We start from the raw sequence: 72,089 nt of genomic DNA on the forward strand, positions 1-72,089 counted from the left end.
GAAAACCACTCTCCTCTGTTGACAAGCAAGAGTTGAGGCAGATCTTTAAGATAATGGCAACCGAGCCATCGTACTAGATGGGAATCCTACACCAAATGGTGTAAGGTCTAGTTGGAACAATGTAAACTTTGAAACGAGAACTGATACTGTTACCCATTTCGTAGAGATAGCAAAAAAGTGACCCGATTTTGAAAAGGGGTGATGCAGAACACACATATTTTTTTTAGAGAATAGTTTTTGGCACTTTAAATAACCGATACGATTACCCGTTTCGTAGGGGTAGTAAAAAAGTGACCCGATTTTGAAAAGTGGTGATGCAGAATACACTTCTTTTTTTTCGGAGCATATTTTTGACACTTTAAATTTTCTTATGTATCAAATATAAATATTTGTTTTTAAATGTTAGTGATTTTCATGCTAATTTTGAAACGTGTTGATGCAGCATACCTTTCTTTTAGACTTTTATTATGTCCATTTTTTTTTGAAATTATGATAACTTAATGAATTTTCAATTTGTTTTATTTTTCTTTTTTCAAATGTTGATTACTTAAAAAACAAATATAAAATATATATAGAAAAAGACAAAACAAAAATGTTAAAAAAAAAAAAAAATATCTCATAAACCATAAAAGAATTTGGAAAAAAAAAACCTATATATATATATATATATATATATAATTAAGTAAAAATAGAAAAAATTTAAAAACATTAACAAAAACTAGAAGAAAAAAAAAAAAAAAACTAAAGAAAAAAAACAAACAAACAAGATTAAAAAAAATAGAAAATTAACAAAAAAAAAAAAACTAGTAAAATTAATATTAAAAACATTTAAAAAAAACTTAAAAAACAAAAATAAACTCAATCTATTAAAAAAAAAACCAAAAAAATATGAAAATTTTAGATATATATATATAAAGTTTAAAAAGAAATATTTATTTTTGATTTTATTTTTTTTTAAATATTTTTAAGCCCTAGATTTTTTATTTGAAAACAAAAAAATTAAAAATTAAAAAATTTTAAACTTTTTTTTAAACAATTTTGTTTTTTATTTACAAAAAAAAAAGAAAAAAATTGACCCTCGCTGCGGCCCGGCCACCCGTGGTGGAGTGGCCGTGGGCGAAGGGGCTGCATGCAGACCCCTTCGTCCAACATCGCGCCACCATGGGCGGTTGGGCGGTAGATAGGCGATTCTATGGAGACCCTTCCACCCAGGACCGTTCCACCACAGGGGGTCAGGTGGCAACGGGGTCAATTTTTTTTTTTTTTGAATAAAAATAAAATTAAAAAAAAAGTTTAAAATTTTTTAATTTTTAATTTTTTTGTTTTTAAATAAAAAATCTAGGGCTTAATACTTTATTTATTTTGTTTTTAAATAAAAAAAGTTTAAAATTTTCTTTAAAAAATTAGGGTTAATAATTTATTTATTTTGTTTTAAATAAAAAATATCGTTTTTTAAATTGTTTTGAAATTGTTTTTTTTTTAAATAAAAGTTTTAAATGCTTTTATTTTTTTAATAAAAAATATATATTTTGTTTTAAATTTAAATGTTTTTTGTTTTTAATTTTCATTATTTTTTTTAGTTTTTTTGTTAATGTTTTTTTTTTTTTTTTTTTACCTACTTAATTTTATAGTTTATTATTTTTTTTTTCTTTTCCATATATATATATATATATTTCCCTTTTGCCAATTTTTTTATTGTTTACAAGATAATTTTGTTTTCCATTTTTTAAAATAATGTTTTTCTTACTATTTATTTGTTTAGTTTTTTAATTCTTATCTTTTATAGGTTAATTTTGTTTTTGCTTTTTTTACATTTTTATGATTGATTTTTTTTTTTTGGTTAATTTTCTTTTTATGTTTTATTTTTTTTGTCTTTTTTTTTTTATATATTTGATTTTTTTTTTGTTTTTTATTTCTATTTTTTGTTTTGTTTTTAGTATATATTTTAATTTATTTTTTTAACTTCTTTTTTTTTTGTTTTGTGTTTTTTCATTGTTTTAAATTTTAAATTTTAAATTTTATTTTATGTTTTAATTATTCTTTTGAAATTTTAATGATTTTCGGGGTCATGATAAAATCTTTTACGCTATTATTTCGAAATGTTGAAATTTTACCCTTGAAAAAAAAAGTGTTATTCTAGTGTCAACACTTTTCGTTTTGAGGGTGTTTTTGCACAAATTTACCATTGATAAAAAAAAAATGTTATTCGAACATCAACACTTTTCGTTTTGAGGGTGTTTTTTGGACAATTTTTGCACAAAAAATTGGTTTTTACCGCCATTTTTAAAACATGTTGAAAATTTACCCTAGAAAAAAAAAGATATTATCCCAGCATCAACACTTTTCGTTTTTAGCATTGTTTTTTATGTTTTTACGGGGTTTTTTTGGCCAGAGTTCCTGTTTTGAGTTTATAGTTCCCGTTTCAAAGTTTACATTGTTTTCGGACTTCATACTGGGGAGATCCCCTGATGTTGGCAGGTCCAGCACCATCAACATTTTGGCGCTAGAAGGAGGGCTTGAACCAAGGTGAGTCCTCACATCTGTTTTGAATCTCTACATATCTATCATGACTAACTACCGAGTTTCTCTTCCAGAGTGTATGCCTTATAGAAACAATTTCATCATCTCAAAAAAGCTCTTAGATAACTTGTCTCATAAAACATTTGATGGTGGAGGCTATGTAGCCTTGGTTAGGCACGCGGTCGGCGTTGTAAGCTCATGTGAAAGACATGGATTATTTCAAGAATACATGAGCTATGTACTATTCGTCTACACGCTTCGAGGGAACCCCATGGATTGGTGTGCCATGTTGCCAGAAAAATCTATTCATACTCTTTCTCATCTGGTCCCAGAGATAGACTGTGCTTTTAATCACTTTAACTAGAAAGCACTTGATCAAGAAATTCTAAAATTACGAAAAGCACTCGATGAATTTGTTGATCAGTTTTACACAAGCTTTTGTAATCTTGCATACCAATTCCCTCAAGATGAAATTGATTGGGAATTTCTTTATGGAAGATTTGAGTATCTTCTTCACATATCCGAATCTTGCTTAGCATGCTTCGGTGATGGAGATGCGCAATCATAGGCAGGCACAGTCGCTGTCACAAGTGACTGTCCGCCTTCACCTCATCAAATAGCTCCACCACCATGGAGTGATGTGGGAGATCATGCACATGCCTCTGTTGAACTATCACACTCTCCCACCCCACCTGCTCTTGAGATTTGCGTAGATTTGGCTTGCAATCCTATTGGTTTTCATGTGGACTCTTTCCCTCGACCTCCGTCCTCGCATTCTGTTGATCCTCTGGATTGTACTGTCTTGTGTTCTCCCATTCCGGACTCCTCACCTGTTGTGAATGAGGATCAAGTTGTCAACGGAGTTGGTGTTATGCAGCCAACCTATGCCATCATTCATGATGAGTGTGTGCGAGAATATAAAGAAGAACCTATGATGAAGGATGACTCCCTTCCAGCTACGCCTCATCCACTTCATCTTGTCATCCCTTGTGATTCTGCCACTGCTAATTTCCCCTGTGAAAACCCATTTCCGAATGTTTCTATTTCTGATCATTCACAGGACACCTCAGAAGTCAATCTGTCATTACAGTGCAGAGAGGACACATCTTCCTTGGAAAATCCATTGAATCTATCATTTATCTTTCTTGAAAACACATAGGGTGAACATCTTTGTTTCTCATCTACCCCTCTGCCTGATTCATCAAATCATGAGGATGCCGACAAACATCTTGAATTTTCTGATCTTGGTTTTTGTGATCAATCCACTTCCTCATCCGATCACAATGTTGATTTAACTATTGTCAATCTATCCAAGACACTGGTCTATGATGATCTATCTATCAACGAAGTCGAAACCCCGCAGACTGTCAAGGCACTTCAGCCCGAGTTGATGGTTATGTCAGGCCCTCGTTGTCCTGAGGTTGGTTTCACTTCCGGTCAGGAAATTGTTGAAACACTCAAGGCTCCTCATCACTCTCTGCTTTGTGTTGAAGATCAAACAAACACCCAAATTTCACTTCCTCCACTCAAGTTACACGATTCCATTGCTCATGAATTGGAGGAGTCTTACACAGAAAGCACACATGCACGACATAAGTGGCCTACCTTTCTCACGTTTGCTTGCATGTCACAGTCAAGAGAATGAACACACTCAACATCTACATGCAGTGTAGCACAACACCATGGCATCTCCACAGAGTGCATGTCATGCGCGTTCACTCATCTTTGTTCTGTGGTCACTCATAAACTCGGAGTGTGTTTGTCTTTACTGTTATATCTTTCTTGTTTGCTGGTTCGCATAGATGTCTTGTTCGCAAACCATGCCTTCACCAACATGGGTCAACCAATGCATCGGTGGTTGCTTTGGAAGTATCACCTCACGTGAGATGGCCCATGCACCGATAGCTTAGGATTAGGAGTAGTGTTTGCTTTTTTGCTTGTCTTTGCTTTCTAGTTTGCATGATTGTTTGCTTGCTGACTTGGTTTCTTTGCTTTCTTGTTGTTGTTTTCACTTTGTTTGCTTTGTGTACTATTTTTGTTTATGTTGTTTTGTATGCTTGGTATATTACTATTTTTGTTTCTAGAAATAAGTTTTACCAACTACTGCGTTCTAGCTTTTGAATAGAGTATGTGGCTGAAATTTGAGGAAAACTTGTGACACTACAGAACTTGGTCAGTCTTGTGTCCCCTTTCTCTGTGCTTGGTTGTAATCTTTAGCCAATGAAGTCCTGACGAAAAATATGAACCATCTACAAGGGAAGTTTCAGTCCAACCATGAACTTGTGTCCACAATGGGAAGCCCCATGCCTATACTCAACCTTCTACTTTGTGTGTTCAAGCTCATCTAACTAGTAGAAATGGAGAAGGAGAAAATCTAAACGAGAAAACCTATGTCAGAGGTCTTACATGCTTCTCTAAAGGAACAACCTCTTCTGCTCTCAATAAGTTGGGATCCCTCTTCCGCCAAATAAATAAATAAGTTCCTATGCACAGTCCTTTTGAAAAGTACAAAGGTGAAAGAAGAGAAAGGCTTCATGCGCAGAGAGGTGAAGCATGCAACTCCACCGGGGTACTAACTAGGCTTGCTAGTAGTGGAGCAATGTGTGTGTTCCTGTATGACTCCACTGGGGTACTGTCCAGGCCTGCTGGCAATGGAGCAAGACCAGATATGAAAACTTATACTCTAAAAATCTTCGACTCGTGAGCTAAACTACCCTTCCCAGATTTGAAACACTGAGATCTAAGCTGAACTTTTGATTGTGTTTGACTGAGTTGGCAAAGGGTGAACCATGTATGTCCATAGGGTAATTGGGGAAGCTGAAGTAACCTACACAGTGATTCAAAATACCAAGTCCATGTGCTAGCAATGAACCGAAATAGAGAACCTGGAGTTCTACCAGTGTGTCGCCAAGTGTTGTAGTGGCTACAACCACCCTCCAAAATTTTGGCCTGCACCAATTTCGGAGCCTCCCTTGAGAGTTTCACTTGATTATTGCACACATGTGGGTTCGCTCCGTGAGCTCGTGTGATTCCTCGCATCCTCCTTGCTTGTTCATTTCATTCAAGTTTCTACATGCTGGTGTCTAAGTCATGCTTGCGACCATGTTCTGGTTATGATTGAAGTCTTTGCTTCATATGAGCTTGTTGTGTTCACTATGAAAGCATCTGTCGCATTCACACATAGAGTCATGTTCATTGTCGTGCAAGTGTCGTCTCGATCAATGAACGGTCAATCATGTGTGTTGCGCTTGTCCCTTTCACCATCGATCAGTCATGTTGAACATGTGTGTCTGGATGGTTTGAGTCATTTTGTCATTGAGTCATGTGAGTGTGTGTTTACATGATCACCTATGCACCTTTCGATCGTTCACACACTTAGTCATTTTTTCTAAATTCCTAACGACTAGACTCCCCTCTAAAAGTCGAGCCATCACCCCACCATCGACTCGATCGACTGTCAACTAGAAAAACGCAGAAGCACCAAGCTAGTCTTTTCAAGTTGCACTGCCCGCAAGTAGTTCAATCAACTTCCATGTTGACCACCCAGACAGTCGGACCTAGCAATCACCCTAGGACTAACTCCCTTCAAAAAATTGTGCAGACACCACTGACCACTTGCTCAACTGAATGAGAAAATTGTGCAGACGGGATGGATAGGCACCAAGTGCCCGTCCTTGTCTCCTTCAGAAAATTGCGTAGTTTTTCCAATCAGTCATCCGGACAGTCGACTGGCTGCTCATCCAAGAAATTGAGCAGTTTTCATGAGCAAGCCTGATGCTTTCCAGTAGTCCGCTTAGCTTAGAAATTGTGTAGAGATTATCAGCAGGTCTTCTTCCCAGCTTTAGTGCAATTTCCTCGCAGCATCTCCTAGCAGCAAACTTCCAGTTCCCTCCAGGAATTAGGCAGTTTCTGCTGCCAGTGACTAAGCAGCCAACTGCGAGTTCCCTCTGGGAATTGCATAGTTTTGGCTGCTAGTGACCCCAGCAACTAACTACTAGTTCCCTCTGGGAATTGCGCAGTTTTGGCTACTAGTGACCCTAGTAACCAACTGCCAATTCCCTCTGGGAATTGCGCAGTTTTGGCTGCCAGTCTCCCAGGAAGTTCCTTCCAAAACCTCCACAAATTTTGTGTGCTACCATTCATGCAGCCTGACCTATTCCTCTGTAAAATTTCGCAAATCTGGTTATCTAGCCCTCGCTACCTATTCGTTCCAAAAAATGTGTAGAGCATGCCTACCTTCCCTTCCTTCAACCTGGACTGTCCCTCCCAAAATTTGTGCAATTTTGCATCCTAGGTGAGCCACACCTCACAGGAAGTCACTATTGACTCAGATTGTTGGTCTCCATCACTCATTGACTCTTGCACAGTTTTCATCAGCAGTGCCCAGAGCCATCATCTTGCTTCACAACCTTGTCGACTCTCCCAGTAACCTGCATCCGAAATGATCATGTGCCATGCTAGACTAGGAGGTTTTGGATTTGATGTCATCTCATCTTGAGTGACTGCAGGTATAGGTACACCAAAAAACATGGCAAGATGATGAATGGGATGAACGAAGGGAGAACATCTAGAAGGACAGGTTCACCAACAGACGGACGAACGAATGAAGCATGTGAAGCAGAAAAACGCAATGAACATGCACCTTCGCGAACAGATGAGCCTATCAAGCATTCCAGCATTAAAGCAAGGAACAACATGCTAAAGCTTCATCAATAAAACCAAGGACCATCGAAGACTCCGCGCACTTTTCCATGCGGAGGTGAAAATATGATACACCATGAAGACATCCATCACCCAGCAAAACTGTAGCTCGACATGCACTCCAACAGCAACACGAATATACCAGCACTATCATATCAAGTCATGTCGAGTCATGTCATGAGTCATGTCGCCCACATCTCCACTATGGGCTATGTTTTCAATCAATGTGATGTAACGTGGAAGTCCAAGAGACCCACTTGTTGAACAAAGGGTCATGTAAGTCGAAAAGTCATGGAAGTCAAATGGTCATGAGGGTAGTCGAATAGCCACAAGGGTCAGTTTCACCCTTGGCTATAAATACCCCCTCATTTGTACATGCAAAGGACTCTTCACCTCAGCTCCTCCCACATAGCCAAGAGAGTTTGTAATGTTTTCTTGGAGGAGTAAGTAGTGGCTCCAAATCCCCACACTCGGGGTTAGTGATGGATGGTGTAATGATGTGTCTTGGAAGTTTCTCTTAATTCAGAAGCCTACTAATAGGCCAACATGTTTTTACACATGTATTGTATCTATTGTAAGAATGATCTTTAACACTTGTAATGCATGTTGCTTTAACCTGTGTTCTACATCTAAATTTTTTCATTTGTTGTAATGCATAATCTATTAATGGAAATGTGTTGTATATGTTGTTAACGATGCCTCGTCTGTGTAGACTGCTCTCCCTGACATCAGACAGACCTTTCACATGAAGCTTGTTGTAACAACTGTTGCACTTGTTTGGACTGATCCGTTGAGTGTTGTACGTGTTATCTTACCTTATATGTTGTGACTGCCGCATCTGTGTGGACCGCTCCTTCGGAAGTTGTGAATGTCTTGTTGTGTTGTGTGCTCCTAGCAGTGTTGAGACTGCTCCCAATCAGCCTGGAACTCACTCTCACCCTCTCCCTTGATAGTGAAAGAACCATTGACACAAGTGACACTTATACTTACCAGGCACACGAACCTCACTTCTTGAAGACAAAGCAAAACACTCTCTTGTGCTGACAAGCAAGAGTTGAGGCAAATATTTAAGAAAATGGCAACCAGGCCATCGTACTGGATGGGACTCCTACACCAGATGGTGTGAGGTCTAGTTGGGACTTCGTGCTAGGGAGATCCCCTGATGTTGGCAGGTCCATCACTATCAACATGACCTTTCACCTTCCTTTTATCCTAGTTTCCTTTATTTTCATAAATAAAATACCAATAAATGCCTCGTACCTTTCCAAAGCCTTTGCCATTTCCTTTGCCAATTTCCTTAGCCATAATAAACTGAAGTGAACACCTGCTAAGATGTTTTTCCCAGCATTCAACTTGGAATACATGTCCCATGACCGTGGTCTTATATATTTTTACATGGACTTTTAACCAGGGTTGTTATAGAACACTCCCCCCTGGTGGAACAACGTCCTCAATGTTCAATGACACCTATAACCAGAAATACTGTTGAAAACAAAACATACTGCCCATGGAGCTTAGTAACATAACTAATTGCAATATTTACAATGACCATCTGCTAAAACATAGCAAACATATCGTTTATTAGAGCTTTATTACACAACTCCTTACGGTACTTACAATAATAACCACATATACACACATACACATTTTATTCTCCCAGAAAATAATCATACTGTCTATGGATATTTATAAATCTACCTCGATAAAGTATTTACAATAATACACACATATATACATATGCACATTTTCTCAACTAGTAAATAAAATGATATGATGCCTGCATCTGCAACAAGGGAATCCAAAGGTTAACACCACCCTCAAAGTAATACCAGGGTTCACCTCCTTCCCAGGAAGTCTAGAATACACTGCAAGGTCAAATCTACATCTAATGTCTAGCGTTATAATCATGTTCCACTTGTCCTCTCATGGAACAGTTATCAGCTCAATGTTCCAAGGCACGCTCCCAATGTGCATCTAATTCCATTTGAAAATGCTAATGACCAAAATAAATCCATCCTCAGCCTTCCCTTATCTTCTACACAATCCCTTGAGTAATATGGTCACCCATTTCATGCAGTCACTCACCTTCCAAGTTCCCCGGCATCCCCTATCCCAGGCGATCCATCCCTTGGCAAGATTTCCTTGTATCGGAAGGTAAAAAATCCAAGGGATATACCTGCCTCAAACCATCATGCTGGTCATAGCATGCTCATGGAAATCAGTGGACACTATTGGGAACCAGTGTCCCACAATGGCCCTGCTCTTGAAGTGTTTTACCAAATACTACTACTAGTTCCAATTTCTTTCACTGCTGCTACTAATTCTTGCAGTCGATTTCAACCACCCAGCCCAGGCCTTTTCCATGGTTTCTTGTACCAAGCACATAATTTCCATTAGATTCAAAATAAATTCAAATAAATTCAAATCATACCTCATTAGTGCCCGTCAATAAGGTACACTTGGAATTTTGTTTGCTTCCTATCAAAATAAGTCAAACTAACATCTTTGACCAAATCATCATGTATAAACATATCACATCAGGTTAGCTCAAAACACAACCATCATAGATCAAAATCATAAATCACATGTAACCATCATAAACCATAATCATAGATCACATGTAATCATCATAGACTAGAATCATAAATCACATGCATAATAAAACTGAAATAAAATATTGATACTTATCCTTTAATCAATCCTTAGCTTCTACCTTTGTCCTTATTCCATACGCACACCAGATCGGTTGCCACACCTGACAAACACCCAGTGCCTTCTCCTCAACCATGTGCACATACACATAGTGTGCATCACACACATACAACCACACACGACATACAACACCATGTAATGCATGCACCTACACTTGACATACCACACATACACCTACACCCAGTGTACAACACAACACAATACATACTCCTACAACAGGATTACACCACAACACAATACATAAACCTACACCTTGTGTGCAACACAACACAAATACATACACAGAGTACAAAAAAATGAATACATATGTCACGATACCACTGGTGAGGCTAGGTATTGCACCAAGAGTACTGCAACTTCCAAAGGCTCTTCAACTTTACTTATCAACCCAGGGTTTCGTATAAACTTCGAGGTGGTAGTGCTATATACATAGTAGATGCATTCTTATCATAACACCCTCAACTAGGTCACTTGATCATTAGGGTTCCAAGACCATTCCTCTACTGAAATGAAAGGAGATTAACTACTGAAAGCAGAATGTGAAGGCTAATCCTAGTGCAGAGAAAGTAAATGTTTTTCAATTCCAACTTGTAAATGTTGTCAACTTGTAAATGTTATGAAAGAACACAAGACTCATGCCCAGTTGCAGAAAATAAACTACTCTCATTTTCCATCAATCATCTAGCTATCAAGGTTGCTTGAAAACAAAAGCCTATCCTACCAATTCACAACTCAAGAATTCATGCATTGTTTAACTAATTCACACTTGCAAATTAAGTAAAGTTATAATTTCCAAATTTGGAATGAAAGAACTAATGCTATTTGATCTTGAAGGAAAGGAAAGGGAATGAAGGGAATGGCCTAGATGGCACTTTTTGTCATGGATTCTAAGTTGAAGGGTCAACCTACTCCTAAAATAAGCTATGTTATCATTGCAGGTCAAAACAGGATCAAAATAGGCTATTATAGGGGTGCTATAGGATGTTGCTATAGGATTTATGTACTGCTATAGGAAGTCTTGAAATGATACAGGAAGTTGGCCGAGAGGGTTTGGAGGGTAAGAATGATGGGTTGAAGTGATGGAAAGTTAGATGAAGGTTGTGGGGAATGTAGGGAAGGTGATCAACACCCCTAGCCAAGCCCAACACTTCAAGAAGGTCAAATTTGGGCTAATATGGCTACTCATGGTGACCGAAAAATAGAGATCAAGAACATGGGTTGGAATGCATCAAAATAGGATGGAGAAGTCCTATATGGAGTTGGTGAAAGGTTCCCTTGCCTATACACCCAATATCCCTTCAACAACACATGCACCTATTCCTCTTTTCATTTGCAAAATATTGCAATCAAAGGTGCAAAGATGAATTGAATTTGGGAAACTATCTAACTCATGATAAGAACTTGATCTATGTAATGAACTACCTTCTAAGCTACAACAATCGCATGAGAAGAAAAATACCAAATGTAAACCTTTCCAAGAAATCAAAACAAACTATCTACTAATACCAAGGACTTTATCTATGCAATGAACAGGAAATCATACTCTATTTTTGGGTTGTGATGGTGGGGTCCTCTAATCATGTTCCCATGAGGGAGATGAGATAGGGATCATAGTCATAGGATTTTTGATGAATTTTACTCTACTGAACTGCAACAACTAATGAACCTTCTAAGATAAAAGAAGCATGAATAAACTCGACTGAACTACAACAACTAATCATCATTCTAGGCTAAAAAGAAATATGAATAAACTCTACTGAACTGCAACACTTATCAACATTCTATTCTAAAAGAAGTACAAATACATAAGAGTGAATTAGGCTGCTAGGGTTGGGCCCTAACCTAAGAGATTCATCCCTCTAAATCAAATCAGTGTTGGATCAAAACAAATCTTATCATTATCATTCCTGAAATGTCAAATACATCATCAAAAATAATAGTCACAAGTGTTTCAGCTCAATGGCCTCTTAGCTATAATAAAAATTCGAATCCTAATGAGTTCCTTAGCATGTTTATTTATACAAAGGGGAGCTACCAACATCTCCCTATAAAATAGGGATATTTGTCTCCCTAACTTGAGAATAGGTGCATATAGATCTTCCTTGACTTGCACTGGCTCAACTGTCAATGAATTCGACCTGCTTGGTTGTCGATGACACCGAGATGATGAGAGATAGAGTGGGGATATTCCACTGATTGGAGGGGTTAAGGAGGTGGACCACCTCCTAGAATCTCTCTTGTTGTCTACTCTAAGTTCCTGCACTCAAATTAACTCAAAATTTCTCCAATTCCTGCATTTAACACACATTAGGCCACATGACATAGCAACACATCTTTTACTCCTCACACTAAGCATAATATAACAAAATTTGTAGATAAATGTGAGAAAAATATAATTTAATAAGTTGGAGGATGGCATTGTGACCCATATAATATACCTATTGATGAGCCTCATCATCACCCCCCTACTAAAATTGTTTCTCATCCTTTGAGCAACCTAGTCATCTATGTCCATGTCCTTCATGGCCCTAGTGGCCTCTCTGACATCCCAAGGTTCTGCAGATGGTGTGCCTTCCTAAGGATAGAAGCCTACATTTTTCTCTATGTATGCCCACTTCTTCCTTTCCTCTTCTTCATTCCTTCCTTCTTGTAAACCCAATAGCAAAGGTGGACTGAGCTTAAGTCTAATCTAGTTGACCTTCAATCTTTGCATGGCCCTTTTGTATAGAGGTGTTCTATCCAATGCATTCCTCAACCTTTCAGGAGAGTGATACTCCCTGATCTAGAGACTGTGTGGTAGGGCATTCCATCTTCTTTGACATGCTTGTTGTCTCTTTGTCCCTAACATCCTGAGAGTGTCATCAAAGTGGGATATGGCCTGCTCTTGGGTGGAAATGTATCTAGGTGCTAGCTTAGCATCATTGGAAATGATGTTGTGAGTATTGATTACAACCATGGAACTTATCTGCTCTGCCCTGATATAGAGGGGTTCCTTTTCTTCTTTTTCCAATACTCTCTTCACCTCCTCAACTCTGGCCTCCTCATGACTCATCCAAGATGCAAGGGCCATTAGCTGCAAGTCTCCCAACTTTGCATTGGGATCCCAAACATTCATGTCAATTAAGGTGAGGTTGTGCAGGTAGAACTCAACTAATTTGGCTCTGTCTTCTATGCTACTCTTATCACACAACTCAATGAACTACTTGTAGTCTTGAAATGGCATGGATCCATGTTGTGCTAATGTCTTGATCTGGAACTGCATCCATTGTTCTTTGAGGAAAAGTGCATAGGACTTGGATGGAAGTCTTCACTATAGTACCTCCATGGAGAGGCTTTCCATTGTGTCCAATTGGGTTTCCTTCTCTTTCAATTTCTTCCTTAACCATCTATTTTATGCCTGCAGTTGTGCTTTCATTGTGGATTGTTTCTCCCTTAACTCACTCAACTCCTTTCCCATTTCTAGGAGCTTTTCTTCCATGAGGCCCACATCTTCCACCTTCTTGGATTTGGAAATCTTCATCCATCTATGGGTTCTTCCTCTTTCTACTTCAAGTTCAAATAAAAGTGGGGCTATAAATTTTTGTGGGATCACTTCGCCTCCTTCAATGAACTTGTAATAGGAGCTCAAGCTAGGTTGTGGACTAGGCTCTTGTAGCTTTGGGAAATCCTTTTCAAATGTTCTTGGGGAAGATGCTCCCTCTTGTAACTATTGTTTTTCCCTTTTCCCTTCTTTCTTCTCTTCCTGTAGTATTTTCTGCTCTTCCGGTAGCACCTTTTGTGTTTCCTGTAGTGGGCTTTTTTTTCCTATAGCTTCCCTTTTCCTTTTTGTTGGATTGTGGTAGGTTCCTTGGGTTTTTTAAAGGAGGTTGATCTAGTAATAGTCCTCCTTACATATGTTATGGGAGTCTTTGAGATGGCTTCAGGAGAGGTGACCTCCTCAACTTTCCTTTCAGTGGGTCCTAGCTCCTCTCTTTTACTTGGTGATTCTTCAATTGTAATAGGGGCCTTTGTGGGAGTTTGAGGCTTTCCCTGTTTAATTCTGGTGCTTTTCCTAGTTTTGAAGTAGAGGGGATTTTTCCTCTACCTTTTATTTTTGGGTTTGATTGGTGTGCTCAAGGAAACTAGGGCAGCAACTGCCTCCTTTTTAGTGGGTCCAGGAGACAAACTTGTTTTCTCTGGGGATACCTCTTCTTCTCTAGGTGTAGTGGTTTTCTTAGGGCTTGGTTCTTCCTGCTGCTCCTCCTCTTCTTCTTCATTTTTCTCTTTCTCAACTTCTTCCTTTTGCTCTAGTTCTTCCTTTGTTTTCTTTGCCTCTGCCTCTTCTTCCTCTATTTTCTCTACCTATACCTCTTCTTCCTCTTCTACCACTGCCTCTTCTTCTCTTATTTTTCATCTCTTCCTTTAGCACTAGAGGTTGGGGTCTCACTAGGTGTGAGGGTTTGAGTGTCAATGAAGGCTTCTCTATCCATATCCCTAAATGTGGACCAGAGGACAAGAATCCTTAGTTTATTCAAAGCATCTTCCACTATTAGTTTGATGAGGCCATGGTGGCCTAGGTGTTGGTGTTTTACCTCTCTCACCTTTTGGTGCATGTCCATGATGGACTGTAGGAGGAAATAAGGAACACTGAGACTTTGGGCTAGGGGCAATTCTTCTTGAAATATTATTTCATGGAGCAACCTGAACTAGTAGCCATAGACTACACTCAGCCTTCCTTCATAAGGGATGAACTTAAGAATATGGCAGGCCACCTCATCCTAGGGATAGGGTAGGCTCTCCCATCTAAATCCATTTTTATCTTCAATAGGTTTATCATCAACAGTGAAGAGGTTATTCTTGGAAATGGCATTGCTATAATTGTCTTCTCTTCTCCATGGGATCCGTAGGGAAGGATTGTCACCCTGCAAATTAGCTCAGGAATGATAGAAATGGATAATCCCCTCACCACAGTGGTGACATTGACTCTTGTCTGAGAGTTTAGGACCATGGAAAATTCGTAGGTAATGTCATCATCATATCCTTTTAGTAGATCAAAGAAACCTAACCATTGATGCCATTTGAAAATGTCCAATACAGGAGGGTGAAGGTAAATTATTTTAGTGTATGTAGGCTCTCCCCTATTGAATCCCCCTCCCATCTTCTCCCGTGTTTTGAACTAAGTGTTGGAGGGTTGCTTCCTATGATAGCTCTTATGTGGAATTTAATGGGAACAGAGGGTTGGAATCTCTAGTTGATGACAATTATGTGTATTCCTCTACTCTATAGCTAGAAAATTTATTTTAATTCACAAGATGACTGATAATACTTGTAGAATTCAGGGTTCACTAGCATTTAAATCATGGACATAATAGAGAGGGGCCACTTGCTTTTCACCACATAGCCTAGTATAACGATAATTGGTGACAAAATCGACCCTTGGCAGTGTTCTTTCACCCTTGGAGGCTTCCTGTAGCAATTTGTTGGGATTCCTGTAGCTTCATGTAGCTCCCTGTAGCTACCCCTTTTATAAATGACAGAGTGGGGTTTGACTCTCCTCGATGGCTTCCCAGGCTCATCCTTACCTTAAATAATTTTTAAATGAGAGAAGATGCAAGAGGATTTGAGCCATAGTACATTATATGCTATTTTTGGCTAAGGCTCAAAGCATTGTGATGACTTGGCAGAAGTACAAGTTTTCCTCATTTGGACGTTGTCCCACCTAGAGTAATCATTCCCTCGTCCCTCGTAATCAACACCCACTCCCTGTTATCTGATCTTGACTAATGTGACACTCTTATGTTACATGATGACTCATAAATCACTTTTCGTTCACTGACTGAGGGTGGCCAAGTTAACTAGCCACCTCCAGCTTATAAAAAATACCTTACCTCGACATTCATACATTTTTCATTATTTTACACACAGGGAGGATCTTAGAGGTTTTCATACCTATGCCTACCTCATGTTTGATCGATGCATGCTGGAGTGTTGGACCTTTGTGCTATTACCCAGGGAGTTGTCTTGTTGTCTTTTATGCTCCTGTGTATACTTTCTTTGCTCTTGTGTATTTGAATGTTGTTGTTGTTTATGTGTGTAGGTCCTTTGTTGATATCCCAGGTGTTTTTTTTGCTGCTGGAGAGTCTTACTTGGAGTGGCAGAGTGCCTCATGATATGGTATCATCCACTCAACTTGATGGGAAGAAAAAGAAACTAGGCTTCTAGCTTTCTGGAATGGTTGAACAAGCTGCTACAGGAAATCCTGTAGCAGCCTTTTTTCCTATTTTAAGGTCTTTTAACTTCAGGGGAGTGATGAAAAAGAGTGTAGGGGGGCTTGGAGGATGATGTTAGGGCCCTGACTGATTAGTGTAGGGTTTTGAAAATGGAGGGAACTTACTCTATGTTGTTTTTTAAATTTTTAGGATGAGACAAAGTTTAGGGTTAGTTTTGAAAGATGGTGATTTTTTTGTGAACAAGGGTGTATGAAGGATGGGTTATTGGCAGATCAAGGTGGGAGGACCTCATTAAACTTTGGACAAGTCATGCATGTGGTTTTCCCAATCGAATATCGTTCCTGTAGATTTTCGAGACCTTCTTGTAGTACTACAGGATCTTCCTGTAGTAGTTACAAATTTCTTGTAGAAATCCAGAGAGGGCCTAAAATTTGGTTTTTGAGCGACTAGAATGGTGGAGAGTGGTGAGGACATGGTATTTATGCAGGATATGGAGTGGATGGATGGAGAGGTGGATGGGGACTTAAGAATGTTGGCCCTGTAGCTTTGAAATTTTCCACTGTCCTCCAAACCTGCAAAATGACAAAAATTATTAACATACAGGTTGTTGATCCATGTCATGACATTCTCCTTTGTTTTTTTCTTTTTATTTTTTTATATTTGTTTTTCAAGGGACACACAGGCTGCCTCAGGAGAGGTTTTCAACCTATATGCCTGCCCTGAGCGCCTCAAGGGAGGTTTTCACTCAGGGATATTTTTTTTTCTTTTCACTCTTGGGCTGCCTCAAGGAATTTTTCAACCCAAGAGTTGGCCTCAGATGCCTCATGAAGGTTTTCATCCAGAGCTCTTATTTTTTTAATTTTTTTTCACAATAAAAAATAATATGTAGGAATGTTGTGACTTGGAAGCGATGACACTTCCAATCAAATTCAGTTCTCTGCTGATGGTGCTGATGAATTCTTCCTTGGACATGGGCCTTCTGTATACCTTCAACCTATAGCCATTGATAAGCAAGGGGATCCCTTCCTCATCAATGGTCCTGATTTGAACAACTCCATTTTCATGGAATTTCTCTATCAAGTATGGGCCTAACCATCTTGTCATTAGTTTTCCTTTGAAGTCATTGAACCTAGATTCATATAGCAAGGCCCAATCCCCCTCTTGAAAAACTTTGTCCTTGATACTGTTATCATGCCATACCTTCCTTTGTAATTGGATAACTTCGGTGTGTAGGAGGGCCTGCATTTTGAATTCATCCAAGCCATTTAACTAGAGAAGCCTCGCCTACTGAGCTTTGGTGACATCTAAATCCAACTACATTTCCATTCTCAAAGTATTGTACTCAAACTCAATGGAGAGTAGAGCCTTCTTTCCATAGACCAAATAATAAGGGGCAAAACTAGTAGTTGTCTTCCAAGTTGTATTATAGGCCCAAGTAGCCTCCAGAAATCTATCTTCCCAATCCTTTATGTTTTTCTCACAACCTTGGTGAGGATGCCTCCTAATGCCCTATTTGTGACCTCTACTTGTCCATTGGCTTGAGGATGATAGGCAGTAGATTTTCTATGGTTGATATGATGTTGCCTTAACAAATTCTTGATCAGATGTGACGTGAATTGAGCTCCTTAATCGGTGACTATCTGTCTAGGGTACCCAAATTTTTAGAGCACATTTTTCCTTAAGAAATCAGCTACTTTCTCCTCTATTTCTACCTTGATAACCTTTACCTCATCCTACTTTGTCAAATAGTCAGTGCATACAATGATGCACTTTTATGCCTTGATTGTGGATCAATTGGCCTAATGAAATCCATGCCCCACTTATCAAATGGCTCTAAAGCGACATGAGGTTGTAAGGGAATTTCATCCTTGGGGGTAGGTTTCTCCATCCTCTAGCACTGACCACATCGACTGGTGTATCTTCTTGCATTTTGGTGGAGAGTGGGCCAGTAGTAACCAGCTTGGAGAACCTTGAAAGTTGTCCTCTTGGCAGAAAAGTGACCTCCACAAGGCCCATCACGACAGGATGAGAAGATGTCAAAGACTTCCTCTTCCCTAACACATCTCCTCAAGATTTTATCTAGTCTTAGCTTGAAGATATTTCCCCCAATCCAAGTGAAAGGGCACTCTTCCCTACAATTCTGCTCTTTTCCTTGGATGATAGATTTAGAGGGAATTTTACAACAACTAGGTAGTTGTCTATGTCAGCAAACCATGGAGAGAGAACTGAGATAGAAAATAAGTGCTCATTTGAAAGTTGATCATCCACCATCCCTTCATCATCTGCAGGCAAAGAAAATCTAGACAAAAAATCTGCAACTATGTTTTCTTTTCTTGGCTTCTCAATGATAGTTAAATCAAATTGCTATACTAGAAGCAACCATCTAATAATTCTAGCATTCACATCAGGCTTGTTCATTAAGTATTTGATAGTTGCATGGTCAATGTGCACAAAAGTTTGGTATCCAGTGATGTAGTGTTTGAACTTGTTCAAAAAGTGTACAATAGCTAGGAGTTCTTTCTCAGTCACAGTGTAATTCAATTCAACCTTAGACAATTTTTTGCTAATGAAGTAAATGGCATAAGGCAACTTGTCATCTATCTGGCCTAATGATGATCCTACAACTTTGTCAGATGCATCTACATGGATGTGGAAAGGAAGAGTCTAATTTGGGCCTCTAAGTATGGGTGCAGTGGTTAATTTTTCTTTCGAGATCTCTAGGGCCTCTTGGCAACTATCTGACCAACATAATTCAGATTCCTTGGACAACAATCCCAACAATGGTGAGTCTACTTTGTTGAAGTCCTTGATAAACCTCCTATGATATCTAGCTAAGCCCGATAAGCTCCTAACATCCTTCTGCTTTTGAAGAGTAGGGACCCTTTTTATGATGGAAATTTTGTTTGGGGCCACTCATATTGCCTCCTGAGATATTGAATGGCCAAGGATAATCCCTGCATTCATCAAGAAATCACACTTCTCAGGACTATGCGAGAGGTTCATTTCAATGCACTTATTCAAGACTTTCCCCAAGTTAGAGAGAGCCTCCAGGAAGTCACACCCATAGGGAGTGAAATCATCCATGTAGATCTCTATAGAGTCATGGACTAGCTCAACAAAGATGCCCAGGACTTCCCTTTGAAAAGTGGCAGGGGAATTACATAATCTGAAAGGAAGGAAAATATAAGCAAAGGAACCCCAACGACAAGTGAATGTAGTTTTATCTTGGTCCTCTGGGTTAATCTAGATCTGATTGTAACCACTGAATCCATCTAGGAAAGATGACTTCTTCCATGCAAGACCATCTAAAACTTGATCCATGAAATGTAAATAGAAATGGTATTTATTAGTGGCTTTGTTCAGCTCTCCATAGTCCACACAGATCCTCCACATTCCATTCTTCTTTGGGACCAAAACTAGAGGGGACACCGACTCACTATCTGAGATGGGGTAGATTAACCATGCATCCAACAACTTTTGCAACTCTTCCTTCACTATGTCTTTGAGGGTTTGCTTCATTCTCCTTTGAGGTTGGCACATAGGTTTGCATCATTCCTTGGTGTAGATGTGATGAGTACACACTTAAGGATGCACCCCTTTCATTTCTTTGTAGCTCCAAGTAAAGGAATCTATGTTCTCTCTCAGAATTTTACACAACTTCTCTTCTTGGTTGGATGAGAGAGAGGGGTTAATCTTCAAGGTTTTAGATGGACCAAATTCTACCATTTTGACATGTGCAGGACTTGGGGCCACTAGGCATAGCTCAGTCCAAGGATTACCCTCATATTCCTTCATAATCTCATCAAGAGGCATGGTGTTGGGGTGTTGGTTCTGGAGGATTTTATCAATGAGGTCATCTTCATCAGGTTGCCCCCATCCTATAATAGTATCTAGGGTACAGATTGGATGGGATGTTGTATGATACACTTCATCTTCCTCCTCCTCTTCCAACCATAGGAGTAAGTCATGTTGGGAATAATACTGAGAGGGGGGGGTGAATCAGTATTATCAGATCAATCAAACTTTTCAATTTCATACTCAGAAACATATACGCTACTTCAATTAAGTGAACCCGCGTGTACACGCTACTGTGTCTAATGAAACTCGCGTATATCCAGAGATCTTATAATTCAGTTAGCTTAATCTTCAGTAAATGCATCAGATCATTATTAAGCATATTAACAGTAAACAGGTGCAGAATAACAGAACAGAACATCACACAAGAGCCACACACATGAACACAAAGATATAAGGTGGAAACCCAATGTGGGTGAAAACCACCTGCTGCAAGTCATCTCAATCTTCTTCTTAATGAGAAAATCCTTTTACAATATTTGTACTGGTGCAGTCTTATACCAGTACGGGAGCTACAACCCCCTTTGCTCTTGTACTAGCCGATCCATTTACTAGTACGCAGGCTGCTACCTGCTACAATGCTCCAAAGATCTCCTTTAGCTTTTGTACTAGCTTTGATACTAGTACGTAGGTGCTTGCCTACAATCTTCTCACCTCCAGGTACCACGTTTCATCAATTTTCAGACTGGATACACTGAAGCACAACACATAATCTGCAAGGCCACTTTTCATCCAATTTTCATACTGGACCCATAACTATCATTGAAGCTCAAAATAATCATCAAACTCTGAATCACTGAAACCCTGTTAACAACAGTCACCAGAACACAGAGCAGACACAGAACTCTGTAATAACCATCAGATCCATCTGCAACTTCAAATATTAAGATTTACAATGTATACGCTACTTCGATGAATCAAACCCGCGTGTATACGCGCTTTTATCAAAGCCAACCCGCGTACAGATCTAAAAATAATTTCTCATAACTTGCAGCTGTACCAGACATCATTCATACTCATAACACTTATAGAACAATACATGCGTCAGTATGTAGATCTAGAACAAGCATCATAAAGATAGTTCATTTCAAACCATTTGATCCCGATCTCTCCTTAGATCTAGTTCTCCATCAACAGGTGAGATCTCTCCTTAGCTCAGATCAAGCAATGCATCATCAACCCATAACCCTGCATACTGGATCTAATGCTTCATCAGATATTCAAGACATTTCAGATACACTTTGCCTAATGATTTCCTTCTCCTTATATAGCCTTAGGCCTTGTTCAATACCAAGGGCCACAACCATAGAAATCCAATACCATCAACTTTAAAACTAGGGATCAACACGTCCGTCGAGACACCAAGGTCCAAAACCATAGGCACAACTTCCAAGGACTAACCGCCATGGACCAAAATGAGTTTTCCACATACACGCGCTTTTAATGAAGCAAACCTGCGTGTACACGCGACTTGGGCTTAACGAACCTGCGTGTATGAGCTTTCTCTTCTTCTTATAGTCTGATCATCAATTCCTTGCTGCTGTCCTTCTGTACTATGATTTCTTATTAGTGTGGTTTGCCATCAAGGACAACACTTATCTCATAATGCCAACAATCTCCCCCTTTGGACTTGATGGCAAAGCTAACTTGTCATACTTAGAATTAGCATCTGATTCCTTTGAGCTGTCGTCCATCAGTCACATCTGATATCTCTTCTGAAGATTCATCCAGTTATACATAAGTGAGATATTCTTCTATGAGAGGGTTGCCATCAAGTACAACACATGCATCATAATGCCAACAAGTCATGCTCAAGGGATGGTTGAGTAGAAGGGCACAATACCAACTATTTGGACAAATTCCCATTCTTAATGGTCATGTTCCCAGCTCTGCAACTTATGTAAGGATCAGCAGTGGCTAGCCATAGTATTCCAAGGATGAGAGGATACCATTCAATTTTTTCTTAGGCTGGAGAACTAGGAAGTCAGTAGGATACTCCTAGGAGTCAATAGAGACCATTACATCCTCAAAAACTCCCTCAGGAGCCGCTATGGACCTATCTGCACAACATTATGGTGTTATTTCTTAAGGATCCTTCGAGGTTTAGCTTCAACATGGTTTCCTTAGTCATCACATTGATGGCAGCCCCAAGATCAATCAAGGTGTGAGGGACAATGATGCCATCAACGTTCACATCTACTACAGGACTCCCAGGATCTAGATACTTTTGGAAAATCACTCTCCCCAGCATTAGATCAGACAATTGACCAATAACATTGATGGTAGAGATGTCTTTCTTTCTCCTCCCGGGATGTTTGAAGAATTTCTCTTTTATAAGCTTATTGTAGATGGGAACATCCTTGATAGCTTGGAGGAGTGGGATTTTAACACACAAGATTTTCAATTCTCCCAGAAGTTCAGTCTCTTCTAGGGTGTGCTAATTAGGATGGATCAATCTTTCAAGAAAAGGAGGTGGATGTAACACCCTCCTCCCATATCAACCCAAGCAACTAGCCAATCGGGGTAAACATGCGATGAGAGGCTACTATGATATGAATCAACCTCCTAGGTAACCTTAAGGGAATGGAATCGGCGAAAACACAACACAAAAACCTCCCTTGAGTGCTTCAGGACCTGCGGGAGCTAATTCACCACTCCAAGTGCCCAACCCTTGAGTTAACCTAGCATTTAAATGAATTAAACTCAAAGTCACTCCCATTACAAGGCATGCATGCAAATATAACCCTATATTCACTCTCACAGGCTTGCCTGCTAGTGACTAGAGACCCAATTTGTCAGTGTTATGCCAATGACTCCACGATTTTAGCCACTTTTTCAGGCCTAGAGCCTAGGTCATTGCCCAGAATTGAACCATCTCTTCAAATAAGTAAAAGAACATGGAAATGATAGTACTAAAGCAATTTCTTGTTCAAGACCTTGACTGAACCCCTATTATCCATGACATGCGTTTTGTCAAAAACTTAGTAAATATGTAACCTAAAGGTGTAAATCTCAGATCCGAGCATAGGGGTCTCATACTTATATGAGATTCGCCATGAAGCATTGTTTCCTTATCACTTTAACTGCCATTCCATCCATTAGATCATAGATACATTGATCATTCAATTACAAGTAAAACCATGATGAGAGCCAAACATAATTGTTGTCATAAAACATATACCTAACCAGCATAATAGGGACAAAAATATTAATGAAATTCCATGCTCTGAATAGTAGTTATCAAACTCTTTGCTCCATTATCCACCTCCATTTTCTGATCTGAGACACTTCAACTTCTTCCCTGTCTCATTCTCAATCAAATCTTTCCATTTCTTGAAAGTATCAAATACATGACATTTATTTCAAATACAATAAATCCATAGTAGGTCCCCATACATATGTATGCACAAGTTCTAATTTTTCTCTTTTCTTTTCCTTCCCAACTCTTATAAATTTGACTCTCTTATGTTTTCTATAAACACAATTTTCAAAGGAATCCAAATCAACATGCTTCAAACCTAGCAACAAATTTCTTGAGTGAAGAATCTGAATCCCCTTCTCACTCATGTGCCCGAACCTATGATTCCAATGTTCTATCTTATCATGTGTAGGTTAAAGCATTAACAAAATTAGAAATGTTATTACATAAATACAATGTACCAACCTTTTCTCCTTTTGATATTACCAAGGCTCCTTTAGTGACCTTCTAGGTTTTGTTTGTAAAAGTAGCTACATGGCCTTCACTTCCCAACTGCCCTATTGAAATTGGATATTTCTTGAGATGTGGAACATGCCTTACCTCCTTAAATAGTCATTGATTTCCATTCTGTTGCTTTATAAAAAATGATTTTATAGGGTTTATCATCACCCAAATGAACCTGTCCAAAATATCCTTGAACATAGTCATGAAAATGTGTCCTATCAAGTGTGGCATGGAATGAGGCCCTTGAATATACCACCCAGGAATCAATAATATTCTCTAATGAAATAATCAAAGAATATTGAAACATATCACCTATCACATTTGCTTCATGTTTGTTCTCTTGCTATCCATCTCCTTCTTTTCCTTTTTGAGATTTGCAGTCTTTCTTCAAGTCTCTTTTCTTCCCACATTTATAGCACACTATCCCTAATCTAGATTTGATCTGCCTTTTCTTGACTTAGAATGATTTCCTGAGGGTTCTTCATATAGTTTCACCAAGGCCCTCATTATATCTTTCGTTGTTGTTTCCTTCGAAATATTGAAAGCTACTGATGCCGCCAAGCACAACCATATTGTTTCTAATGCTTTTCTGTCAAGAATCTCCCATTCTTAATATGGCATAATCGTCAATTCCTTGGTCTTTCCGCTCAATGGTAGGTACAGATATTTTGGATACAGATAATTTCCATCTGCATCTTCCACAACTGGTAGTTTTGATTGTTAAGTCTCTCGAACCTAAACTTGCCATCTTCTGCCATTTCTCCCATTCAAACTAGGAACCATTCTCCCCTGCAAATTTATCAGCCAAATAAACCCTCATCTTTGATGCCAGTTGTTACAAATTAATTAACAGAGCAATGAAATACAAAAAATATTGCGGAAACACAAATACAGAAATGCATAGAACAAGAGAGACACAGATATACGTGGTTCACCCAATTTGGGCTATGTCCACAAACAAACATCCAGTACTTCCTATTATGTTATCCAACAAAATGAAGAGATACAACCTACAGTAGATCCATTGTAATTTTCTCTTCACTGTCACACAATCTCCTCTCTCTTTCCTGCTCAGAATAATAATACACATCCGTAATACAATTCCCTCATATAATCTGAGGGGTTTCCTTCTAGGGAAAAAAACCCTAAATTGAACATAACTTCTACTGGCATATCATTAGCCTATTGAAAAACCCAAATTGACTATGAAATTACAATATTTTACAAGGAAAATTTTCATATATTTTTAGCTTCGAGGGCGTTGCCCCCGAACCCTAACCAAGAGGGGGGATCCAAACATGTTTGCACCCCCCTTGGACCCCCCAGGAAGCAATAGTGGGGGGGCGGGGATCCCCCCCACACCCCCTGTCATGGATTAGGATCCAAATGCAGCTAGAAAATTACCTTTGAATTAGGAAGATAATCAAACTCCCCATCCAACATACTCTGAACAAAGAAACTAGCACAATGCCTTGGTAAACACTCTATGAGTTGACCGTGTCACACCTAAGCCTTCTTTGAGAACCTCTCCTTAATTTCTGGTGTATGGAAAAGAAGTCATCCTACCTTTGAACATTTACCTTCCTGCCCTTCAACTTTCACAAGATTCTCAAGGTAAACCTTATATTTTTTTTTAGAGTAGGATAGACACTCTTTTCAAGTTGCAGTAAGAAAGAAGGAAAGTAAAATAAAATTTTCTCTTCATCAAAATCGTATCAAGAGATGGTTGGACAAGATGTCTTTGAAGAAGAAGGAATTCAGTGTGGGAGACCTTGTATTGAAGTGGGATAAATCCCACAAAGAGAAGGGAAAACACACTAAGTTCCAGTCCCTTTAGATCGGACCATTTGTTGTTCGTGAGAAGCTTGGCCACCACACTTATCATCTCCAATATTTGGATTGGAAGATTGGCACTCTTCCTATCAATGGGAAACATTTGAAACAATACTTTCAATAGCAGTCTAGGGTTGTTCCCTACCTTATGTATATATTCTTTTGCATTGTTTGTTTGTTTGTCATGTTTAGTATTTTCTATTGTCTTTTCATTCTTGTGAATAAGCCTCGTGTGTAACTCTGTTTTTGGTTCCAATCTATGCGTAAAAATGGAAAAGGGCCTTGTGACACTACAAAATTTCTCTAACCTTCAGTCCTTCTTCTTCATCTTGGTTCATACCTTTTGGTTTGTGATGTTTTGATGAAAAATATGATCCTTGCATAAGGAGAGCTTTGTGTTAAACCATGATACCCGTATTTATTCTAGGAACCTTATTCGTATGCTCATTTCTTTGTGTTTCGGTATTTTTCATGTTGATCCAATCAAGTAGAGAAGGACAAGGGGAAAAGCTTTCTAAGAAAAATCATATTTGAGGTTATATATATGCTTCTTTAAAGGAACAATCTCTTCTGCTCTTAATAAATTCAGATCCCTATTCCACCCCATTAAATAAATAAGTGTTGAAGCAAGTCCTACAAATAAAAATAAATAAAGGGTGAAAGAAGAGAAAGGCTTCATGTGCAAAGAGGTGAAGCAAGTAACTTCGCCAGGGTAATGATCAATCTAAGTAGTAGTGAAGCAATGCTTGTGTTCCTATAGTGATTTCTCCTGGGTACAGTCTAGGCTTGCTAGCATTGGAGCAACACTAGAGATGAAAAATCATACTTTGAATATCTTAGGCTTGCAAATTACATTACCCTTCTCTTAAATTGAAATAATTGTGATATAGATGGTCTTATGTATGTGTTCAACCAAGAAAGGGATGAAGGGGGCTACATCCATAACCGGTTAAGTGGGGAAGCCAAAGTAATATGCATGATGAATCAATACTTCCTCAAGAACTAGAACCTGCACAAAAGATTAAACCAAGGTAGAGAAATTGGATTTCAACGAGTGTGTCACCAAGTGTTATTGTTGCTACAACACCCTCCAAAATTTTGGCCTGTATCAAAATTTTGGAGCCTATTTTGACCTTGCATGTTGTAGTTTCTAGTAGTGAGATTCATTCCATGTGTATTCTCTAAGTTTTCAAGTCCCTTTTGGAAGAAAACCAAAGTGTCATCTTTTGGCATGAGAAGTGTCGCACATCGCATAAATGGAGTTATGGTTCATCTCAATGGGTAACTTTGGTGCCAATGAGTCCTATTTATCATGTAAACATGTATCAGACCCATTCCCAAAGTTTTATGCATTGTCACACAAGTGTCGTCACTGTCGTCACAAAATGTACCTTAAGTGTCGCAATTGGAGGAAGTTGTTGTATTGTTGCCACATTGAGGGGATCATTTTGTTCATGTGCTTTGAGTTATCAATGTTGTGTCATCAATTGTTCTAAGTGTGTGATCATGTTTAAGTTTTTCCCTTTCTCACTTTGACCTCACTAATCCCACACTTAGCCAAATTCTAAAAAAAGTTCCTACCTAAGCAACTTGACTTCACTCAACCCTCTAGGACTGTGCACTGTGCAGTATCAACCCTCAAGATCACTGCTTGCCTCATGTAACTATGCAATGCATAGTTCCTATCCTCAAGGACTATGCACTGTGTAATCTGAGTGCTCAACCCTGGCCCCTTGAGCTCCACAACTATGTAGTTTAGCCTCCTTCTGCGCACTATGTAATTTCAAGCCTCAAGCTTCCAACCTACCTACTTGAACTAAGTAACTGCAAAATCCCTAAGCCTCTCTCTCTCTTGTGATGTTTAGTGGGAACCTTCAAGCATCAAGACTTCCTCCTTGATATCCTCAACTACGCAGTCACCCTACCCTTACCTCCAAAATTGTGCATTGTGCAGTCTCAAGCCTTAGTCCTCACTCCTAACTTCTGGAACTATGCACTGCGCAATCCCTGAGTTTGCCTCTCAATCCACCACCCAATTCCATATCAATCAGTGATTTTCATGAAGCATGTTAGACTAGGAGTTTTTTGGACTGATGTCATATTGTCATGAGTGGTTTTCAGTTGCAGGTATTATATCTTGTCATTATAGGATGATGATGAATGAGAAGAAGAAGGAGACCCTACTAGAAGACACCTATACAACTATAAATACAAGATGATCATTGAACGAAAATATGAAGGGACACTAGATTGCGACAGTAGCTGAAAATCAAGATCATAGTGAAGACTCCCTATCTTCAAGCCTTATGGAGGAGTGTTTCAAGGAAAACTAGTGTCGATTCGAACTTCTAGTCCCACTAAGATGGGTGGCTATCTTAGAAACAAACAATGAAAGCTTTTCAAGAGTTCCTTTAAGTGTGATAGATGGAAGAGAAGAATAGAAGACCAGCCTGGATCCTTCGTTTTGATCCTATTTTGATTTCTCCTTTCCTTGATAGAATTTTCCACTCCTCTCCTACTTGTCCCGCTTCAAAGAGTACCTGTAGAGTCAAAGTAACAACAAACTATCAAAGCATCTCTATCTAAAACATCATAACCAATATGGAATTAGAAACACATTGACCATAAAATTGCATTCATAAACAATAAGATTCACAAATACAAAATCATATGGAGGAAAACTCAAAGAACTTTATTAATAGTAATGTAAGGGAGGATTACAACCTAGCTGTCTGATCCAGCATCATCCTCCCAGTTGTAGAAGCCCTCTTCACCTCATGAACAAGAAAATCACCCAACAATGCAATGTCTCTTCTCGGCAAACCAACAACACTTCCTTACAAAATACAAAATTCCATCCTCTAGATCTCTCATATGAGTTATCCATATATAGATGTCTTGCAAGGGTGTGAGTCAGCTCTAGGTTTTTTATTAGTGTCATTCCACTGATAGTTCTTGGTTCCACTTGGATATTTCATGATCTCTTACTCATCCCTGGGCGAATTTAGAGAGGCAAGTGTCATAGGAGAAGTTTATGGAAGATTCCATGATCATCCGCCTTGCAAACTGTCTCTGCCATTTGTCTATTCTCGCTCATCGCACCCCATAGAAGGCCATTTTAGTATGCATCGCACCTAGCCAGTTAGGCAGTCAGTATGCATCATATCTTGTCCATGGAGCAACCTGTATGGTCCAGTTTTGGCCAGTTCTGAGTAGTTTTCAGGTGGAATTTCTGGGAAATGATGTAATCAGCTAACCATGATCCTTTAGGGTATGAAGCAACACTTTTAGGGACTTAAGGAGTCCTTAGTTTATGGACATATGAGTTTGGGGTTGCAGTGCCCAAATATTTCTATAACAGATGGCCCCTAAAGCATGAGGTTGTAAATCTTCTGATGTCAGGTGAAATGCTTTATTCATGAGGATCCGAGGTATTCGAACTGGAAGATGACCTGTATAAGATACAATACAATACATCATCATCATATTATTTTCATGATCTAGCTGAGGCGGGCATTCCAATACTCACCTTTTTAAATTCATTTTCATGTACATAGGACAAACAATCATCTGCTGTTGCAGACTTGTGATTCTTCGCATGAAGAGTCATCTTCCTTGGCTAGATGACTATCTATGCAGTTTCTGTGTACAATTGATGTCTTTATTTTCCTGAATACTTCACAGCCTAGATGGATGAAACTAGATCCGGGGTCTTCAAAACTCGTACAATCTTCGCCCAATGTACAAGTCGATCCATGTGAAAAGATGTTCTGAAGTCGAACATGGAAAGACATCGCCTGATTACCAGCCAATGATGTAAGCTGTTAACAGACGCGAGAGGAATCACTGATAATGATGATGACCCTCAAGGTACTACAGTACAATTCACGTGGTGTGATTATATGAGCTGATGTCGAACACCACGCAAAGTCTTTCGGTCGAAGGTCATTGATGTAAACATGTCGCCAAAAGTGAGAAACTTGCCATTGAGGCATGCAAGCTTCAAAGTACTGAAAGGGTTGTTTCTAAGTCAACTTCTTGGATAATGAGCTGATGTCAACAAGAAGTGACCTGTCATGGGAGGGCCTTGATGTATCCCACATCTATGATGCGAAATGGAGCAAATGATTTTTGTAGAGATGAAAACGATCTGATGATATGAGGTTCAGGAATAGAGGTCATGAAAAATGAAGCATGGGTGTAATGCAGTGGATGAGGCGCTTCCTAGATGGTGAATTCTCTGAATGACTTCTCTTGAACATATTGGTGCAACTGATATGGACTGGTAGCGTTAACCCCATGGATGGCATGGTGGACCAATGGTGACGGTGAATGGAAACCCAACCCAACTCAATCACGGTGATGGAGTGAAAGTGTCATGTTCAAGAGCGACTTGCTACCAATAGAGTTCTTCAAGTTTTCTTCCCATTTTTCCCCAGTCATTGCTAACCAATACCTCTTTATTTTTGACAAGCTTGAGGAGGATAACATATGCTTGGTCTATAATTTTCCCTTCAGGAAAACCTGTCGCTTTGTGTTTAGCGAGCCTAGCATCAGTGAGACTCGTTCTTGTCTAGGTGGACAAGTTTGTCGCTATTGTTTTAACGAGTTTAACGACAAAGATAACTCGGTCCTTTTCTTGTTTAGAGAGTCTGAAAATGGATGAAAAGGAGACTCCAACAGTCCTTTTTCGTGGCATAATCCCTTAAGTCCGAAAAAGTGTAAAATAATACGAAAGGGATGACTTTTTGATAGTTTTAACGAGCCGACAAAGGCAAGCACTCGATCTTTTTGTTTAATAATCCCTCAAGTCAAAAATATTAAAATATATGAGAGGGATAGTGTTCCCCTTACTTTAACAAGATGGGAAGGCTAATAGCTCGACGATCTTTTTATATTTAACGAGTCTAAAAAGAGTTTAAAAGAGGCTTGTTTTTTAGGAACGAGTGATGTTTCTGGGTAGCAGCTGGTTCCAGGTAAGTTTGGAACTTCTCAAAACATGGCAGTGTGAAGAGGGTGGCAATTAGAATCACTCATTGCAGATGTTCCTCAAAAGGGTAAACAATCAAGTGGAAGCATATGGTCGGCCGAATGAAATGGAGGTGACGGAAGGAACACAACCAAAGTTCAAAAAGGGCAGATATCAAAGTGATCACAAAAGGTTATTTACCAGAGGCGGGTTTATTTTTTAATGAGCTTGAACCTTGTGCCAACATGTGCTCAGTGCAGGTTGATTTTTTAACGAGCTTGAACCTTGCGGGAACATTTCTCTTTTTTCTTTTTATGTAAGCTAGGAATGACTAAACTATAAAGCTAAAAAGCTAACAACTGAAATTGGTCGTTCTTGCTTGTATAAAAAGTTTTGCATGCCCCCAGCATAAAAAAAGTCTTCAGTAACCATATGGAAACTTACTGTGGTTAAGAAGGATGATTTTCTGTCAATACTTAGACAAAACACTTCCTACACTTTGTCCGCCAAATAGACAAAGGTGAAAGGTCACTCGGACCGATCACATAACTTACAGGGAAACTTATCTCTACAGCTGGGTTTGTCCACAAAATAGACAAGGGTGCATGCCCCCCTAAGCTTCGTTACATTCACCAGACCACTTGTGGTAATTAGGTGGATGGAATGAAGGTTCCTTTATGAGATCAAGTGAAAGACTCGACTTGGAACTTTGCTCAGCCTTGTTTCATTTTTTAACGAGCTTGACACAAGACAAGGAATTCTGCTCAGATCCTTGGTTTCATTTTTTAACGAGGTTGACACCAGTCAACGAACTATCCTCTGGCGACCTTTGATCACAACTCATAAGGGGTCATGAAGGAAAGATCTGGTTCCAATGCCCCCAGTACATAATGTACAACATCATTGAATTGATCGTCAGATGATGTAGGTATGGTAGGGATTGGAGGCAATACCTCGCGATGATCCATACTGTCAAAATGGTCAGAGTTCTTCTTAATCTTTGATGATGTAGAAGATATTATATGATAGGCTTCCATTGCAGCCACTTCCACTAGATTACTTGGTGGTGGGAGGGCAAAAGTACCCATTAAGGATGAGTCTTTTAGGAGACCTACTCCGACATGTTGAAGCGATTGAGAACTTCCATGAATCAATGGAATGCTTCTAGTAGCTTGTGAATTGTTGGGGAAAAAGGTTAGTTGGTCAACGATTGTAATTACACCTTGGAAGGGAAATGCAATCTTTCTAAAATATGTCGACACAACGGTAGCCATAGCATAAATCCAGGGCCTTCCCAGTAAGATATTGTAGTCAAGGTTTCCATCAATGACCTCAAATTCAATTTCTACTGTCTTGCCCTCGAGTTCAACCTGCAAGTTACTTAATATCCCATATGGCGTGTATGTTCTTCCATTGAATGCTTTTAATGTCATTAATGATCGTGACAAGGGTGGAGAGCGTAAGGTTTTCCAGCAACTCATTGAAATAATATAGGTAGATTCTCCCTCATCAATGATTGTTCAATGAACAGTTTTGTTGAGGGATTTTACCTATATGAGGAAAGCGAGTTGTGCTAGTAACTAAGGTTCGTATCCTTTATGATTAAAGGCCACTAAATTGGAATCCGCTGGATCAAACCCACCTATCGTTGATATCAAAGCCTGTTTTTGGGATGGGCAATTCTGTAGTACTTCAAGTGTTGACATGGTGGATGGCGATTGGGCCAGATCTTCCACTATATTATAATTCTGTGCTGCTCGAGCACGAGGATTAAATGTTGATTTATGTACTACTCCCTTAGGCGGTTTTATTGTTAATTTAGGAATGATTGGTGGAACAACTTCTGACGAAGTTGTTGTCGAACTACTGGGTTGATCTGTAGCCTTGCCATTCGACAATTGTGGATTTCCATAATCTTTATTCCTTGTAGATATCAAAGCATCATTTTGTTGTTTTGAGATGGATAACATAAGCACTTGGGATGGGGAAGCATGATCAATAGCAACCAGGTTTGTTTCTGGGCTCAGAAACGGATTAGTCAACACCGCTGGGGTATTTGAAGTTTTTAAAAATTTCATAACCTTAGCTTTATGTGGACAATCTTTCGTGAAATGCTCATTGTCGCATATGTAACATGGATAACGAGGTTTCTTTTGCCCAGTAGGGTTTTCAGAAGATTTTTCAGGAGGTGAATTTTCCTATTTCTTCTTATTATTTGTCCCTTTCTTCTTGCCCCCTGGTTGCTTAGGATTTTTGCCTTTGTTGGTTGACACGGCATTGACCTCCGAGGCGAGAGGTTCTTCATCTGCTTTTTGACTAGAAACCATACGAGCTTTTTTAGATGTAGCCTTTGCGGTTTTCGTGCTTGTCGTACCTATCATGCCATCACCGGCATGAGAGTCTTTATTTGATTTAGGAGGGGGAGGAACGGAAAATTCTGGTCTAGGAGCATCAGGAATTTTGTCATAGAGCGTGCTAGACTGAGTATAGATCAAGTCTAAATATTGTGCATGAGAAATGACTTGCTCTTTGGTAACAACTCCTCCCTTAGCCACATCCTCTATAATAGAGGGTAACAATGACTTTATAAACCATTCAGCTAGAAGCTGATCAAGAACATACGTCTTCACCATTTTTCGATGATGCCGCCACTCATGAATATGATCGTGGCCGTCGTCTGCTTAAAGTTGGTGAGGAGTTCTGTCCCTATTTCGTACCTTATGGGTAACTCAAAATGGGTTAAAAAGGTAGTGGCAAGGGCGCTAAAGTTATCAAATGAAGCTCTAGGCAATTCTATATACCATTTAGCTACCGGACCAGTTAACGTTCGCTGGAAAAGGCTAAGCCTAATCGAATCATCATTCAAGGTGGTGGATGAACACCACAAATGGAATGTCATTACATGATTCGACGGATATTCACCTGGATTTCCATTGAATTTAGGAATATTAGAGGGAAGTTTATGGGGAATCGCAGGCCACCAAAGGGCGTAAGCAATTGTATCATTCGTCAACCGGTTTAGATCTGGTAATTCTTGAGTTGCTACAAAGGGCAGCTATTGATTCAGGTTAGGAAAAGCATACCTAGGATAAGATGGAATCGCCTGAGCGGTAGGTCTTTGCATACCCGCATAATGTATTTGATGCTGGTAACTTTGATAAGGTTGGTGGGCATAACCATTATAGTATGGTTGTTGATAACCGCTTTGGAAATGCGATTGCCCATTACTTACAAAGACTTGTTGCTCAGGTCCTTGGTATGATTGCTGGAATTGTAGTTGTTGATATTGAACTAGCCATGGTTGTTGGACCATTTTCTGTTGTCCAATACTGGATGATTGACCAATATGCGGAGTGATAGTACCTATTTGAGCCTGAGTTGTTCTAGATAAGGAGGCACTAACCTGAGGTTATGATTGAATCGTTGATACGAGAGGTTGTTGTATTGCAACCTAAGAGACTTGAGGTTGACATACAACAGGTAGTGCTTGTACTTGCGATACAGTCACAATAGCAGGTGTAGTGGGAATATTCAACACAGGATGGACTAGTTGCATTGAATATAAAACCCTTGGTTGTTGAGGCAGTATTGGTACCCAACCGCTGGATGTAATTCCAGTTTGACTTGAATTTTGTTGTAAACTCTCATATGGTTGTTCTCCAGGAGGGAACAATGAAAAGGCATACTGCCCCCCATATGGTGGTAATCTAGTACTTAAAGGGTAGATTGGCCTTTGAAGACACATTGGATCAACTTGTTGAGTTTCAACATAAGAAATACCAGATGAGAATCTGGATGAAGAAATAGGAACTGACCATGTCGTCGAAACAGTCCCTGATTGGACTCCAGCTTGTTGTTGATAACTAGCCGGGACAGATGGTATACTAGCAATCATTGTAGGAATGGTAGCAGGAAGCTTTGCCGTAGCTGTGTCAGTTGACACAGTCCTAGATGTTGATGGTTGTTCAAACATGTTTAGTCTATCCAAAATATTTCCTAGCGATTCGATAGGAACTTGCGATGAAAAAGAACTAACTTCTATAGTAGAAGGATATAAGTGGATCCCAGTTCCAAAATGCACTGGAGTACTGGGTGGAAGATCCTCTACTATATCTTCTATAACAATCAATCCAGGTGGCAGAGGTAGACCGTCAGGTTGGTAAAATATTTATAGAGCTGAAGAAAGTGTAGCTTCTACAGTAACAGATACTCGAGGGGTGACACCTTCTAAATTCTAGAATTCAACTTCCAGATGTTCAGGTAAGTGAACTTCAATTTCTTGATTAGTCCTAGGTGGAGCTGCTTTAGGAATAGAGGTGTGTACCATTACACTAGGATCAGTTCTAATATCATCTTGTAACTATGGAACTTCTTCTGTAAAGGAAAATGTACCAGAGATAATTGGAGTAACTGTAGTCTCTGACGATGTTGAAATGCAAGTTTCAAGTAAATCAGGTGAATTCGACTCAGTTAAATGAGAATGCTTTACCTGAGATGGTTTCGTTTCAGGGGTCAAAGACAATTGACTCGCTAGTGTCCGTGAATGACAGGGTTTTGATTGACTTTCTTCCACGATTGCGGATTACTTGATCAACTCAAAAAATTAAAGGGGAAAATGTTATTCTGATTTCGATGAATTTAAAGACACTTTGATGCAACTTGCTTTTTCAATTTTTAAGAGTCAAGAAAAAGCTAAAGGTGACTCTAGTCGCCTTCGATTTTTGATGAGCCCGAAGTGACAAGTGCTCAGATGGACCTTTTCTTTTAAGGATTCGAAAAGGAACGAAAGTGATTGCTCTGGAAGTCTAGCTAGAGGGTTTACCAAATTGATCGTAAAACTGCAAAATAAACCTTGATGATAAATGATAGAGAAATTACCAAGGACTTATGTACGGCAGTCAATCTTCCCGAATGTTGTGTTCAGTGCATTACGATCGATAGGGTGGCAGACATGGCTTCCTAAGGATAAAGGATGATAGCCTATTGTGGTCTCCCAATATATACTCGAAGGTATAGGGAGCACAAGTCCATACTGGCACTTATCGTATCAAAGCGGAGAAATCACCCAACCTACGATGAAAACGATAGTTACCAGGTTTTACGATGTTGGAACATGTCTCTAGCCTAGACTTCTAGATGTGTTGCGTTAGATTCCAAAGCATTTTTGTGTTCATTGAGGTTTATTTTATGGTTGATCTTGCTTAGAATTTTGTCTTTCAAGGTTCACCACATGATGTAGATGTGAAATTCCTAAATATGCAATCTAAAATGATAAACAGTCATTTATGCTCTTTTAGCAATGAAAATCCTAGCTACAAAGGAAAGAAGATAACGATTTTTTCTTTCAGCATAGAGCACACAATAAATGCACTTTCCTAAATCAAAACAAGCAGTGAAAAGGCAGATGCACATGCATGTATTTGTTTTCTGCTTTCTTAATGTGTGAATGACAAAAAGAATGCTAAGTACAGATCTGAATTATTTTCTTTCAAAACGACAATACTAACAATTTTCTCTTTTCAAAAACGAAAGGAAGACTAAGACGACACTTTTTGATTTTGAATTTAAAACTATTTTCGACACTTGAAATACTAATAATTTCAAAATCAAGTACAATGACAAAACTACAATCGCCTATCTAGAAGAGGAAGACTTTACGACACTCTTCTTTTGATTCAGAATGACAATTACGACACTTGCATCAACAACGACAGTTCGATTAGGCTAATTTTGACAAAGGAGGATTGCAAATGATCGACAAATACACAAAAACATTTACAATTCCTAACTGATGGAGGCTAGAATAATGTTAAGGTAGATGGTTACTACAAGAAGGTACTAATCATGAACATCAAAACTACTGAATAAAGCTGAAAACAGAGAGAAAAACCAAATTTCAGAGAAGAAAACACAGTTTACTCAATCATCGCACTTGCAACATAGGGAAATAGGGATGCATCTCACCTGCAACACACGGGAGGTGTGATGCATCTAGGTTGCATAGTTACAGATAGTGCGATGGGCCAGGGAGTGAAACTGAGCTTGGTTTTTGCTCAAAACTTGCAGCTAAGTTCAGTGATTTAGGCTGAGTAATGATGGACAGTAAACACAAAGCATAAGGGTAGGATCTGATGAGGTTCTGAGCTACCACAAGGGCACTTAGGATGCTTTGTAAGTCAAATGTTCAGTTCATAAACCAACCCGAAGATTGACTGAAGCAGCGTTTATCTACTTCACAATTGCATAGCAAAGGTGTTTCGAAGGCTAGCTGGCTAACTTCAGGCTCCGTCTGTAGTTTATAAAGCAAACAATAAACAAACAAAACAAACTATTCGTTCCCCAGTGGAGTTGCCATTTTGTTTCAGGGAAAACTAGTGTTGATTCAAACTGCTAGTCCCACTAAGACGGGTAGCTATCTTAGAAACAAACAATGAAAGATTTTCAAGAGTTCCTTTAAGTGTGATAGATGGAAGAGAAGAATAGAAGACCAACCTAGATCCTTCGCTTTGATCCTAGCTTGATTTCTCCTTTCCTTGATAGAATTTGCCACTCCTCTTGTACTTGTTCCGCTTCAAAGAGTACCTGTAGAGTCAAAGTAACAGCAAACTATCAAAGCATCTCTATCTAAAACATCATAACCAATATGGAATCAGAAACACATTGACCATACAATTGCATTCATAAACAATAAGATTCACAAATACAAAATCATATGGAGGAAAAATCAAAGAACTTTATTAATAGTAATGTAAGAGAGGATTACAACCTAGCTGTCTGATCCAACATCATCATCCCAGTTGTAGAATCCCTCTTCACCTCATGAACAAGCAAATCACCCAACAACACAATGTCTCTTCTCAGCAAACCAATAGCACTTCCTTACAAAATACAAAATTCCAGCCTCTAGATCTCTCAGATGAGTGATCCATATATAGATGTCTTGCAAGGGTGTGAGTCAGCTCTGGGTTTTTGATTAGTGTCATTCAACTGATAGTTCTTGGTTCCACTTGGAGATTTCATGATCTCTTACTCATCCCTAGGTGAATTTAGAGAGGCAAGTGTCACAGGAGAAGTTTCTGGAAGATTCCATTATCATCCACCTTGCAAACTGTCTCTGCCATTTGTCTATTCTCGCTCATCACACCCCACAGAACGCCGTTTTAGTATGCATCACACCTGGCCAGTTAGGCAGTCAGTATGCATCACACCTTGTCCATGGAGCAGCCTGTATGGTCCAGTTTTGGCCAGTTCTGAGTAGCTTTTCAGGTGGAACTTCTGGAAAATGATGTAATCAGTTGATGACGATCCTTTAGGGTATGAAGCAACACTTTTAGGGACTTAAGGAGTCCTTAGTTTATGGACATATGAGTTTGGGGTTGCAATGCCAAAATATGTCTATAACAAGGAGGAGGAAGAAAATCATGTAACATATTTCAAAGAGACACACAGATAGCAGCAGAAAGAATGTCTTGACATTGCCGCATCAACATTGAGTCCATTTCATCAATGTCATGTCATGTATTTCCAAGGTGTCATGTCAAAGTGTTATATGAGTCATCATTTGCGACATCATTTGTGGACATGATTATGTAATTTTAAATACATTAGAAATGTAATGTAAAGTGAAAGTCCAAGATCCACGTATAGAATATGAAAATTCATGAAGGAGTTAAAAGGTCATATGGAAGTCAAAGAGTCATGTGGGTAGTCCAAGAGTCACAAGGGAGGTGAAGAGTCACCCAATTTGTTATATATACATTGTCATAGCTTATGCAAAGGAATTTTCGCCTTGGTTCCTCCCACCAGGCATTAGAGAGGAAGATAGTTCTTTTGGAGGAGCAAGTGGTTTCTCTAACGCTATTCATTATATCGATATATCTTGGAACCTTTTCTTAATACTCAAAGCTCATTGAGCCAGAACACTTTCATGCATATGTCGTAAATGTTGTAAGACTATTCTTTAGATGTTTGTGATATATGTTGTTTTCGTCTACACTAAAGAAATTGAACTATTTCGATGGCTTTGGTGCTTATCTTGTTGAATGTGTGTTGTATTTGTTTTAACAAGCATTGCTTCTATGTGAACTATTGCACTAGTTGATCAATGATTCATTCACATATATATGCCCATGTGTCTTTATTATATTAGTGTTATTACTCTTCTCTTAAAGGCTCATTTTTATTTCCCTTTGGTGAAAGAACCTTGATACATTCTCAAGCTAAACATTCCACAAGGCATACTCACTTTTTCTTTCAAAATTGTATGTACATTACACTCTCATGCTAACAATCACAACCAAGGAAATTCTCTAAGAAAAATGGTAGTTAGGCCTTATTTCTGGAAGGGCTCCTACACCAAATGGTGTGAAATCTAATTAGGACTTTTCATTGAGGAGGCCCCCTTGCATGTTGGCGGGATCCAACGCCGTCAACACCACACTACCTTTACAAGGCACATATCCCATCCGGATGTTCACAAGGTATGTCCTTTTCGGACTATTCTTGTCTTGGACTTCCAATCTTGAGTCCTCAAAGAATATCACTCCTCTTTGACCACTCTTCTCTTGGATTCTTGTCCCATACTCAAAGAGTGTCGGTACCTTTCCTTTCTTTGATGTTTTATCCTCAAGGAAACTATATATTCTTATCCAATCCTATACCACTCTCTCTTCAAGACCTTCACTTAGACTTACGATTGCTAGTCCTCGTCAAGTGCTTGACACATGAAGCATAGAATTTTATGTCCAACATCACTTCCTCTCAACCAAAGAGGACATCCCTATTTTCTTTGTAATCAAGGAATATATCCTTACTTCTATTCAAGGCAACTTCCTTACTCCCTCTCAAATCTAGAGGATATTACTAACTTCCTTCATATTTGGGAATTCAACACCACAAGTCTTATACCTTGTCTTCATAAGAGTATCAGCTACTTGATCTTTATAGATTCATGGCTCTCTCTTTCCTTTGCATCTCTTGTATCAAGTTTTCGTTCTTTTGAGGTATCATGGAGGCATCTACACTTTTAATTATTGTTATAGGATCCAGGTCATCTTTCTTTCTTATCACTTTCATTTTCGAAATGAAGTCATTGCATTGAGACTTCCCACACTTTAATATGATCATGACTTCTCTATGAAAGTGGTCCCATTGACCTTCAAGTTATCTTCTCGCACTATTGCCTTCCATTCCCAAGATAGTCATATATTAGCTTCATAGTTGACAGGTATCAAATATTGAGCTTTCCTCAACATTCTACATACATTTTCCATTCACACAATTGAACTTTCCTCAATTGTCATCATGTATTAATACAACATACTTCCAAGTAGCAAAGTAATATTTTAACCAGATAACCAAAAAATAATTAAATTTGTACTTATCTCATCATGATGACCTTCTCGTTCCATAAACATCCTCATTGTCCATCTCCATATGACTCTTCCTTCATGCATCAGAGTGCCCAAGGATCAAACATGATTACGAATTTTGAACTTTATCTTCCAAAGATTATATTGGATGTTAATGAATGTTGTATATTCTAGAGAAAGCCTTAATTATATGTTCATCCTAAAGTAAGTCAAATTCTTCCTTTTCAAGAATCATATTATATACTCAAGCATATTATATGACCAACTTTCTATTCAAAAGATTCTATATGAATCTTATCCAAAGTTGTATATCCAACATGCATTCCTATGCTTTCACCTAATCATCTAGCTATCTATCCTAAAGTGAGCCTGCAACTTGACCTATTGCATTCTTTCATCCCTTTAACAATATTGAATCCACATTGCATGGAATGTATACTAACCTTTCCATGATGCTTTTCCTAAGGACCTTCCAAAATCATGGTCCTTCCTGAATCGTGATGATTCAACTAAGCAGGATGACAACATCTAACATAATGTTAGATGATACCTAGATGAAAATTGTGCAAAAATGGTTTATCTATCTACACGATCTCTACAAATAAACTTAATAATGTAAATTACAAATATGCTACTATCATATGATTCTCTCTATGATGTTATACATAATCATACTATATAAAGGAAATAACATTCTATATAAAGAACCTGCCAAACAAAGTGCATTTTAATAGTAAATATCCTTCACTTCTTCCTTCTTTGGCTTCTTAGGTTCTCCCACTACCTCGACTACATGAGCTTCATTTATTTCCTTGCTCTTTTTGTTTTGTTGGCTTGGCCAGTCCCTCTTAAAGTGTCCAAACTCATTGCACTTGACATTGAACCTTGGACATGTATTTCTTCTTGGACTTTCCAAACTTTACTTTCTTTAGCTTCCTGGCTCAGGATAGAAGGGCTTAAGACTTCTCATCTGATCCAATGTCATATTTTACGTTTATCCTTGATTATTCCAATATGCATTGAGCCCACAACTCATTAAACAGAGTTGAATCTTTCTTGGAGTAGATGCTTGTTGCAAAACTGGTCCATTCAGGGGGCAATGCATTTAGTACACAGATGGTCACTTCCAAATTAGAAATTGTTTCCCCAAGTCCTTGCAGACGGTCTCTTAGCTGAGATACTCTCATGAGAAAAGATTCCATATCCTCTTCCTTTTATTTCTTCATTCTATATAACTTATTCTGCAAAGACATCTTTTGTCCTTTTTTACTTACATAGTACAAATTCACTAGCTTGTCATACATGGCCTTGGAAGTTTTCAAGTTTGAAAAAAATGGAACAAGAGAACATTTAATGGATTCAAATATGATCCTTTGAGCTCTTACTTCCCCTTTCTTATACCTTTCTAGTTCTTGTGTCTTGTCTTTTCTAGATTTAGTGATTTCCCCAGTAACATACTCCATTACTTCTTGTTCTGTGAGTATCAAGTCAACCCTTTTCTTCCATGCTAGATAATTCAATTCTCCAATGAGCTTATTTCTCTCCTTGCAGAAAAAACCCATATGACTTATAGATTCAGACATTATGTAATAATATGGTACTTACTTGATAACTAGGATTCTTCCTGATGGTGTCTCCCACCTTCTTGATTCCTTCAAGATCCTTGAAGAGCCTTTAATAATTTCTTTGAAAGATGTTTCTTGGGATTACTCCAATAAAAAATTCCAAGATGCCTTCCAATTAGATATTCTTTTAATATAGATAAAGAGCCTTTTTATAATCTTCCTTTGATGTAGTCTTGATCTTCTTCAGTGTAGAAACCCTCCTTCTAGATCAATAGGCCTTCTACCAATGAGTCTTCAACTAAATTACTTTATGAGACAATCCTTTTTGAATTCTTCTTCTTCAAGCTTTCCTTGAGAGTTTCCCTTTTCCTTTCCCTTGACAAGTAATTCCTTCTAGTGTCTTTCTAATTACCTTCCTCATTCACCTTAGCTCTGATGCCATGTTGGAAAATGAAAAGTGACAGCTTATTAATTCAATTTTCCTTAACCTTAATACTTGCTTGTGAACTTTATTCTTCTTATTGTGTTTCTTTATTAGATATTCTTCATCAAACAAATATTAAGAGAAAAATAAAGACATTGGACATAGAAATAGGCTCCAATCCAGGGCAAAACCCCTCTAAGGGGAAAACCTGGAAAACTCTTCTCTTCTTATAGAATCTGCTTCAATTGAGACACAAAGACCCAAACCATAAACCAAGTCCTTCACCAAGTGCTAAGTCAACCCTCCAACAAGTCTTTCCCTGGTTCTACATCAACCTACAACTTGATCTCCTGCAATTATACGTGAACTCCTATAATTATGAATTCCTACAATAATACCTGAATTCCTGTAATTGAGAATTCCTGCAATCGTACTTGAATTCCTGTGATTGTGAATTCTTGCAATCATCCCTGATTTTTGTAATTGTGAATTCCTGCAATTGCGCCTAAATTCCTATAATCATGAATTCTTGCAATCGTACTTGAATTTTTGTAATCATGAATTCCTGCAATTGTACCCAAATTCCTATAATCGTGAATTCCTGCAATCACACCCTAATTCTTGTAATCATGAATTCCTACTTGAGATCAAACTTGAGAGTGATAAAGTGTTAAATGAGGTTGAATTGCTCCTTTATATAGCCTTCTCAAGGGGTCAAATTCCCTCCTTTAGGCCGACTTGCAACAGTTAGGGCCAACATGTACTTTTGGAGTTTCTAGGAGTTTATAGACTTCAAAAATAATTCTTCTTACAATTACTTTTTTCCCGGAAGAGTCTTATTAACATGATGTTGATTTCTTTGACTCGGACAATAAATCATAAGACCTAGCAAACCTTGGAAGCATGAAGAACATGTTTTTACCTAGAAGACCATCGATAAAGAGTTTGAAACACATGCTTTAATAATAATAAATTTTTATTTTATTCTCTTGTTTGTTACATAAGATGCATATTGAAATGAGTACAACAACAATTATGAAGACATAAACTAGTTACATTTTCAACAAAATGTAGCCATGTTATTTCTAGATTAAGACATAGAATACAATATACTACTTGCTTTTTTAACTAGGAATCCTCTTTCTTTATGATGTCTCCAACTATCTTAAAGTTTTTCAAGACTTCAAGGATGCCCTAGATATCTTCTAGGATGTATTCAACAATGATTTCTTCAAACACCTTCAAAGAGTGAATTATGATCCCAAGGCTCCTTGTTTCTTCCTTATTTTTCAAGATGATGAAGTATACAAGAGAACTTCTAATGATAACCTTATTCTTTATTCAATACGAGCTTGATGATGAGGTCTTCTTCAATGTAATAACCCTTCTAGGTCAATAGGTATTCTTATTCCTTTCTTGTGTCCTTCTGCAAATGATTTCTCTTGTCAAGTAACCTATTCTTTTTATCCTTCCAACTGCCTTCTTCTTGTTCGCCTTAGCACCATCATGTTGGAAAATTGCAATATGGTAGCTATTAATTCAATTTCTCCTTATTCCTTAATATTTTCTTGTGAACTTTATTTATCTTCTTATGTTTCTTTATTATATCTTTTCATCAAACAAATATCAAGAGAAAAACAATAAATAAAATGGACACAGAAATTAGGCTCCAAGCCAGCGCAAAACCCCTCCAAGGGGAAAACCCAGAAAATCTCTTCTCTTCTTATAGAATATGGCTCAAGAGAGAAAACCAAAACCCAAACCTCAAGACCAAGCCCTCCTCCAGCCCCAAGTCAACATTCCAAGAAGACCTTTTAAATAGGTCAAAGTCAAATCAAGTCAACGAGAGACAAACCTTTCTAGAACTGCACCAAACTCATAAAAATTCAGCCCCCAAATTCATAATTTCAGACCTACAGTAGTCCTACAACTTCATCCCCTACAACAGCACAACTACTTCACACGTGTGAGAGAAAATTAGGGAGAAAAATTGATTTTTCTTCCTTCCATCTTTTGTTTCCTCCTTCCTTTCCTTTCTTGACCATCTTATTGAAATTTGTACTTCAGATTAAATTCTTTGATTGCAGATCCATTTTTTGAGAAAATGAGGTCGAACAACTTCTATTTATACTCTTCTCTTAGGGTCGAATAGCCCTTTCTGGGCTAACTTGTCTTTGCTAGGGATGACTTGTGCTAAGAGGCTTATTTTTACTTCTTTGACTTAAAATAAATTATTTTACATGGTACATCTTGCCCAAAGAGGTCTTATAATCACGATGTTCACTATATTTACTCATGACAATAAATCTTATGACCTAAAAAACCCTAAAAGCATGAATAACATGTTTTTACCTAGAAGACCATCAACAATAAGCATGCATCCTGTGCTCTAAAAGTAATATTTTTTTTTTTCTTCTTTTGTTTGTTACATAATATATACATATTGACATGAGTACAATGACAATTATGAAGAATTAAACTAGTTACATTTTCCAACAGTATGTGCCTAGGATTAGTTAGATGGGCCTTGTGTTTTACTTGTTTGGGAGGTCCGTTGAGCATCCTTTGCAATATCTAATTATCTCACCTTATTTTGCACATATTGCTAACTATTTGATTATAGGTAAACTTCCACATTAGTTATCTCCAAAATAGTGGCAAAATATCATCAATAAAAGCTAGAGGTTCTCATGAATCGAGGGATGCCTCTTCTACATAGGACCAAATATTATCATCCTACAATGTGTACAAGAGGATGGGAGCTATGACATATCAAATAATATTCTTTCCTCTCTATGATATTATCTTCACCAAGTGTTATCCAACGAAAGGGTTGGACAACCCTTCTTCAAGTATAATATTCTCAAGAAGGTGGCATGGATAAGGGTTAGTTGACCTATATTCGACTATGATATTAATTTCATGGTTATCAATCAGAAGGATTATTCCACCCTTCCCCAAGCATGTATTTCATGTAACTATGATATTTTTAGAAGGATGGTATTTAACTCAAAAATTGTTTGTACATTACAAAGTTATAAAACTTATTGGAAAGCACTACTCTAGAATGTTTTCCTATTCTTCACACACTTCTTTGCATGTCTACTAGGTTACTCAAGCCTCATATTTATACAATGAGTAGGGATAAACCTCTTTGAGGGGAGGATTGCATTTCCCTCTAAAAATACCGAGGAAAGGGGATCTTGCTTCCTAGGTCATCCTGCAAAAGTAGGAAGAGGCAATAAATGCTCTTATCCAACTGAGTTGAGACTCTCTTGCAGCAAGGAAAAAGTCCCACGAATATCTCTAGCTATATTTTCTCAAAATTTGTGAAAAATCTCTTCAAAATCCTACACAATAATCATGTTAGGCACATAAAATATGAAAAACCCCATTGACTCTCCTAAGAACTCAGTAAGCTAGGAAAGTGTGTCATTAAGTGCAAAAGGTAGGCTTAATATAGCTTGTATGTGCCTATGAGTGGTTATAAGGGCCTTATATTTTACCTATTTAGGAGGCCCATCAAGCATCTTTTTACAATATCTACTAACTCACCTTGGTTTGCAGATATTGCTAACTACTTGGTTGTAGGTAAACATCCACATCACCTATCTCCAAAATAGTGACAAAATATAATCAAGGAAATCTTGAGATTCTCATGGATCAACGAATGCATCTTCTACATAGGACTAGATATTATCATTTGACGATGTGTACAAGGGGATGAGATTTATGACATATCAAATAATATTCTTTCCTCTCTACGATATTATTCACATAAAGTAGCCCACGGGGTGTAGAATAAATGGTGATTGGGTGTACTTTTAAGTCGCTTCGTGATTTGAGGCTCACCGGTTTGAAATTCCGTGGGAAAAAGTCTAGTCATGTTAAGGTTGGTGTGACCTAGGCCGAGTGCGATCCCCGGGTGATTTTGACGGCTTAGATGCCCTGGGTAGCAGTTTCTCAAGCAACAGTTCAAGCTTGATGTAATCTCTGATGAAATCAGACACTTGATAAACAAAAAGAAAATATTCTTCTCAGCAAGTGATATTCGATGGAAAGTTTAGCCAACCCTTCTTCTAGTATACTATTCTCATGGAGAGGGACCATGGAGAAGGGTTTGTTGACCTTTATTCAACTATGGTATTAATTTCATGCTTTATCAATCAAAAGAGTCATTTCACCCTTCCCCAACCATATATTTCATGTAACTATGGTATTTCTAGAAGGATGGTATTTAATTAGGTCATGCCTCTTTGTACTCATAACCATTTTCTTTTCAGAGAAAGAGAGCAGAGTGACCTCACCTTCTAGCTGGGCTTTCTCCCGAAAGTGTTTCTCAAGATATATTGTGTCAATCATGGTTTGTGATTTTTTTATTTTTTCATTATCTATTTCTTGCGTAAATTTAATTTGCTTGCATACACAATAAACATAAATTTACAGATCCATAAATCTAAAGAAAAATAAACCCTCATAGTGTTGGTTTCAAATTTTTATGTATAATTTTATCAGATCTATTGTGATGAATTGACTAGTGGAATATCCATGTATGTTTAAGGGTCAACTAATCCTTCCTTTAGATCCACCTTACCTAAACATTATGCTTAAGGAAATATTAGTTGATCCTTCCAATAGATAAATTGCATTTAAAATACCACCTTTGAAAAAGGGTTAGACGACCTCTCTCCATGCTCCCCGTCCACCTCTATGAGAATACTATAATAGAGGAAGAGTTGGCCAATTATTCCTTGGGATCCCACCAATTCCTATATCAATGGTGATGATAATCTTGAATGTGCCAAGTTCAACATGTCATCCAAAGTCTCTTTCATTATATTTGAATTAGATTCTAAAATATCTTTTGTCAAATTTTACAAGTTCAAGGAAAACAACATGATAGTTTTAATATAAATTTATCCAATCCATTACAAATTAATTTGAATGACATAATCCTTTTGCTAAAGGGCAAAAAATTAAAAGATTAAGAGAAAACGATAATTTCATATGCCTATCTCATGCTATTTTTTTGATGAGTCATTCATATAAAAAAAGTGTATTATACTTTTAAATGCATTATTAGTTTTATATGCTTCTCTATAATTTTTGTTCAAACAAAACAAACAATTTTGCCATATTAAAATTAAAACTAAAGTTATGATCCATCTTTCGAGTTTGAAATATCCCTTAGCCTATCGATAAACAAGAAGTTACTCATAAAATAGATTGCACTCATGCAAATGGTAACATGATGATAAATAAACACTTATATATTTATATAACTTATGTTTTGTTAGTCTTAATTAAAAATATGATTATATTAGCCCACGAGGCTTTGGATTGACAGTGAATGGGTGCACTGTTAAGGCACTCTTTATGATAGGGCATTGGTTCAAATCCCATGTAGGTGCTTACCTACCAAAAAAAAATTTAATTATATCAATTCATTGAAACTTCTATTACTAATAGTTTACATAATTTATCATTTTAAATTTCATAATAAATATTATCTATATATAATTTAATTTTGTATATAATTTTGATAATAAATATATACTATTTGAAAAAAAATAAAATCTATTTATTAAAATATAAATTTAAAAGCTTACCGTAACCTCATTTTAAAATAGTTAATTACCTAATCAATAATCAATTCAGCTTATTGTGAAATGAAAATGTTGTTTAATCCGTTGATGGTTGGATTCATCTAGAGTGCTGTTTCCTTCACTATAAAAATTCTATTTGTTTTGACAGGAAAGCCATGGATCAAGAGGTTGCACATTATTGTGCCTCCACACATGATAGCCATCCTTAGACGCTTTTATAAAAATCCGAAACCTTAGCCTGGAAAGAATTTACATATTAATATTAATGTATAATGTGTCGCTAAGCTATAACGCCATTGTAACATATTAATGACAATTATATTGCTACACTTTCTCTACATGGATTTCATTGTGAAGATCGGAAGTACATAAAATATAATTATCCCATTGTGAATATCGAAAGTAGATAAATTATTAAATATTAAATAAAATGTTTATTATATTTAGTTAGTTATACTGAGTTTAAGTGAAGTGATCAATTTTAATCCAGAAAATTAAAATAATTCAGATTAAAATAATTTTTTCTCTTGATTAGTGTTAAGAAAAAAATGAATATTGTAAAATTAAAATTAATTTTCATGAGTTTTGTAGTGAAATTGAGTATGGTCAATTCCCAAAAAACCATAGGATGAAAGAGTTTGTCAATTATGTATTTTTAGAAAAATGGAAAATGAGAAGCACTTTCTCTTACATTCAATTTAATTTTCAAACAATTTGTCACATTTCTAATCTTCTTGACTTTTTAACTTAGTAAATCTACAGTAATCTCCTAATACTTCTCTCACTTCATAGAAATAAAATATTAAAAAATTCTAATTAATCTCATACTTTCTTAAAGTTTAGTAAACTAGTTTCTCTTTTAATTAAATTCTTATAATTCCTAAAACAACTATATTTTATAAGATATTTATTTATATAAAAAATTCGATAAATGCATGAATAAGTCATTTTTTCAGATTTACAAGGAAAAAAATATATACTACTGTATAAGTTTCACAAAAATATCTCATATATTTGTAAATAAAGAAAATTCAATAAATGCATGAATAAGCTATTCTTTTTCAGAATTACATATTTGAATGTGGAAAAAGAATATGTACAACTGTGTAAACTAAACAAAAATGTCTAGTATATAATAATCATCCAGGTCAGGGAAAATAATTTTCAAATATACAACCTAATTATTATAAAAAAAAATTATAAATAGGTAACGAAAGAAACAATCTAATATCTAAAAGGAGTCGTCTATAATGTGATTTTTTGGAGATTCCGGTGACGGAATCCGGGGGAAGAAATTGAGGTTAAATCTTGATTTGTTGCAGTTAAAATGGTTTTTTAACTGCATATTTGGATTCAGCACCCTGAAAAACCCTTGGGACGCTTTCATTGTGCAGAAACTAGCTATCAAACTTGCGATTCCAATAAATTCCTGCCGTATTTCGATAGGAAAAACCGGCTGAAAAAGCTTTCAAAAAATCGCGTTATAGACAACTGCTACCTAAAATACCTGTGTTGGCCACCACATATTATACCTGTGTAGGACACCACATATTGTTGGCTTCGAACGGAAACACCGACATATGTCGTGAACTATCCACGCCATAATAAGGAAGCCTCGGCAATTTCACTCTCCACACAAATTTTCCCTCGTCATTGAATATTAATGTTTGTAATGATCTGTCCATCACCATTATCCATCCATTGCTGTTCACCGCTACCTTCACTGCTCTAAGGGTACCGTGTTCTGACAAAGCCACACGCAGTTCACACCATTCATGTCTGCCATTTTCGTTTAACTTCCACAAATAAATATCACGAAAATTTGTTTCACAAATGAGGACCACTCGCCCATCATATCCACTTAAACATGCAAATTCTTCTAAATCAAACCTGTGCGCGCCCCACTTGGCATTCTCGGGCAGCGGAATTTCTTCCCAAAGTCTGTCTGCCAGAGTAAACGCTACCATGCACTTGCTTAAGCTGGGCATCGAGGTATTGCTCCGCCCGACGAGCCAGTAAAACTTTCCCCCAGAATAAATGCCCCGACCGATGGGGTGAATGTGCCCGGGGACTGTCATGGAAATGCAAGACCATGCATTGGAATTTGTATCATAAATCTCCATCTCTATCATATTCATATAGGAGTTGTCTATAATGCGACTTTTTGAGATTCCGGTGACGGAATCCGGGAAGAAATTGACATGAAATCATGATTTGTTGCAGTTAAAATGCTGCATATTCGGATTCAGCACCCTGAAAAACACGGTTTCATTGTGCAGAAATTAGCTATCAAACTTGGATTCCAATAAATTACTGCCGGATTTTCACCGGAAAAAATCGCCGGAAAAGCTTTCAAAAAGTCGCGTTAAAGACTACTCCATTCATATAAACATTTCCCATCCTCTTATAGTCATTTGTGCCCACCACGATAGTGACACGTCTGGTGGAAGCATCAAAAGCCATGGCGTTGAAGATACAATCGTACGTCCTAGGATAAAGGACGCATCGGTGTGGGCACGGAGGGAGAAGTCTGGATGTCCTGGTAGCAGGATTTTCTATGGAATAAATGAAGCCACCCCGTAAACACGGCGGCGGCAGAAGATGAGACTGTTGCAAGCACCCACAACACGACGTTCACACGACGTTCTCGCAAGCGAACTTTGTAAACCTCTGAACCGTCGCCTTCAATAGCCCACGTATCAAATCTGTTAAAAGATGTCCAGATCTGAACAAAGAACCCAGGGATGCGGCTCGTGGGTCGCATGGGATTAGACAAGTTAGCATCCACCATTCTTTGCAGGCTATCACGACAACACAGCACATAATTCCATCGTTTACACACACTTCTCAGCTTCACAGAAAATCTAACGGGCAGCCTTGCTAAAATCATAAATAATAAGTCTTCCGGCAGTGCTTGCCAGATCTTTGAATCCATCCTACAGCGTGAGAAAACTTATTGATTGCTATGTATTGGATAGTATTTTTTTCCAAAAACAAACTCACCACCAAAAATTACTTATCAGTGATAAGCAAACTTTCGCACCTGCTATATACCTCTGAATTGTAAACCATTAACATATTTCTTTACCTCAAACCCTTGACCAAACAAAAACAGTTAATGCGTAGAGCAATCAAACCCTTGACCAAACAAAAAGAGTTAAGGCGTAGAGCAATCAATGTTACAGAACCTGCATTTAAAATTAACATGCACTCTTTTTGGTTATAAGTAACATATTTAAAGCCTTGGGCTTTTCGTAAAACTGGCGAGTTTCGTGGCAGAATTGGAGTGAAGTGGCACTCTTCTTATAGTTGTCAACACATGCGACGCATAACCAGCGTTTTTGCGGCCGTAAACGCAGTTGCATGTCACTTAATTCGAACTGTCAACTCATTGGCAGGTCATCTAAATCTGACTGTTACTCAATCTTCATTTTCAGTTTGGGTGATTTTCTCCAGTTTATAGAGCAGTTATTATCCGATAAATCATAAAGTATTATATAAAAATAAATTAAAAGATGTCAAAATAAAATTTAATTGGATCGTTTTTTATTTTTATTTTTTATTAGTAGCAATTTTTTTATTACTACCATAATAATAATAGTAAATCTGGTTGATATATATGAATGGGCATTATAGAAGTGTATGAAAATGGTGTCAATCAGTTTATATCAGCCACATTGGCTAATTTAGTTGTGCTAGTTGATATGCATGTGGAGTATTAATAAATCATGGTTAACTATATCAGCTGCATTTACTAATTTGGTTCAGCTTGGTTGTGCTAGTTGACATGCATGTGGAGTATTAGTAGACCATGGTTAACTATATCAACTGCATTTACTAATTTGGTTGAGTTAGTTGACATGCTTGGGGAGTAATAATAGACAATGGTTAACTATTGTTGACTATGGTTAAATATGTTTGGAGTTGCCTAACTATTAAAAGTTTTCTAATTTTTGGTAGCGACCATATAAAACAATTTTTGGTCAAATCAAATTTTTTTGTTATTTAAAATGTTATTTTCGGTGCATATATGGATTCAACACACTCAAAAACCCTAGGGCATTTAAATTGAGGGCAAACTTGTGACTGGAAAAAATCCCAATTGGATTATGGGTAAATTCGAATGGAAAAATATGCCTAAAAAAGCTTCAAAAGAAATAATAGAAGGGTTTTCGATGGTCAATATATAGTTCACTATGGATAACCATGTTTGTCCACACTTATGGTTGACTATGATAGATTATGATTGACTATAGTTGACTATGGTTGGGCATGTTAACCATGGTTTGCTAGGTCGACCATAATTTCCGATGGTAGATTATGGTTGTTCATGTTAATAATGAATGGCCATGGTTGACCAAGTTCAGCCATGGTTGCCATGTTGAGTATGATTGAGCATGGGTTGACCATGGTTTCCCAAGGTTGTTTATGGTTGGCCACAAATGACCATGGTTGGTCATGTTGACCATAATTGAATATGGTTGACCATGGATGACTATGGCTAACTAAAGTTGACTATGGTGGACTATTGTCAACTATGGCAAATAGAGTCAACTATAGTTGACGGGCCACACTCACCATATTCATTTGCCAACGATCATAGTTGACTATGGTCAACCATAGTTAACCATAGTAAACCATGGCGGACATAGATGACTATGGTTGACCACATTAACTATGGTTGGCAATCATTGACTATGGTCACTATGGTTGATTGAAGATGACCATGATTGCTTATGGTTAATTGAGGTTGATAATAGTTGATTGTGGTTGACTATATGGTGATTATGATTGATCAAAGATAGCCATGTTTGCTCGTGGTCAATTGAGGTTGACCATGCTTGACTATGTTTGACTAAGATTGACATAGCTTACTATAGCTAACTATGGTCAACCATGCTCAACCATGGTTTGATTTTTTTCTCCCATTACAATGATGATATTTTGCATGTCACATCATAATCTTGATTTTTCTTTGTCATATTGTCATGCTATTTTTTTCCTCATCACACACAATGTTAATTTTTGTTCATCACATTACAATGCCAATTTTTGTTTGTCAAATTGCAAAATTGATTTTGATACATTGTGGTGTTGCTATTTAATTGTCATATTGTGATGTCAATTTTTTTAAAGTGGTTGTCTATAGTCAACTATGGTTAACTATGGATGAATATTCTTGACCATGGTTGTCAATTTTTCACAATATATGAATATAGTTGACCATATTCACTATGGTTGACCATATTAACCATGAATTACCATGGTGAACCATGCTTTACCATAGTTGAATTGGTCTAACCATGGTTGAATATGGTTACACTAAAAAAAAGTTATATTAAAACATAAATATTAAATAAACCTTAAACCTTACTAAATATAAACATTAAATCGTATTCATAAACCTTAATATTATTAATAAATCTGGTTAATATTAACATTTTTATTAATCATTTTCAAATAATAAATAAACCTTACACCTTATTAAATGTAATCCTCATTAATAAAACCTTGTTAAACCCTATTAAAACTTTAATATTAACATTATTAATAAAGCTTATTATTAAACCCTTTTATACCTTAACTATGGTTGAGTAAGGTTGAAAATGCTTAAGCATGATTGATTGATTGTGATTGGATTCTTATATTATTTTTCATACATCTTGATGCTTTCAAAGTGAAAAAGTAGAGAAATCAACTCATAGGCCTATTTTTACTAGCGGTGCTAGTTTAGAAAATTTTCGGTGAAAATTTTAGGAGGCATTTTGAGGCCTTAAATGATGGGTTTTTGCAATATTTACCTTATCATTGACCTAGATTCCATAATCCACACACCGATACCTTCTCAATGGCACATGAACCACCTCTCTCAGAGCTCATATAAGAAAATTATTCCTTCCAGAAGTTCACCTATTGAAATTGACCTTCATAATTCAAGAGGATGTCATGTTAACCCCAATTATTCATGGAAAATTGCCTAGCCACGTGATTGTGATAAAGAAGATTCAATTAGAGTCAATATTGTAACTCTAGTTAAGAGTTGAAAGAGTCAAACTTAACCACTTGATCACTAATGCATTAGTATCTTATGTAGGTATTCACTTATCATTAAGGTACTATTTTAAGTGATAAAGATTAGGTTGTGAATTCTATTTATTTATTGATAATATTTTTATAATAATTAAAATTACAATTTTATATATATATATATATATAGAGAGAGAGAGAGAGAGAGAGAGAGAGAGAGAGAGAGAGAGAGAGAGAGAGAGAGATTTTCTTGTTTAGTTTACAAAGTTGTACATACCCTTTTTTTTTCACATTCAAATATGTAATTATTAAAAAAGAGTAGTTTGTACATGTGTCATTGTAAGTAAACTTATATATATATATATATATATATATATATATATATATATATATATATATATATGATTTCTTTAATAAACAAATGTTGTATGGATTTGTAGTTTTTATTGGAGAAATTAGAAGAGATTAATTAGAATTCTTTAATATTTTATTTGATGCTAAAAAGAAGAGAGAGAAGTCAGATCACCATACTTTTAGAGAGCCCAAATCGGTGGATGAGGCTTGTGTACAGTAGCAATACCTAGAGAACATAGGCCAGAAGAAACGATAATCAAGTGGATTGAAGTAGAAAGAGCAATAGGATGCTTCTAAGGATGGGAAGGAAAATTGGAAAGAGGGAAAATATAAAAAGACGATAGCCAGAGCACACTAGTGCACATATATCATCAACCACTGCAACCTTTCTAACAGTGACATACGTACAAAGGAGAAGTGTTGGAAGTTGCATCCATAGCTTAACTTGAAGAATAGAAAGAAAGACATAAAGAAGAATAATCGCATGGCCATTGATTTGAACAACTAGGTTGAAAACATCTCGGACATGGAGGAGAATATTGTTTGTACATTAGTATAGAAGAAGGCGAATATGAGTAGCTTTCAACAACATGAAGAGAAATAAATTACCAAACTCTTCCACATAAAGATATAGGTCAAGAAGACAAAGATTGATGCTTTGTTTGATTCAAGATCGTAGGAGAAACTCATTACATTGGAGCTTGTCAAAAAATTGGAATTGGAAGTTCATGATCATCCAAGCCCATATCCATTGGGATGGGTAAATAAGGAAACAGAGTTAAAAGTAACAAAAAAATGCAAAATTAGATTTTCTTTTAGTTCTTATTAAATTTGATGAAGTAGATGTAGATGCAATTCCCCTTGATGTATGTAAATTAGTGTTTGGAAGTCCCTAAATGTATATCTGAGATGAATTCATGGGAAGAGACAACTGGTACCAGTTCGTTAAAGATAGAAAATAATTCACCATGAACACACACAAAGGAAAGTCAAAATTTTCGTTGGTAAGTGCCAACCAAGCCATAAACAAAAAAATTATAGCAAGAAGTTTGTTTTACTATTTTTAAGAGAGGATCAGTCTGTAAAAGAGTAAGAGAATAGGTATCCCTGGAGGGCTATACTAAGAAAAAAAATAACTAGAAGAGTTGTTAAAGGCATAAAAATATGTGTTCCGAAAGCCTAAAAAGTTACCACCCAAAAGAGAAGTGGAGCTTGAGATCCAACTCTTTCCAGACTCCCCGTTGTCAAGAATTGGATTGTATAGGAAGTTTGTTATAGAAGCAAGGGAGGTGAATAAATAATTGCAACAACTACTAGAACAAGGTGTCATTTGACTAAGTACATCACCATGTGGTCACCCATCATATTAATGCTAAAAAAGAATGGGATATGGCGGATTTGTATTGATTACAAGGCACTGAAAAAGCTCAAGCTCAAGAATAGGTACCCCCTACCCAGCATTGATGATCTGTCAGATTAATTATAGCAAATCAAATACTTCACCAAGTTAAACTTAAAACACATATATCACCAGGTTCAAGACAGAGAAGAAGATACTTGGAAAACCAACTTCAAAACTAGGCAAGATTTATATGAGTGGTTAGTCATGCCATTTGGCCTATGTAATGAAACCTTTACATTTATGAGGTTAATGAATGGGTTGTAGCGACTACAACCACCCTCCAAATTTTTCCTATGTTTTGATTCTGGATCCTTCCTTCCTATCCATAAGAGCCCATCATGCATTGATTCAGGCATTCATGCTTCGATTGAGACTTATCTTTTCCATTTATGCTTGTATTTGCTTGTTTCCACACTTAACTAATCTTTCTAACTGACAAGTTGATCTCCTCACTTGTTCACATGGCAGTTCTAGGCTTGCCTCCATAAACTGTGCAATCCTTGAGGGCAAGCAACCTTGATGATGGGAATTTCACAGTTCAGACTAGAAGTAGGCCTTGAGCTCAGAAACTACGTAGTCATAGACCACCGAGCCCAAAATTTTTTCAATCCCTCACTGAGCTCAGAAACTATGCAGTTCACTCAGTCAAAAATTTTCCAATTCCCCAGAATTACGCAATCTTTCCCTACAACATGCATGGCAAGTTTCCCAAAAAATAAAAAAGCTAAAAAGAAAAAAGAAACCCTAAAAAATAGGGATCTATTATTAGTATGGCAAAGGAGGCAATTTTGCTATTTTTATAAACTTCTGCCAAGTGTCACTTTTTCCTTGATTTTAGGCATGTACATCATAAACCCTAATTCACTTAGATATATTTAATCACGCCTCTAGAGCTCATTTTCACATTTGATCTTGGAATTCTAGCATTCCTGAGGAGATCAAGGAACCTTCGGTGTGGTTGTCCCCGCTTTTCCAAGTGAGTTTCTCTTTTGTCATCTTTTGTCGTTTTTCCTATCACTTTTTATCATTTCACTTGTGAGTGTTGTTTTACATATTTCTATTAATAGTTTCTAGTGTTTCAACTTGTTTTAATTTGTAGAAGCATTGTTATAAGTTTTCATTTACCTTTCATAAGTGTCGCAATGGTTTTCCTATTTTTGGACTGATGGCTCATTCATTTACAAATAAAAACATGATGAGAGCCATACATAACCACTAGCATAATACATGTTCATAACCAGCATAATAACAACAGAAGTAACAAGGAAACAACAGTTATATAATCCACATGTAAACCAGTATAATACTTATGAAATAGCAAAGAGAAATAACCTCATATTAAAGATGCAAAAGCCAACCAGGTTTGGGTCTTCCACGAACCACACGACCATAAATTGGCTAAACCAAATCTTTCTTTCAATTAATCACCCCTTATGCCACATTCCAAGCATGAATGTGGGACTTAAAACCAAACTCAACCAGGGCTTCCCAAGGCTACACCACCTCACCCTCATCAATAGAACCAGGCTTTACTGCAATCCATCCCAGATCACTAGGCCATAAAACAAGCATGGATGCCATCGGATTTATCCACCTACACCATGAGGAATTTCCATGTCTCCTAATCTCTAGGCTTTACCGCAATCCACACCAGATCACTAGGCCCTAACCAAGACTCCACCCTCTAGGATTTACTCTATATCTCATCATTCACCGGCAAGGATTCCTAGGCCTAATCAAGGGCAACCACCTCTAGGCTTTATTGTAAATTCTTCCATTAACCAGTCAAGGATTCCTAGGCCCATCGAGGCATACAATACTTGGCTTTACCACAACCCATATTCTGGTTCAGGGGTCACTACGCTAGTGGCTTTATCACAATCCACAGTCTAGTTTAGGGATCACTAGGTCATGTGTACTTGTTGAAATATGGTAACAAGAATATTCCAATTTATTTTGTCCTTGAATTAAATTGTGAATTAAAATCGAATTTAGTCTTAACAGCTATTGGAATTAATTAATTAATTAATTTTAAATTAATTAGTTGGAGAAATTCAAGTTAGAAGTCTTTTTGAAGTCATGCAAGTGTTATCCCTTAAATTAGGGAGATAAGATTGAGTTATATTTGAGTTGTAATTAGTTAACTCAGTTTACTAAGTTAAGTCCAATTGAATTAGTTCCAAAATGTTTGAGGAACTAATGGTGAGTTAACAGTCAGTTGATGCATGCATGCACTCAACTAGTGCTACTCCAGTTAACTGAAGATTCCCTCATCAGAACTCATGCATGTCTATTCTGAGAAAGACCCAGTTGAGATTAAAGTCAAGGACAATGTACTATCAGTTGCATGTGTTTTCTCAAATAGAAAACTCATGCATGCAGTAAAGGATTTATCCTTGAGGATTGCACAGTTTTGGAGGGAGATCATCTACTTGGTAATAGGTGAATCATCCACAAGGAATAGTGCAAGGAAATAGGAGCTTGGAGGGAAGAGAGGAAGGCTAGAGAGAAGCCAAGATTTCCTGTGAGGATTGTACTGAGAGCTAGCTAGTTGTGAGAGCTAAGGCTTTGTATAATTCATATGTATTTCCACCATGTATGATAATACAATAGTGTGGGGTTTTTAGCTGAGGCTTTCCCCAAAGTATTTTCATGTGTATTGTGCGATTAATTCTTCTTCTTCTGGTTATATTGTTTAGCTTGATCTTTAAGCTTCCAAAAATTGATAGTAGAAGTAGGTTATAGTATTCTGCTTTGATTTATATTTCATTATTGGGTTAACCTACCACCAGATTTTCTACATGGTATCGAAGCTGGATTTGTAGAGATTTTCTACATGGTATCGGAGCTGTGAACAGTATACTGAGAAGAGAATTCAAAGTTTGAAGTTCGGGGTTGCAGGTGCAAATCGAATTCATATCATACTTCAAGGTTGGCCAATGGCATTCTATGGCTTGAGACTCAAGTATGCCTTGGAAGGTAGCTTGAATTACATAGCATGGAAAGATAGAATGGAGGTTGTATTAGAAGACAATGGATTGAAGGAATTCATTGATCAAGAAATCCCAAAGCCAGCTTCAACTAATGCACAAGAGTTGGCTGAGTGGAAGAAGTGTGTGGCGAAGGCGAGACAGATCATCCTTGAGGGAGTTCGAGACCATATTGTCTCGAGTCTCCATGGGAAGGATACTCCATTTTCAATGTGGAAGACATTGAAGGACCTCTACCAGAACAATATCGACCAGAGGAAATTGGTGCTCAAGGATAAGCTTCGAAGAATCAAGATGGAGAAGGGCGATACTATTTCCACATATCTGAACAAGCTCACCATCTACAGAGATGAGCTTGGCAGTGTGGGAATAACTATTGTTGATGATGATATGGTGAGCCTTGCTCTCCTTGGCCTTCCAAAGAGTTGGAATAGCTACTAGGACTCTATGAATTTGTTGAAGCCTTGAAAATTGGGTCTACAACAAGGGGGATACCCACCCAGTCCGGACCTTGGTTAGCAGCTCCATTTCCATTTGGCATAGTGGGTCTGATTAGGGATGTGAGACCAGTTTCCCAATTTATGTGTGTGTGTGTTGAGAATTGATATTTCCTTCCTAATAATTTCTAAGTAAAATGCTTTTATTCTAAGTCTAATTTAACAACATGCAATTGTATTCTAATGAAAAGAAATATCTAATTCTAAAACTAACCCAGGATTTAATCTTTCAATTATGCGATCTAAAATAGTTTCTACAACAATTAGTAATAAAGATCATTCAATTGCTATAAGAAAATAATTCAATAAAGATGAACTGTTTCGTATAAAAATTTAGTCGAACAGTCATGAAAACATATCACATAATAAGTCACTCATATCTTAAACATAAATAAATGGCTATCACCATATAGAAGTGCCAAACGATAACTCAAGCATTCAGGCATTCACATATAAATAACTAAACATGAATATCGCCTTAACACATAAGCAGAAATTGTTAAGAGATAAAAGACCATTTATAACAAGTTCTACTCATGAGCTCCAACAATAATGATTTATCTCTTCTTAATTCAACATCTACTAAGAGTAAATAAGTGAAATTTTAGTAGCAGATGTTAAACACAGATGTCAATAAATCTTGTTCCATTCATTCATCAAAACCTCCTTGGAGGGTGCAGAAGTGCATGTTCTTAGGACAAGTTTTTGATAAATTTCAGGACCCTTCTCTAAATGCATGAGAAGGGTTTAAATACTACTAGTTATATCTAAAAATAATTTATTACAAAAATATAGGAGGCAGTTTAAATGACTGTCCTCATTTCAGGCAAAAATAAAGTAAAAGTAAAAGTAAAACTGAATCTAAAAGTAAAACTGGCAATTAACTATCTATGTATCTGATCTTTGTAGTCGCAAGCATCCAGCATTGGCTTGAGGAGAGTTGGCTGGCCGACCTCCAACTTTAGTTGTCCTGCGAAAACGGAATCGACAAGTGCTAGTGCCATCTTCTCAGCAGAATTAGTGAGACATTTGAGAGTCATGCACTGACTGTGTGGTTTAACCAAGTACTACCAGTAAGAATCCCAATTTAACTTGGTTAACCTTTTGATGGACCCTGCTCTTTCTTGAGCCTTTTGTCTCCAGCTTGTTTGTAGATGCTGCACATTTGGTAGAAATTTACATACCACTTGAAGATATCCCTGATAAATACCACTGGTTTTTAGAGCTCGGGTTTTGCCTTTCGCCTTTAGCACTTTTTCCTACAATTTTCTGGGCTTACAGGTGACTGAGTGATTATAGGATTTCCTTTTCAAGAGGTTTTTCCTGGCGATGCGTGATCAGAAAGCCAAATCGCGCCTCAGAAACTGCCTCCATTTCTTGATCTGGGCTTCCCTGGTGCTATTTTTCGCCTCTTGCACGCTTTTTGTTAGAGGATGTAAACCTTAAATTTTGTGGAAAGAATGACTCCATGAGTTCTTAGCTCTGAGTCTTAAACTGTCAGTCTGTTATCTCAACGCTATCCAGTACCCATTTGACTATGTCCGTGTATGGAAGAATCTTGGGTCTTGCTGCCATCCGGTGCAAGAATGAGCATGCTAGTTCTATAATTGATGCCTCAGATGACCCGCATGAGTCTGCAGTAGCTATAACCTCCATTACTTTGGGATTTTCTTCCTCGAGTAGACTATGCATGCCTTCCCAAGTAGTAACGCCAGCATCTCTGTTACAGGTGGTGTTCATGTATAAGGGCATCATTTCTTTTTCTTCAGAACTCAGAGCCTTTCCTTTCTTTCCCTTAATATTCTGAACACTACTATGTATACCGCCCTGCTTTTCGCTCCTGCAATTTGCAAATGAGGAAAGAGTAATGATAAGAAAAAGGTGACAAGAAAGCTTTAAATGCCGAAATCATATAAAATATATCACCTTACATGAAATGGCTCTTCAATCAGATCAAAACCATATTTCATTAATGATTGCCAACTAACTCATTAAATTAACATTAACGCGCATAACGGGGCATCAGTTTATGGAAAATATTTTTCGAACGATGAGCCTTGCAGATCTGCGATAATGTGATTTTGTGATTCGCTTCGCAATATTGCAGATTGCAAGATTGATGATCCGTTACATGTGGCAATCATCCATTACCATATGTTTTCTGCGAAATGCGATTTGCGAGACGCACCATCGCATATCAGCGGTTTGAGGTATTTCACTTTAAGTGATACTTGAAGCACATGAAAACTGCGATGCGATGAATTTCTTTAGTATGTGATCTCGCATCGTGATTTCACAATCTTAGGATTCTGTTTGTAGGAAAGCATCTATTACCTTTTTGCGATGCGACGCTTTTTATTGAGAGAACGATTTTGTTCGAACTTATCATAAAACTTAAGTCTTTTTATATTTTCAGGTATTCTCCTAAGCTTATGATAGTAATATTTATTCAAAAAGGGAATACAAGTCCTAATTCACTTTTTTTTTAAATTTTATGGATAAGGGTCCCCACTTATTTAGTATTAGTGAGAAAATTAAATAAGAAGGGGGGTTGTTGCTAGCCACAACAGAATGGAAGGAAGAAACTACCAGATTGGGAACGACTATGTTTGGATCTTATGCAGGAGGAGAACAAGAGGAGCACACGAGATGGTTCTTCATCCAAGAATGAGGATGAAGAAAATCTGGCCTTATCAAGTAAGGCAAGGAAAGGGAAGGGGAAGGATTCCCATTTCAAATCGAATTGTTCTCATTAAGGGAAGAAGGGTAACGTGTCTAAAGTAAAATGCTTTAATTGTCACAAGATGAGACATTATGCGACTAATTTCCCATCGAAGAAGTCCAAGAAGGGATACTCGGAAGGATCGGAAGGTGAGGCATTAGCCTCTCAGTTCGAAATGGACTTTACCCTCATTGCATGCATGGTGTCATCGATGATGGGTTGTGTCTGGTACCTTGACAGTGGATCCTCATTCCACATGACTGGTGATAAAAATTTATTCAATGCATTGGAGGAGAAATATCTCAAGATGCGCATAGAGATGGGTAACGACGGAAGGTATAGTGTTTCAGGAGTGGGCACGGTTGCTTTTCAGAGGGAGTATGGGGCTCCTCTCACCTTGACAGATGTGATGTATGTGTCTGGACTGAAGAAGAACTTGGTATTGGTCGCGATGTTGGAGGACAAAGGCTACGATGTTGTCTTTAGTAAAGGAAAGGCGTTCCTAAGACACATAGCCATGGGTCAAACCAAGAGGATAGGGATTCAGGTGAAGAATATCTATAAAATAGAGGTAGATGATTGTGCAGCATTGAGTACGAAAGCAGAATTGGTGCAAAGCCAAGACATTAGCGAGTTGTGGCATAGGTGGTTGGGCCATTTGCATCATGGGGCTTTGAAGATAATGCAGTAGATATATACAGGACTTCCTAAAGGTAAACTTGAGCAAGTTAACACATGCAAAGGTTGTACCTTGGGAAATTACACCAAGTCCTCCTTCCATGATCGAGATAGTCGAGCAGAAGCTATCTTAGAGCAAGTTCATACTGATTTGTGTGGACCATTCTCGATGGCATCCATAGCGAAGCAAAGGTATTATGTGATTTTCATTGATGACTATTCTCATAAATGCTGGATTTATTTCATGCAGAAGAAGGACCAAACTTTCACAAATTTTTGTGAGTTCAAAGCTTTAGTCGAGAAAGAGTCAGGGAAGAATATCAAGGCCTTGGGAAGCGACAATGGTGGAGAATATGTCTCTCAATAGTTCAAGGACTTCTATGCAATGAAAGGAATTAAGTGAGAGTTAACGCACCTCATAACCCACAACAGAATGGGGTGGCCGAGAGGAAGAAAAGAACTATTGTAGGGGCATCACAGGCAATGATGCATGACCAAGGCCTACCACTTCACTTGTGGGCTAAGGCATGCAACACAGTGGTCTATTTGTAGAATAGAAGCCCGCATTGCATACTTGTGATGAAGACACGAGAGGAATCTTTCTCCAGTAAGAGACCAGATGTGGGTCACTTCAGGATCTTTGGCTCATCGGTATGTTTCCATGTGACAAGGGATGCATGGAAGAAGCTTGAGCTGACATCAGAGTTGGGGATGTTTGTGGGGTACACTGATACACCTCACAACTATCGGGTGTACTTGCCTACTAGTCAGAGGATAGTGGTTCACAGAGATCTCAAATTTGATGAGAAGAAGGCCATGTGAGTTTCCCTTGAGAGGGAGCTCCAACTACAGGCTGTGGAGGAACTATTGGTTCCTAAGGAGGAGGAGCCTCAAGCATCTGCATGCAGGGCTCTAGGAGTGGAGACATCCACTCAAGTAGAGTCTTCCATAGATTGACAAAAGCGCACAAGAGAAGCTGACAGATTGTTGGATGATACAAGAGAGAATGTGGGAGCACCATCCTCTCAGCATAGATAGAGGAGGTCACTAGAGAGGTACACTGGATACATGGCCCTTGTTGGGGAATGTGTTGAGATCGAGCCATCTTCCTTTGAGGAAGCAGTGCAACAGTCTATTTGGGTTGATGCTATGGTGGAGCAGTATGACTCCATAGTTCGTAACAATGTTTGGGACGTGGTTCCAAGACTTGAGGCAAGTCAATTGTGAGTTACCATTGGCTTTACAAGGTAAAGAAAGCTGTTAACAGTAGTGTGGAGAAGCATAAGGCAAGATTTATTTCCCGTGGCTTTTCATAGGTCAAGGGGATTAACTATGATGAGACTTTTGCTCCTGTAGCAAGGTACCCATCTATCAGATCTATGTTGGCACTATCAACACAGATGGGTTGGAAGATCCATCAGATGGATGTGAAGACTGTGTTCCTCAATGGCTAGATTGAGGAAGAGGTGTACATAGAGTAGCCGGAAGGTTTTAAGACATTTGATCGTGAGTCGCATGTGTGCCGATTCAAGAGGGTGTTGTATGGGCTGAAGCAAGCACCTCGTGCTTGGTACACCAGGATAGACAACTACTTCACTGGGTTGGGTTTCACAAAGAGTGAAGCAGATGTGAACCTGTACTAGATCGTGGTGAAAGGTAAGTTGTTGATCGTCATACTTTATGTTGATGATCTCATATTGATTGGTGATGATCAATTTATCGTGTCTTGCAAGGAGGACCTTGCAAGAGAATTCGAGATGAAAGACATGTGTCTCATGCATTACTTCCTTGGCATGGAAGTGTGACAGAAGGATGGGGAGTTGTTTATGTCTCAGGGCAAGTATGCCAACGAGATACTCAGGAGATTCCACATGGAGAAGTGCAAGCCCATGAAGACTCATCTAGTAGGTAACTGAAGGAACGAGGTTGCTACTTCAAGAGAAGTGGTAGAGGATACTATGTACAGGCATCTGTGGGTTCATTGATGTACTTAGTGAACACACGACTAGATTTGTGCTATGCGGTGAACCAGCGGAGTCAAGTGATGGTTCAGCCTACCAAGATGTTTTGGAAGGTGGTAGAGCATGTATTGAGATACCTCAAAGGCACATATCAGTATGGATTATGTTACAGACGGACAGAGGGAGTGAAGTTACAGGGCTTCATTGATGCAGATTGGGTAGGGAGTCCATCAGATTGGAAGAGCACAACAAGAGGTATTTTTAACCTTGGGTCAGTGGAAGTTTTTTGGTACAGCAGGAAACAAAGGTCTGTTGCACTCAGCTCAGCAGAGGCATAATACATGGTTGCAAGTCAAGCGGAATGTGAGGACATCTAGATGCGGAAAATCCTAGTTGGTTTGTTTGATCAGAGGATGGATCCAACTGTGATCTATTGTGATAATCATAGCTGTATCAAACTCTCTGAGAATCCAGTATTTCATGATAGGTCTAAGCACATCGACATCCGGTGTCATCATCTCAGAGACAATGTAGCGAGGAGGATCATGTTGCTGCAGTTTATTTTGACAAAGGAACAAGATGCTGACATTTTGACCTCACCCTCATCAATAGGACCAGGATTTACTGCAATCCATCCCATATCATTAGGCCATGAAACAAGCATGGACGCCACTGGATGTATCCACCTACACCATGAGGAATTTCCATGTCTCCTAGTCTCTAGGCTTTACCGCAATCCACATCGGATCACTAGGCCCTAACCAAGACTCCACCCTCTAGGATTTACTGTATATCCCGTCATTCACTGGAAAGGATTCCAAGGCCTAATCAAGGGAAACCACCTCTAGGCTTTACTCTATATCCTTCTATTAACGGGTCGAGGATTCCTAGGCCCATCGAAGCATACAATACTTGGCTTTACCGCAACCCATATTTTGGTTCAAGGGTCTAGTTCAGGGATCACTAGGTCATGTGTACTTGTTGAAATATGGCGACAAGAACATTCCAATTTAATTTGTCCTTGAATTAAATTGTGAATTAAAATCAAATTTAGTCTTAACAACTACTTGGAAATAATTAATTAATTTATTTTAGATTAATTAGTTGGAGAAATTCAAGTTAGAAGTATTTCTAAAGTCATGCAAGAGTTATCCCTTAAATTAAGGAGATAAGTTTGAGTTATATTTGAGTTGTAATTAGTTAACTTAGTTTACTTAGTTAAGTCCAGTGAAATTAGTTCCAAAATGTTTGAGGAACTAATGGTGAGTTAACAGTTAGTTGATGCATGCATGCACTCAACTAGTGCTACCCCAGTTAACTAAAGATTCCCTCATCACAAAATCATGCATTTCTATCCTAAGAAATACCCAGTTGAGATTAAAGTCAAGGACAATGTACTATCAGTTGCATGTTTTTTCTCAAAGAGAAAACTCATGCATGCAATAAAGGATTTATCCTTGAGGATTCATAGTTTTTGAGGGAGATCATCCATTTGGTAATAGGTGAATCATCCACAAGGAACAATGCAAGGAAATACGAGCTTGGAGGGAAAAAAGGAAGGCTGGAGAGAAGCCAAGATTTCCTATGAGCATCTGTGAGGATTGTACTGAGAGCTGGCTCGCTGTGAGAGCTAAGGCTTTGTATAATTCTTATCTATTTCCATCATGTATGATAATACAATAGTGTGGGGTTTTTAGTTGGGACTTTCCCCAAAATATTTTCATGTGTATTGTGCGATTGATTGTTCTTCTTCTGGTTATATTGTTCAGCCTGATCTTTAAGCTTCCACAAATTGATAGTAGAAGTAGGTTATATTATTCTTCTTTGATTTATATTGCATTATCAGCTTAACCTACCACCAGATTTTCTACAGTACTTTCTATCGAAGATCCACCCCACTCAACTTTGAATCCATCTGGCAATCCATCTCAACTAAAACATGAGAACCCCATCACACCATGGCTATCTGGAAATGGAAAGGCTAGGCTGAAAACGTTGTCACAGCTGGAAAAAACCCATGCCATGACAACAAATAAGCACATGCAATACCATGCATGCCAAATTTAGCAAGGAAATCACGCATGCAAATCGATACCTGCAAAGAATATTGTTGTAGTTGCTTGATCCTACTCTTCCTTGCTTGCTCCTTCATTCCTCTTACCTTATTTACCTTTCTTGATCCAATGCCAGAGTGCTCCAGGAAACTCTAAGTGACCAAGAGTGAGAGAGAGAGAGAATAATGAGAGAGCTCCAAAACTTAACTAAAAGAAGGTTACACTAAGCAAGCCTGAGAAAAAGCTTTCCAACTAATCCTCAGAAGCTGTTTTATTAAGGAAACCTCTATTTTCTTCATTTTACTTTATTTTCATTGAATTTCCTCCTCACAAGCAACTTGTGACCTATTGCAGTGGCTACAACCACCCTCGAAAATTTTTGCCTCCACCAATTTCGGAGCCTCCCTTGAGAGTTTCACTTGATGACTGCACACACGCGGGTTCACTCCATGAGCTCATGTGAGTCCTCACATCTGCCTTGCTTGTTCATTTCATTCAAGTTTCTGCATGCTGGTGTCTAAGTCATGCTTGAGACCACGTTCTGGTTATGCTTGAAGTCTTCGATTCATATGAGCTTTTTGTATTCACTATGAAAGCATATATCGCATTCACACACAGAGTCATGTTCACTGTCGTGCAAGCGTCATCTCGATCAATGAAAGGTCAATCATGAGTGTCACGCTTCTCACTTGCACTGTCAGTCAGTCATGTTGAACATGTGTGTCTGGATGGTTTGAGTCATCTCGTCATCGAGTCATGTGAGGGTGTGTTTGCATGATCACCTATGCATCTTTCGATCGTTCACACACTTAGTAATTTTTGCTGAAGTTCTGACAACCAGAATCCCCTCTAATAGCCAGACCATCACCTCACCATTGACTCAATCGAATGTCAACTAGAAAAGCGCAAAAGCACCAAGCTAGTATTTTCAATCTGCGTTGCCCACAAGTAGTTCAATCAACTTCCATGTGACCACCCAGACAGTTAGACCCAGTAGTCATCCCAGGACTGACTCCCTTCAAAAATTGCGTAGAGGCCACTGACCTCACTCGCTCAACTAATTGAGGAAATTGTGCAGACAGGCCGAATAGGCACCAAGTTCCCATCCTTGTCTCCTTCAGAAAATTGTGCAGTTTTCCCAGTCATTCATTCGGACAGTCGACCGACTTCTCATCCAAGAAGTTGTGCAGTTTTCATGAGCAGGACTTCTGTTGTCCAGCAGTCCGCCCAGCTTAGAAATTGCACAGAGATGATCAGGAGGCCGACTTCCCAGCTTCAGTGTAATTTCCCCACCAATAGCTCCTAGCAGCAGACTACCAGTTCCCTCTAGGAATTGCGCAGTTCCTATTGCGAGTGACTGAGCAACCAACTTCCAGTTGCCTCTGGGAATTGCGCAGTTTTGGATGCGAGTAACCCCAACAGTGAACTACCAGTTACCTTTGGGAATTGTGCACTTTTGGCTTCTAGTGACCGCAGTAGCCAACTGCTAGTTCCCTTCCGGAATTGCATAGTTTTGGTTGCCAGTCTCTCAGGCAGTTCCTCCCAAAAACTGCGCAATTTTTTCCTATTGACCCTTGATGCAGCTTAGCCCGTTCCTCTAGAAAATTGCACAAATCTGGCTGTCCATTCCCCACTGCTCGTTCATTCTGAAAAATGCGTAGAGCATGCCTGACTTGCCTTCCTGCATCCCAGACTATCCCTCCCAAAATTTGCGCAATTTTTCCTCCCAGCCAAGCTAGACGTCACAGGCAGTCACTGTTGACTTAGATTACCTGTCTCCATCCCTTAGTGACTCTTGTGTAGTTTTCATCAACAGTGCTCGGAGCCATCATCCCACTTCACAACCTTTCTGCCTCTCCCAGTCACCTGCTTCTGAAATGATCATGTGCCATGGTAAACTAGGAGGTTTTTGATTTGATGTCATCTTGTCATGAGTGACTGCAAGTACAAGTACACCAACAAACATGGCAAGATGATGAATGGGATTAACGAAGGAAGCACATGTAGAAGGACAGGTTCACCAATGTATGAATGAATGAAGCATGAAAAGCATATGAACACGACGAACATGCACCTTCACGAATAGATGAGCCTGTCAAGCCTTCCAACATGCAAGCAAGGAACAACATGCTAAAGCTTCATCAAGCGAACCAAGGACCATCAAAGACTCTGTGCACTTCACCATGCGGAGGTGAAGCTATGATACACCATGAAGACATCCATCACCCAGCAACACTGTAGCTCGACATGCACTCTAGCAGCAACACGAATGTACCAACATTGTCATGTCAAGTCACGTCGAGTCATGTTGCCCACATCTCCACTATGGGTTATGTTCTTAATCAATGTGATGTAACGTGGAAGTCAAAGAGACCCACTTGTTGAAAAAAGAGTCATGTAAGTCAAAAAGTCATGGAAGCCAAATGGTCATGAGGGTAGTCAAACAGCCACAAGGGTCAGTTTCACCCTTGGCTATAAATACCACCTCATTTGCACATGCAAAGGACTTTTCACCTCAGCTCCTCCCACATAGCCAAGAGAGTCTGTAATCTTTTCTTTGAGGAGTAAGTAGTGGCTCCAACACCCCGCACTCGGGGTTAGTGATGTATGGTGTAATGATGTGTCTTGGAACTTTCGCTTAATTCAGAATCCTACGAACAGGCTAGCACGTTTTCACACATGTATTGTATCTGTTCTAAGACTGATCTTTAAAACCTGTGTTCTACATCTGAACTGTTTCATTTGTTGTAATGCATAATCTATTGATGGAAATGTGTTGTATATGCTGTTAACGTTGTCTTGCCCATGTAGACTGCTCTCCCGGACATCAGACAGACCTTTCACATGAAGCTTGCTATAACAACCATTGCACTCATTCAGACTGATTCGTTGAGTGTTGTACATGTTATCTTACCTTGTATGTTGTGACTGTCGCACTAGTGTGGGCTGCTCCTCTAGAAGTTGTGCATGTCATGTTGTGTTGTGTGTTCCTAGCAATGTTGGGACTACTCCCAATCGACCTGGAACTCACTCTCACCCTCTCCCTCGATAGTGAAAGAACCATTGACACAAGTGACACTTATACTCACCAGGGACGCGAACCTCACTTCTTGAAGACAAAGCAAACCACTCTCCTCTGTTGACAAGCAAGAGTTGAGGCAGATCTTTAAGATAATGGCAACTGAGCCATCGTACTAGATGGGAATCCTATACCAAATGGTGTGAGGTCTAGTTGGAACAACGTAAACTTTGAAACGAGAACTGATACTGTTCCCAGTTTCATAGAGATAGCAAAAAAGTAACCCAATTTTGAAAAGGAGTGATTCAGAACACACATATTTTTTTTTAGCATAATTTTTGGCACTTTAAATAACCGATAAGATTACCCAATTCATAGGGATAGTATAGTGGTGACCTGATTTTGAAAAGTGGTGATGTAGAATACACTTCTTTTTTTTCAGAGCATATTTTTGACACTTCAAATTTTATTATGTATCAAATATAAATATTTGTTTTTAAATGTTAGTGATTTTCATGCTAATTTTGAAACGTGTTGATGCATCACACATTTTTTTTAGAGAACTTTTATTATGTCCATTTTTTTTTGAAATTATGATTACTTAATGAATTTCAAGTTGTTTTATTTTTCTTTTTTCAAATGTTGATTACTTAAAAAACCAAACATTATATATATATATATATATATATATATATATATATATATATATATATATATATATATATATATTAAAAAAAAAAAACAAAATAAAAATGTTAAAAAAAAATTATCTCATAAACCATAAAAGAAATTGGAAAAAAAATAATATAAAATTAAGTAAAAATAGAAAAATTTTAAAAACATTAACAAAAACTAGAAAAAAAAAAAAAAAACAAACAAACTAGATTAAAAAAAAAAAAAAATCAACCAAAAAAAAGCTAGTAAAATTAATATTAAAAACATTTAAAAAAAAAACTAAAAAAATGAAAATAAACTCAAATTATTAAAAAAAAAACCAAAAAAATATGAAAATTTTAAAAATATATATATATATATATATATTTTTCCAAATTAATAAAAAAATGAAAAACTAAAGTTTAAAAAGAAATATGTATTTTTGATATTTTTTTTAAATATTTTTTATTAAGCCCTAGATTTTTTTATTTGAGAACAAAAAAAAATTAAAAATTAAAAAATTTTAAACTCTTTTTAAACAATTTTGTTTTTTATATACCAAAAAAAAAAAAACAAATTGACCCCGTTGTTGCCCGGCCGCCCGTGGTGGAGTGACTATGGGCGAAGGGGTTGCATGCAGACCCCTCCGCCCAGGGACCGTGCCACCATGGGCGGTCGGGCATCAGAGAGGTGATTTCATGCAGACCCCTCCACCCAGGACCGTTCCACCACGGGTGGCCAGGCGGTAACGGGGTCAATTTTTTATTTTTTAAATATATTTAAAAAGGAAGAAGAAGAAGAAGAAGTAAAAAAGTTTAAAATTTTTTAATTTTTAATTTTTTTGTTTTTAAATAAAAAATCTAGGGCTTAATATTTTATTTATTTTGTTTTTAAATAAAAAATTTTAAAATTTTATTTAAAAAATTAGGGTTAATAATTTATTTATTTTGCTTTAAATAAAAAATATTGTTTTTTAAATTGTTTTGAAATTGATTTTTTTTTAATAAAAATTTTAAATGTTTCTATTTTTTTAATAAAAAAATATATTTTGTTTTAAATTTAAATGTTTTTTTGTTTTTAATTTTAATTCTTTTTTTTAGTTTTTTGTTAATGTTTTTTTTAATTTTTCTATTTTTACCTACTTAATTTTATAGTTTGTTTTAATTTTTTTTTCTTTTCCATATTTTTGTTTGGTTATTTGTTTGTGTTTTTGTTATTTGTTTTTGTTTTTGTTTTTTTTTTCTTTTGCCAATTTTTTTTATGATTTACAAGATAATTTTTTTTTCCTTTTTTTAAAATATATTTTTCTTACTATTTATTTGTTTATAATTTTTAAGTTTTTTTAATTTTTATATTTTATAGGTTAATTTTGTTTTTTTTTTTACATTTTTATGATTGATTTTTTTTTTGTTTTTGTTTTATTTTGATGTTTTATTTTTTTTTGTCTTTTTTTATATATTTGATTTATTTTTTTGTTTTCTATTTCTATTTTATGTTTTGGTTTTAGTATATATTTTAATTTATTTTTTAACTTTTTTTTGTTTTGTGTTTTTTCATTGTTTTAATTTTTAATTTTATTTTGTTTTATGTTTTCGTTATTCTTTTGAAATTTTAAAGTTTTTCGGGGATTTGATAAAATCTTTTAAGCTATTATTTCGAAATGTTGAAATTTTACTCTTGAAAAAAAAAGTGTTATTCCAGTGTCAACACTTTTCGTTTTGAGGGTGTTTTTTTCATAAAATTTACCATTGATAAAAAACATTGTTATTCGAACATCAACACTTTTCGTTCTGAGGGTTTTTTTGGACAATTTTTGCACAAAAAATTGGTTTTCACTGCCATTTTTAAAACATGTTGAAAATTTACCCTAGAAAAAAAAAGGTATTATTCCAGCATCAACATTTTTCATTTTTAGCATTGTTTTTTATGTTTTTACGGGGTTTTTTGGCCAGAGTTCCCATTTTGAGTTTATATTTCCCGTTTCAAAGTTTACATTGTTTTGGGACTTCATACTAGGGAGATCACCTAATGTTGGCAATTCTAGCACCATCAACATTTTGGCACTATAAGGAGGGTCTAAACCAAGCTGAGTCCTCACATTTGTTTTGAATCTCTACATATCTATCATGACTAACTACCGAGTTTGTCTTCAAGAGTGTATGCCTTATGGAGACAATTTCATCATCTCAAAAAAGCTCTTAGATAACTTGTATCATAAAACATTTGATGGTAGAGGCTACGTAGCCTTGGTTAGGCATGCGGT

At 37.5% G+C, this 72,089-nt stretch overlaps 1 protein-coding gene across 1 annotated transcript; it reads right to left on the reverse strand.

Moving 5' to 3' along the window:
- Positions 1-48,994: 48,994 nt before the first annotated feature.
- LOC149181595 (uncharacterized) lies at positions 48,995-49,591 on the reverse strand. Its single transcript, XM_089414261.1, has one exon. The coding sequence runs from the start codon at positions 49,589-49,591 to the stop codon at positions 48,995-48,997; it is 597 nt and encodes a 198-aa protein (XP_089270387.1).
- Between the last annotated feature and the right edge of the window lie 22,498 nt (positions 49,592-72,089).

Source organism: Pinus tabuliformis, chromosome 3_2 (genome assembly GCF_031772625.1).
Source record: "Pinus tabuliformis cultivar Carrire ecotype Pingquan chromosome 3_2, CPIR1, whole genome shotgun sequence".
Classification (NCBI taxonomy): Eukaryota; Viridiplantae; Streptophyta; class Pinopsida; order Pinales; family Pinaceae; genus Pinus; species Pinus tabuliformis.

What these genes read in the sequence shown, in the direction of transcription:
- LOC149181595 (XM_089414261.1), bottom strand. Translation starts at nt 49,591, where the DNA reads ATGGAGATTTATGATACAAATTCCAATGCATGGTCTTGCATTTCCATG.